The sequence below is a fragment of the Colossoma macropomum genome, unplaced genomic scaffold (assembly GCF_904425465.1).
Source record: "Colossoma macropomum unplaced genomic scaffold, Colossoma_macropomum, whole genome shotgun sequence".
Classification (NCBI taxonomy): Eukaryota; Metazoa; Chordata; class Actinopteri; order Characiformes; family Serrasalmidae; genus Colossoma; species Colossoma macropomum.
Window position 1 is genome coordinate 17,967,413 of NW_023494804.1, and position 72,089 is coordinate 18,039,501.

The following is a 72,089-nucleotide window of genomic DNA, read 5'->3' on the forward strand; positions in this document are numbered from 1 at the left end:
CGATAACGATACGTATTGTAATATTGCACAGCTCTGGTGGGACAAGACAAGCAAAAATACTGTTTATCAGCCTAAGTGCTGTAGATACCCTGCAGAAACATAGAGACCAGTGTTTCTGTTGGTTCCTGGTGGCTTTGTAACGTGTTTTGGCCTTTTAATGAAAGTGATAACACAGTGTAAAGGACTCTGATGATTTAACAACTGCCTGTAACTGACTCCAAATGCATTTGTTGGTTTTCTAATGGGATCTAAAAGTATCATACAGCAAACAAATTTCCATTAGGAAGCAAAACCACCAGGTTCTCATGTATTTTTTTGGTTCAGCAGAGTAGATTTTATTAATATTTGATAACGTTTATCTGAAATGTGCATGCCGGTTATTGTGAAGAACAAATCTGTGTTTAAATTTCTTTTAGGTTCAATTTACGTTCGTATCTGTGCATATAACATGAGTGGGACAGAAAAGGCGCCATAATCGCGTAAATCAGCCGTTTACAGGTGCTTTAAATCGTGTCCTTGCTGTTGACTTTCGTGTTTCCGAGGCCCTTTTCTTCCTCTGCTGCCTTTAGTGTACAAATCAGGAAATCAACGGAGAAGGCGGCCATGTTCTCTGCTTGAGCGGCAACTGCCCCCTCTGGCGGCCGGAAGCGCCTCTGCGCGTTTATCATATTTATAGCATTAAGTTTTAAACGGAAGATTTTATTCACTTTATTTTTATTTTTATTTTTTTGCAACTTTCAAAGACTGTTCTATTTGATTTTTGTGAAACACGTTGAGCTGCATTTTTATATCAGAAAATATGCAATACGTAAAGTGTTTATTATTATCATTGTTGTTGTTGTTATTATTATTGCTATTATTACTGTTGTTATTATTATTATTGGAGCGGAATCATGAACAGAGTGCAGAGCAGGTAGAACAGGATTGTAATTGAGATATAACTGATTTCAAATTACACCAGCTTGTAGAAAACTGTAGTAAAACCAGGAAGGCTAATGTTTTAAGCTTAGCTGTTATATTTTCATTTCTTATAATTTTTACGGTCATCTGTTGGTAAATTATGCAACAGGCACAAAACCAAATGAATTGGAATTGACCTGGACAACTCTGCCACCCTGTGGCTTTATCTTGAATTACAGTTACTATTCCTTCCATAGAGTTACACTAAATACTGTTACTACTATTACTATCAACAGGCACTTTAACACTACAGCCAGAACAACAGAAACACAGTGCTGTTTAAAACCACAAACAGTGCTCTCTCTCTACACATATATATTAAGTAAATTATCACTACAATAACAGTACTTTTACTTAAGTGGGGATTTTCAGCCCTCTCTCCACCCCTATTAACCCTACAACAAATTTCACATTTCCATTGCATTAGCTCTTATTATACAAGTTAGTTCTAACAAAACCATCTATCTGGTTCAGAAGTGTCCTACCTGTGTTATTTGTCATAACACATTTTTCCCACGACACTATATAGTGACCATTTTACTGACTTAGTTCAAACTACAGTGCCATAAATAAATAAATAAATGAACGAATGAATGAATGAATGAATGCACTCACACCTTACATCGGATTATGTTATGATCTATTTAAACCCTAAGCATTAATAGAGATAGCATTCTGCTGAATATATGCAAAATCATCATTTATGATCTGATTTCTATCGGGAGGTGTCCGTCCCAAACCCTAACACCTACATTTACACTTGTGAAATTAATACCTTCAATTTTTTCAGCACTTCAACCACCTGCCTCCTCAGGAATCTGGTGGGAGCTGGTGACAGCTTCCTCTCCCTCCTCAGGTAGTGTAGCCCGTGTTCCTTTAATTCTGAACCTACAAACTGTTTCCAACTGTATCTCTAGGAACATTCAGGGCCTTTGCTCTCTTTCTGTATCCTTTTCCTTGTTTGTGCAAGACAATGATGCCTTAACTATTTGGACAACTCTCTTGATTTCACCATATTTCTAACATGCATTCAAACGTCACAGTCAACAAAGCCCAGGACAGTCCAGGTACTTGATGTATTTTATCTCAAACACATGATGCAACTAATGAAGCCTTTGATTGGTTGTATCAGGTATGCTTGAGAAAACACCTGATTTGAAAATGTATGCTTACATGAGATTCTATTCTGGGGGTTGAATAATTCTGAGACTGCAGTATTAAAAGTGTTGACTGATTTTTTTTTTGCTAATTTGTCACATAAATGATTCAAATAATACACACACACACCATCTAAACCGCTTATCCTTCTGGGTCGCAGTGGGGTGCTGGAGCCTATCCCAGCTGTCACTGGGTGGACGGCAGGACACACCCTGGACAGGTTGCCAGTCCATTGCAGATTCACATCATTCAACTAATTTTAATGTAAGTACTAGTAAACACAATATGCAGCTTTTAAATGATCATTCCATTTATCGAAGATAAAGATTTTATTCAAAACCTATATCACCCATGTGAAAAAGTAATGGACCCCCAAACCTAATAACTGGTTCCTCCACTCTTGGCAGGAACAGGAGCAATCAAACAGGTTCTTAAGAGCTGTTGATGCACTCTTGGTGAAATTTTGGAAGGCCAGCCACTCCTGTGAAGGTTCACCACTGTTTCAAGATTTCTTTATTTGTGGATAAAGGCTCCCTTTGTGGTTCACTGGAGTCCCAGAGCCTCAGCAATGGCTTAATAACCCTTTCCAGACGGGCAGATTTCAATTACTTTGTTTCACATCTGTATCTGAATCTCTTTACAAGGTGGCATCATGTGCTGCTTTTGAGACCTTCTAGCTGCTTCACATTGCCAGATTCTGTTTAGTAGCTAAGGGGCAATTATATTTTCCCATAGGGTTGAACAGCTTTTTACCTTTAATAAATAAAATTTAAAAATAAAAATAAGCATTTTATGTTTAGTCATCTTTGTCTAATATTAAAAGGAGATTGATCTGAAACATTCTTGTGTGACAAATATGCAAAAACAGAAGAAATTGGGAAGGATATACGCGCGTGCGTGCGTCTCTGTCTCTGTGTGTGTGTGTGTGTGTGTGTGTGTGGTTAGTAACCAGTCAGTTTACAGTTAGAGTCACGTTTATTTACAGCAGAATCCTGACTGAATGGAGGGGAGGGGAGGTTAAAGGAGATGAAATGTTGAAGGTACAGCTTGTCAGGATCCATGTTTTCACTACACAGTTCTTAATTTAGTTTTACTCGACGTTTATACAGAATCCTTTTGGCTGTCATTTGTGAACACACCAACAGAGCGCGGAGCTTCGCCCCCTCTGCTGGCAGGGAGGTCACAGGGAGAGAAAAAAGGAGAAGGGGAGAGAAAAAAAAACCAAACACAAAAAAGTATAAAATAAATCTACAGCACTAAGAAAAGTGAAAAAAAAATACAAAGACGGGGATAAAACAGAAAAAAAAAGTTAGAATCTGCCATAAAAAAGAATTTTATTTTTAATGCAATCACCGTAATCCTCGACTCATGTTTTATTCTCTTTTCTCGTAATGTCCGTTAGGGTGGCTGGCGAGGGACGATGAGAGGGAATTGTGGGCAAACCGATGTCCGTAATGCTCCGGGCTGTCTAGTGTCCTGCAGCCGGACGAGAACAGCCAGGCCGAACGCTGAGGCAGCGTTTCTCCGGCTGTGTTCAGGTCCTTGCGCCTTTGTGCGAGAGCCGGGGCCGAACAGTCCTGATACTTTCTGACCATCGTGTCCTCTCCTTTTCTTTTCTTTGTCTGTTTATTTATTTTGTGTTTCATTTGTGCGACCGTTCATTCTTTCGACCCTGCGTCTGCGTCACCGGTGTTCCAGAGTTGTCACACTGCTGTGGTTGCTCCGGAAACGCAGTGTGAAGAATAACACACTATACACTTCACATGCAAGGCCAGACAACTCACAGAATAAAAAAAGAATAGTAACAGGGTTAAAAATAAAAGGACTTCAGATAAACAAATCTGCAAAACGCATTCTCTCTCACACTCACCTTTCTATTCCAGTCTCGTAATAGCAATGGATGCAACAGTCTGGGAAGAACGACCGGCAAGAAAATGGTTAACTGAGACAAAATGGACAAAAACAAAGCACATTTACATCTCTGGGGTCCAGAAACCTGCTCTTAAAGGAACACTCCAACATTTTTCTAATCTCTATCTGCCGCAGCTATAGCAAATGATCGATTACCATGGACAAACATTTCAACAGGTTTTCGCGAAGCCCTACTCGGGTTGGATTAGTTCAAAGAGGTCCGTAACGGAATCTGTGTGATTTGACTGTCTATTTTATATGAGACAAAGGATCTGTGTAATTTCGTTGAGTTACCCCAAAGAGTCCAGACTGAAACGCCACTGGGTGGACGTTAACATCACTGTTATGCGACAGGCATCAGCTTTCAAACAATTACATACTGTACATAGCAAATATGGAAGGGAAAAAAAAACCCAAAACGCAACACTGGACGAGAGAGCTTTTCATTTCAATGAGGGGTTAACTCCCACTTCATGAACTTCAGGATTAACTGGGTCAAAATCAGCCCAATTTTAGCAGTTAGCCTGGTCTTCATGTCACTAAAAAGGACAATAGAGGCGCCACCTTTTCTGTTAGCTGGTTTTGCTATTACAATGCTGTGATGCCAGTTCGAACAGGACTATGATTACAGAGGGAGCTCCAGGTTCAAAGAATTATAGAAGGTAATTTGCTCCACAATAATTACGTACCAGAAAAACTGTAACACCTAGAGACACTGCAGCTTCGTACTGGTTTAAAAATCACAGATCTCCTCAGTAATCACTTAAAGTACAGCTGAGACTAACAGATGCTCGAAGGGCGCTTTAGAAAAGAACTGAAAACCTTATGACGAGACGTTCACGAGTTGTTTCATGTGTGTCTGAGTCTTTAGCAGAAATGTAGTTTAGTCCGGTTATTAACTGAAAGCACAGCACTGTGCAAAAGTTCTCCACGGCTTCAAATAACGAGGTAACTCTCCAGTCTGAGGGACAAAGCTGAGACGCTACACACAAGAAACATGGTGTTTAAACGAGAGGCAAAACTACTTGATATGGTTGGTTAGTTTGTATAGAAACTATGCTAGATTTTTTTAAAGGAGTGATCTGTAACTTACTAAAACAGCTACACTCGTAAAAAAAATGGTTCAAGGGTTCTTTATAAAAAAAAATGGCTGTATTGAAAACCATGAACACTCAAAGAACTCCTTGCAGGTGGATGGAAAAATGTGCATGAATGTGCTACAGATGGTTCTATACAGAACCTTTTTGAAAAGGGTTCTACACAGCACCCAAAAGGGTTTTTTTTTGTTACAAGCTTGAAGTAATGGATTACTTTATATTTGATTTATGACACTTTGTATTTAGTAATCCTAACTGTGTACAACCCCAACAAAGCACCAAAAGAGTTCTGCCATTGTAACAAGCCTGACATAACAATGGAAGAACCCTTTCTGGATGCTATATAGAACCCTTTTCAATAGGTTCTATCTACCATCTACAGCACATTCTGCATCAATCGGAAGAACACCTTCATGATGCAAAGAACCCTTTAATCATGCAAGGAGTTCTTTGAGTGTTCAAAGTTCTGTACAGAACCATTTCCTTTGCTAAAGAACCCTTGAACCAGCATCTTTAAGAGTGACTATTCGGTTGGAAGTAATTTCAACAATCAGATTCTGTCAGAATTTGTTAACTCTAACTGCAATAGCTAACGTGATGTGGTGACCGTGCTGATCAATTGGTGGAAGTTTGCTAATATTACTCTGTAAAATAAGGTTTTAAATAAGCTGGCACTGCACTGAGAGACTCTTACTGCAGTAGCTGAACAGCACCTAAAGACATAATAGAGTGGACGATGTCACTGCAAGCTGACTTGACAGGAAGGAACAGCAATATTCTCATTAGTGTAAAATTTCTAATAATTATTTTCTTTTTCAAAGCACAATTTGACTGGCTTTCAGCACTGAGCAAGACTGTTAATTGTACATGCAATGTGTATATGATGAATATGAATTATTCTGATCACAATTTCTTAATTAAATTAGGCTTTTAAAAAGAAAATTTTGTCTAGTTCTGGTTGGTGGTCCAAATTTAATCAGTTTTGTTCCCCCGCCCTCCCATCAGGCTAAAGTAGGGCTGGGCAATATGACAATATTTATCGTTATTGTGATAAATTACATGACATCGTCACAACATGCTTTTCTGAGAGTATCATAGATATCTTAAACATAAAAAGTGCATGTTTCATTGCAAAAAGAGCATATTAAGACCTGTTTTAGTGCAGCGCAATATGTAAAATGCTGAACATAAACGACTTTATTCATAGTTTTTGATTGTATTTATATTTTTTGAGGCACTACTTTGTCTTTCCCAGTTCCTCAGATGACAGTCAAAATACACATTGTGACGTTGTGAGTCGTGAAAACTTCTTGGAGTATCAAAACATCTTTTGTCATATCACCACATTTAGATGAATGAATCTTAAGTCTCGAGTCGCAAGTCGTTTAAGGGCGAGCCTGAGTTGCGAGTTAAAATCCGAATCGAGACACGAACTGACTCGCGACTTCCGACCTGAAACTCACCCTTTTCTGACTCGCCCTTACCTGACTCATGAGTCAGCACTCTTACAATACAAGAACTCAGAAACAAATGGGCAGCTGCAGCAGAAAGAGCTCACTGGATCCTATTTTTAGAGTCAACAGATAGAGATTAGGTTGGAGTTTTTCTTTAAACATCTATAAAAACCATCTTCTGAATGGTCCAAAACCACTTAACAGATGTAATGCCATACAATAAAGCACACACACACATTCACGACTCACGCACACTTACTTTTTCTTCAGGACTGAAGCCCCTGTCTGTATGCTGGCTCTGAAAGTGTGCCACTATTCATTTCTTTCCTGTAAGTAAGCTGTGCCTTGTAGAAGGGAAAGTGCACTAAAGGCCAGAATAAAAGTGCGACTGACTGACTTTCAGAGCGACTGAACAAAGCTTTGAGCTCGTACAAACCCGAGTAGGAGGGAAAAAAAGAAAACTGCATTCCTATCAACCCCTGCAGGCCACATGAAAACATTCCACCCGACTACAATCGCATCTAAAAACAACAAAGGGCGAGGGGAGAAAAAAAACCCCAACACAATTCCTCCACAAAAAAGAAACCACTCATTCACGCACATTTCAAAACTGTTCACGCACACACACACGCTTGCACCCAACATGATAACCCTAATACATGTGTACACATATATACATAGAGCTATGTGCCCATCCAAAAGGCAAGAGCACACTCAAATTTTATAACGTATCATTTCTGTATATGCCAAGAATAAAATCTTTCTAAATAAAATACATGTATCTGCAAAGAGGAGGGACCCTGGGAAGGGACGGGGTGTTCTTTCTTTCTTTTAAATGGGAGAAAGCCCAGGGGGGGCAGTGGATGGAGGGACATTATAGGAAAAAGAGGAAGGGAAGAAAAAGTGAAGGAGCGTCTGTGGCCTTGTGTGCTGGTCCCTATTGGGGTCATCACTGTTCTGAGCTGAGAAAATTCTCAGCATTCTTGTCCATGGTTCAAGAAAAAAAAAATGAACACACCAACATAATTCTTGCAGTCCGTAGATCCATAATGATGCCAAATAGGGGAGGAGGGAAGAAAAAGAAAAAAATAAATCACCCAGGGCTCAAAGAGCACCAGTTGTGTCCCATAAACACGTCCAGTAAGGAGTGGCCTTTAAGTCCAACAGGGACGAATGGGGGAAAATATGAGAGAGAAAGAGAGAGCATGAGAGAGGGAGAGAGAGGGAGAGGAAAGACAGAATAAAATGGAATGAGTAAAGAAATAGGAGGTAGAGAAGAGTGATGTAACAGAGGAGAAGAGTACAGTAAACGGAAAATCTGACAGAGAAAATGAATGGAAAATAAAGTGAAAAAGTAGAATCCATCTGGCAGTGAAGTCCATGAACTCTTCATAAGAACGTCAGAAAAGATGGTGAGAAGAAGGCGAGTGTGGCTACTCTCTTCCATGCTCTCTCTCTCTCTTTCTTTCTCTGGGGTGGGGTGAGCTGAAGGCTGCCTGTTTGCTGACCTGTAGAGAGGCGGGATGGGGGGCATCATACTTCTAGGAATCGGGAACTGCTGGACTTGGCGTGGAAGGGCTCGGACCACATGCGCCGCAGGTCCCCCTGAGAAAACAGACAAAAAAAAGTAAAAAAAAAAGAATTATTAATAATAACAATAAGATTCCAAATCCTGTTTCAGTTTTCATTCTCAAAGGCTATGTTCACACAGTGGGTAAAAGTGGCCTAAATCTGATTTTCCTCACCAAATCCAATTTTTCTGTTTGGCTGTTCACAATATTTTTTTAACCCTCATTTTAAACAATACGGCGGTGGGTCCACCAGACCACTGAGTAAGAAAAGCATGAACACCACACAAGGGTTAAATGTGACCTGTATGCAATATCAGCCTGAACAGGTCACACTCCTAAACTGATCCGCACGTGTAAAAGAACAATGCTTCACCAGAGGTAAACAATCATGACTGCCAACAAATGCCAGTCGCTCCCGGAGGTTTAGTCTCATCTTCACCAGCATCACAGGAGCGATCACGAAGCTTCATTGACTGACTGCTGGGCTCATCACCCAGAATGTGTTTGACCTTGGCATAAAAGGTCACGGTCACTTCTTTGGTTCATGTCCTTGGATTCTTTAAACTTTACTTTCAGACTTTTAACTGTTCTTTGAAGCTGCAGCCTCATACTCCGATGGCTGCGTTTGGCCATTTCTTTCGAAATCTCTTTGAACACGGAGTTTTGGAAAAGTCACTACATTTTTTGTACAGAAATATATACCTCAAATGTTTATGAGGTCTCAAGAGTGCAAAATTATGATGAATGTCGAGTGTAATTGACGTAAAAGTCACATGAACTCTGATGTGGCTGTTCAGACTGAGTCGCACTGCCGCACATCGGATACGGATTGGATTTCAGTAGCATATATGAAAGTGCCACAAATCAGAATTTAAAATGTGTTTGTTCACATTGCAACACAAACGTAATATGAGGAAAAAGACTGGATTTGGGCCACTTTTACCTGCTGTGTGAATGTAGCCAAAGAAAACTAGACAACATTCAAGGTAGAAAGAGAATGTCTCACTGATAATTCTGGTGTGTCAGTCTCTGACCTCACATCAATTCAATTCCATGACAATTCTTCAGGAAATGTTTCAATGTCTCACAAAGGCTCAAATTTAATGATGATTCGACTGCATTTGACCCTGAATATACAGGGTCACTACAGGGGTACTGAAATATAGGTGGTAAAAACACTGTCATGTTTAAAAATAAACCTTTCATTACCTTATTAACCTTTTATTTTGGTGCTTTGTTTTTTAGTATTCTTCAAATCTATTTTAAATTAGTTCCAAACAGAATTCCATATGGAAACTGAGAAGACACATGTAGGTTCACTGGTGGTTTTGGATAGTAAATACAATGTCTATATTTGTGTCGATCTGAATATCTCTGCCTAACGTAATTCGAACGACTGAAAAAAAAAAAGAAAAGAAAAAACAAGAATTTCTCTGCCAATCAATCTTATCTTTGTTAGGTACAACAAATGTGGTTTTAATGTAGGATATCACCACCCAACATGACTAAAAGCTCAGTTCTGTTCCTGTGTGAGCTGGAGGCTCTTAGCATGGTCAGTTAACCTTCACAGGGCAGATGTTAATGACTCTCACCTTCAGATAGGCCATGGTGAGCAGAGGCAACAGGGTAAAGGGCACCAGGTACAGCAGAGCTGGCTGAGCTGCGCGGTGAATCCGAGAGGCCACAGTCGCCGTCAGCAGACCTGAGAGAGAGAGAGAGAGAGAGAGACAGAGACAGAGAGAGAGACAGAGAGAGAGAGAGAGAGAGAGAGAGAGAGACAGAGAGAGAGAGAGAGAAATTTAACACACTGATGCCAACACTTACTTTAAAAAGAGTTCGGCCAAAACTCTAAATTACTCAGTTTGCTCCTCAACCCAAATGTAGTTGATCAAGATGACTTGTCAATCCATTCTTTGCCATCATTTTAGGATGTAAAACCTATAATTAAAAACATTTGACTTTTTAAAGAACTGTGAGAACTCTGCGGACATAATTTGAAACAGAAACCCTGCTATTTGGCTGGCAAACAAACTAACAAGAAGTTGTCTGTCAAAACGTCTCAATAGGAAAACTGATTATTTTAACGAACAGCTCAGCTGACCTGTATGAGCTGCAGGTAAACAGTTATCATACAAGAGTACGTCTTGGTAAGGCAGCACTCAATTTATCTTGTTTTTTAGATGAATTTAACTTTAATGTAACTGAAAGTCAGTCAGTGCACTCTCAGATATACTCTAAATGGGTGTCATTTCAGCATCAGGTAGCTTTGGTGATTCCCACCCTTAGTTATCGGTTCGTGTTCATGCTGCATTGTTCCTGGTTTAAAATCGGCTTCTTAGGAGCTGCTGGAGAAGGTTACTGAGAAAACTGCTTGTAAGAATAAAGAATATAATTTACCCTAATCCAACTCACAACAGACCTGTACATGTTTTTTGTGTTTAATGGCTGCGTTTGGAGGGTTGAAGAAAAAGTGGTCCAGCTGGGGGTCCCTAAGGACTGGTTTTAGACCTAAGATTTTACATGCTACTGACTGTGAGCGGTGGTTCAAAACAGTGTTGTAAGTACTGTAACAATGGCTCCTCAGAGGTGCATACAAAATTGATAACCTCCCTTCAGTCAGCTCATTACAGGTGGCAAGCCTGTACATGATCATCATTTTTACATAGCATACGTAAAATCTTACGGCGTCTCAGATGCTTCATAGCCACAAAATGGCTTAATCCGGCCCTGACGATGCAGTGTCTACAGTATCAAATCCGATGGCAACTAGCTGCCCTGTTCACTTACCCACAAAATATCCAATGAGGGTGCAGTGGAAGTATGAAACTCGTTGCATGCGGCCAGACATGTTAGCCGGTCCGGGTGCCTCCCCACTGGCCTGCTTCTTATAGTTATCGTAGCGGAGCACAAAGCAGAGCAGCAGGCCGGGCATGACGATGTCCCCAATGCCCAACATGGAGAAGTGACTGCCCGTGGAACTGGGGAAAACCAGTTTACCAGGCAGGGAGAGGCGGGGCACGTCTCGGCCCATCCCGGCACCTAGATGCAGCTTACGGGAGAGAACATCCAGCGGGTTATCGGCTGGCTGTGTGGCCACCTTGACCATGACGTTACTGTTGAAGATGTAAGCTGAGAAGAAGACCTGGAGATAAAAGGAGGAGATTTTAGTCTTGCTCAGTTGAAACTGTTATCTATACAAATGGACAGGTTCCACAGTCATACGGTGTCAATAACCACATAATATATTAAGGATGGTAATCTTTTTGCTCAGCCTATTAACCATATGCATATGCTGGTCAAATCTGTATGCTGAACACTGAGGATGAGACCTAGATCTGTAGAATTTGTTTGGTAATCAGTTTCACAGTATTGGCCTTACGCATTACAGATTACACATTTTATTGTATACAGTGAGCATCCTGACCAAGGGACTCTTGGATTCCAACAAACAAATACTTTTAATCAAAATAATACAGACCAGTCTCTAGCTAGCCCACATCAAGCATTTGCTGATGTGTTTTTAGTATACTGCACGTCATATATATCATCATATATAGTAACAGCTGGCAAGCAATCACTTTATTTTTTCAGTGGAGAACCTTTAGGGCCTTCAGAGAAGGTCCAATGATTTCTGTGTAATTTGTAGTTCATTTTCACCATGTCTGCTGTATTTCAACTCTGCAAGCATTGTAGTAATACTAATATCCAATCGGGATGTTTTCTCTGTGGATACAGCCAAGCAAGCTCTCCCATTGGTTAGGCCTTTCACACTACATTAACAACCAGCATAATTAGGGAGCTACAAATCAACGAATCAGATTTTGATTTACAATAGGTAGAACCAATTTTGTGAGAAGAACAGTTACTCTGGTCCTTCTGGAAGTTACTGGATACATCACTGAATGCAAGAAGAGCCATAGTCTAACCAGGTTTCAGTCTGTTAGAAAAAACAGCTGCAGCAGCTCTACACCAGGACTCCTCACTGAACTGCTACAAGGTAAAATATATGTTACGTCTGTTACAATCTTTAAATATATTATAAAGAATGTCTTTTACAAGCTTCAAATGTACAGGTTTAATCTATAACAGATCGTAATCTAGAATAGATGTAACGTGTAGGGACACCTACACGTTACATCTACAGGAGCTTTTATGACATCCCATTCTCAATCCATAGGCATTACTAAGGACCAACTCTGTCTAATCCAGAACAGCATCTCATTGGACAAGAGGGCCTGGCTTGCAATCTCCATTGTAATTCACACTAAAGGTGTTTTATGGGGTTGAGGTCAGGGCTCTGTGCGGGCCAGTCAAATTCTTCCACACCAAACTCACCCAGCCATGCCTTTATGGATCTCGCTTTGTGTACTGGGGCTCAGACATGCTGGAACAGAAAAGGACCTTCCCCAAACTGTTTCCACATAATTAAAAGCACACAACTGTCCAAAATGTCTCGGTCTGCTGAAGCATTAAGATTTCCCTTCACTGGAACTAAGGAGGCTAGGCCAACCCCTGGAAAAACAGCCCCATATCATCATTCCTCCTCTACCAAACTTTACACAAACCCAGACTCATCCATCAGACTGTCAGATAGAGGGGCATGATTCGTCAGTCCACAGAATACGTTTCCACTGCTCCAGAGTCCAGTGGTGGTGTGCTTTACACCACTACATCCAACACTTAGCACTGTGCTTGGTGACATAAGGCTTGGCTGCAGCTGCTCGGTGATGGAAACCAATGCCATGAAGCTACTGGGGCACAGTTTTTGTACTGTTAATGCCAGAGGAGGTTTGAACTCTGCAGTTACTGAGTCAGCAGAGTGTTGGCGACTTTTATGCACTATGCGCTTCAGCACTCAGCGACCCGCTCTGTAACTTTATGTGGTCTGATACTTTGTGGATGAGTTGCTGTGATTCCTAAACGCTTCCACTTTTCAGTAAACCCACTCACAGTTGATTGTGGAATATCTAGGAGGGAAGAAACTTTGCGAGATGACTTGTTGCAATGGTGGCATCCTATTACAGTACCACGCTCGAATTCAGTGAGCTCTTTAGAGCAACCCATTCTTTCACAAATGTTTGTAAAGGCTAGGTGCTTGACTTATACACCTGTGGCAATGGGACAGAATGAAACACCTGAATTCAATAATTAAGAGGTATGTTCCAATACTTTTGTCCATATAGTGTAGCTCTAATAGTCATGGACTGCCACTGCATTTTATCTACTCCACGCAGCCCTAGAGCAGACAGATCAGCTGGCCTTGCTGTTTCAAGCAGTGGCAAGTTTTCTGAGAGGTGAGTGCTGAGCTCAGCTCGTTTATACTGACGTTTGCGCTCCGAGCTGACAGCACTGAAAGAGAAAGAGAAGGATTTCTCTCAGGCCATTGAAACCCTGACATTTCCCCAAATGTCGACATCGAAATCTAGAAATATTTCCACAAATATTATGATGAATGTGGTGGGATTGTCATGACACATGGCTGCTTGAAATGATGATACTCTTGCCTGGCTTGACTGGAATGTTGCATAAGCATTAGCAGTTTTTCTCAACCACACTGAAAACTTCAAAACCACACATTCTTCACAAAACAAAATCCCTCATTTCTCACAAGCCTGACTGGCTCTTAGGTGGCTGCGCATTAGTCTGTTCTTACCCAGAACACATCGTAGATGAGCAGGCCAGAGAGCAGCAGGCAGGAAACCTTCAGACTGGGCAGACGCACAAAGGCAATCATAGCCACACACAGACCCATGGCCAGAGCTGCAGAAAAGACAACAGCATTAAAACTTATAACATAGTTCAGACCTTAAAACATGGTTCAACAAGAGTCAATGAACACTAATTCACTGATAAACACACTAGAACTGAAAGGTTGGACTTTCTGCATAATTCAGTAGTTGAGATGTAAACAGGAGTCATTCAGAGTGGTTTGATGTGAAATGGTTCACTGTAGAGGGGTCAGTTTTTTTTTTCCCTTCATGCTTCCTTCTCAGATGCTCCAACATGGAAGATGTGCTCCCGTGTCAGCTAAGGTCAGCTTTACAAATAGCACAACTGACAGCCTTTTTAAGAGGATGCCTTCGCACTTTTGTTAACTGTCCAGTAAGCGGTAATGTCAAAACATTCCTAGTTAGTGCGAGAAAGATGCGTGATGACTTCAACTAGTTGACTATTAAATTAATTGCCAACTAATTTGGTCGTTGATTTTAGTCGACCAAGTCGAATAATCGTTACACCTCCAGTCGTGACATTGAATCGATTATCCAAAACAACCAGTGAACCTACATGATCCTATGCGGTTGTATAGGTAATATTGGTTTTATAGGTAAAACAGCATTTAATCTGAAATAAAAAAAATAAAAAAGATAGCAACTGCAACATTCTGCTTTACAAAACCTTGCATGTACCTTTCTGCCTTGACTATGGTAAAAAATAAGTTAAAATGGGCCAAAACATTATCAAAAATATAATAAAACAACATCCTGGGCCTATTTCATACAACCTGTGACATGTGACATGAACAACGCAGCAGTGTGACAGCTACAGCTAGCAAGCACTGACCATTCATACATATAACATGCTGTGGAGTGGTGCAGTAAGTTCTACAGACACAGTTTTTTCCAATTTGATAAAAGTCAAATCTGTCACTTTGCTCAATAAAAAAAAATAAAATTGTACAAGATCACCCTATACTTGTCTGCCTTTCACTGCATTATGATTCTTGAGGGCAAGGGTATCAAGCCTAGTAAACCTACCAGGAGATCTGTAAGCAGCACAGAATATTTATATTTCTTAACAGTCACAAATTAATTAATTTGAATTTTTTCAAGATTTTCTTTGGTCTTCTGTTTTATTTTCATTGATATTCATAGTTATTTTCCCCCTCACAGCTTCTCGCCTGTTCTCAAAATACAGTCTGAGATGCTCTGCCACTCTGCTCCTGCAGCCTGCATGAAAGCGCTGACCTCTTAACGTGAGCATCAAAACGAAAAGCAAGAGGTTACGCATTGCTCACGTCACAAAGGTAGTATGTGTGAAACAGGACTCAGACATCAGGCTGTGTGTTCATAACCATTTCATGTAAAAACTTTCTGTGAGGGAGCTTTTAGAGGTGGACGTCTAGTTCCTATTACCACCACTGTGAACAATTCTCTAGAAGGAAGCATTTCACACCAAACCACTCTGAACGACTTTACATTTTAGAAATTTTATTCTGAAGAATTTTTTAAAAAAATCCACAACAGATTCATCTATCAGTTAATAATTAAGCCCTCAATGAATTGGTTTTATGAAAGGAAAAAAAAAACAAAACAAAAAAAAACAAAAAACACAGAACTGTCTCCAAGCCTCCAGCAGAAATGCACACTCTTCTCAAACACATGAACACACACAATCCCACTGTGATGACCTACCGTCCATGAGCAGCCAGTGTCCTGTGAGCACCCAGATGAGGACGAGCATCACCGAGAGTGAGAAAGAGAGAAGCTCCGCCAGAGTGAAGCGCCCACAGCATCCAAATGAAATTCTGCACAAACACAAACATACACATTCAGACTGTTCCTCTAGAACAGAGCATTTCACACCAAACCACTCTGAATGACCGTTTACATCTTAAAGGTTTAATTAGGCAAAAAACGTAACAACATTGCCAGCAGCAACTAGTATAGCACAAAAAAAACAAACATTCAAGGTTTTTTCAGTAGTGTACTTCATTCGAAACAACACAATACTGCAACTTCAGCTCAAACAGCTCAACTCTACGATGTTGTATTTTGCCTACAGGCGAATCAAAATGTGCATGCTAATTTGGAACAGAGGGGCAAAGTATAGATCAAAATATAATTTTGTTACTTATTTGATTTATTTAACGTTCCTAGACTTTTGCACTGACAGAGAATGAATGAAAAAAGTTGTTAAATAATGTTAATAAAACCACCAATGCCCATATCTGGAATTTTAAATTTAATTTGGTTTAATTCTCTGAGCCTGAGCATAAACCTGAAGAAATGTTTCAAACTGATCAAATCCATCAGTTATCATTTAATATATCAGATTACTTAGTCTTCTGGTTACATGGGCCACTGATCTTTAACAAAATTCTAACAATTCTAACAGAAAATTCTAATTGGATTGTGAATAAAACAACAAAATTTTTATTTAATAAAACAAAAGGAAAACATTAGATGTTCATCCAAGCTTTGTTACATTATCTTAATAAATAAACGAGTAAACTAGTTCTACTTAATCAGTTACAAATACTCAAGTAAAGTGTTAATAGTTTTCCTGAGAATTTTCAAATAATACTCTCTCATATCCAGCAACTATATTTACTTTAATAAGGAAAAATGCCAAGCAACTCAATTTAAGAATTAAACTATTTTTTGTGATCAAAGCAACAAACACTGGGTGTTTAGATGCTGTGTTGCCTAAAGTGTTTCTAATATAGTTAAGTCTGTCGTATCATTTTAATATACAACATTGATACTACACTTTCTACTGAGGGTAAACAGCTGATAAATGTACATTCAAGCCTTACTTGTTCTGTGGAGAGCAGGGCCTGGTAAGATACTGGCACATTGGCAAGAGTAGGAATGCAAATGCAATGGTCGCCAGAACTGCAGATAAGGAAAGAGAGAGATACATAAATGATGTCACAGTGTTATTTCAAAATGACACATTAATGCCTGTGAATTAGGTCTGTGTGGGAGTTAGTGTGAGAGGTCAAGCATGTGTGGTGTGCATACCCGCAGTGCAGATGGTGAAGACCACCTGGACTGAGTCAAAAAAGAAGAACATGACGAGGAGAGAGACGGAGGCTCCAATGGGGAGGAAGAGAGCCTGCGTGGAGTCTATGGTCTGAATACCTGGAGGGGGAAAAGGACACAATTACAAGTCCTGCCCTGCTAGATCTGCCTCAGTCAACCTGCCCCTGTGCTATGCCTGAGGAGCATAGTGCATAAAAACCGTCTGTTCTCTGTTGCATCTCTCACAACAGAGTCCCAAACTGCCTCTGGAAGTAACTTCAGCAAAAGAACTGCAATAAGAGTTTTAATGAAATGGGTTTCCATGGCTGAGCAGCTGCACATAAGCCTAAGATCACTATGCACAATACCAAGCGTTGGCTGGAGTGGTGTAAAGCATGTTGCCACTGGAGCAGTGGAAATGTGTTTTCTGGAGTGATTAATCCTATTGGAGGATGCCAGGAGAACACTACCTACAAGAATCCACAGTAAAGTTTGGTGGAGGCTGGGGCTGTTTTTCAGGGGTTGGGCCCCTTGATTCTGGTGAAAGGTAATGTTAATGCTACAGCATACAAAGACAACTTTGTGGCAGCCATTTGGAGAAGGCCTTTTCCTGTTCCAGCATGCCAGTGCTCCTGTATACAAAGTTAAGTCCATAAAGAAATGGCTTGACAAGTTTGGTGTATGAAAACTCTACTAGCCTGCATACATAAAACATGAAATGTGCCAGGTTTTTTGCACAGCCCTGATTTTATGCGCTCAGTTGATTTTTTGGACGGTACTTTTACTTGTCATTAGTTCACTGAAATAATAATACTTTTGATTTAGTATGGGTTAAATATATTCTACATACCTGTCATGTTTTTTACCAGCCTAGTTTCGAATAGCCACAATAATATAGTCCAGCTCAGCGGAGTAAAGTTTTAATGTGGAAACGCTTAACTATGTAGTCATTCTAAACTTAACCCTAAATTCATTCGGTTGATTGAGATTTGACATTCTGTAAATCTTTTCTGATCTAGGTACAGTTGCTATACTGAACGCATCTTTTAGTTCTAAACCTTAACTAGGGCTGCAAGTATCGAACACTGTATTAAATATTACTTCGGATATTCAAATATTCTACACAAAGAAGAAAAGCTCAACAAGTTTCACTTTGGACACTACATTAAGTTGACATTTTGTGGCTTTTATTATTATTATTACTATTACTAGCATTATTATTATTATTATTACTACTACTACTTTTTTTGCTACTTATTTTATTGTAATACATAATCATTATTACTTCGTACTATTGCGTTAATTCAAGTACTCTATTGCATGAATACTACAAAGCAATTATGAAAAACAGAACTGATCTTTTTTTTGTAGCAAGTTGCATTAAAATGCTAAACTGGGGATTCTGCCCCATCTGGCAACCCTGATCAGGTTAAAGGGAAAGCAGAGATCAAATTGTCTTCTAAACAAGGGAGTGATGAAGGTTTATAAGCTGCGTAAAACTGCTCCAGAGCTCATGTGTAACTTAGCCAAGTCAGCTTTTATGTACAGCACAGTCTGAACAGTTTCCCCTTCAGCTCTCGACAGCTAGTTGATATATTCTCATTTATACTTTGTAATTAGTAATAAATGTAACAGAGCATGATTGCAAAATCTGTTGATTTTTTGTTGGTGATTTTTTTATCACGTTATTGAATATTCATTGCAGCTCAAACCTTAACACAACAATACTGTGAGAACAACTTATGTGCCTCAGTAGTTTTGTTGTAAATTGGGGAAAATTGATCAGACATCCTCACAACAATTTACAAAGACAGAAAAAAGACAAACTCATGGTGTAGTCTGATTTCTGCAGTGTGTTTATGTGTATGTGTTGAACTCACTGTTGTTGGAGTTGCTGTTGTTGAAGGAGCTGGTGGTGGTGGGATTTCCATCCTTGTCTTTGTCCTGGTTCTCACAGTCCATGTTTAACGATCTGGAGAGACACAGACACAGTTCAGCCCTTTCAGCTTACAGACCTGGTATCTTCTAGGACTGCCATGATTACTCGATTAAAACCAATTACTCAGTTCAAAAATCAAAATAAAAAAATATCAATTAAAATGTACATCCTTGATGAATTAGCTTAGTAAGTAGTTTGGGTTCTGAATAATAAACAGAGTATCTGCAGGTCAGAAATAAGCTTTGGCAGAATGTTTGGCAGACTCTCCACAAGGTGGTGCTATTATCATACACATCACTTTTATAAGCATCACCGAAAAAGAAGAAACCCACACCAGCTGGAGTTCACAAATGTACGTATGTGTTATCTAACTAAGCCTCTTACAAGTCTCGGTTTAACAGTTCACTGTGGTCACTTTCCACACGATTAGCTGAATAAGAGGCACAGGCCTAATTGGTTAATTACATATGATTAATTCTACATTTATACAATTTAAACCAGGGTTTTCCAGTCTTATCTGTAAAGGGCTAGTGTGTCTCTAGGTTTTCATTCCCAATAAAACAGAAGCACACCTGATCAGTTGTAGAAGACTGAGACCGTCTGACTAAACAAGTGCATGCAGGTGTCCGCCAACTTGTTTGGAATGAAAACCGGCAGCCACACCAGCTCTTTATGGATAACATTAGACACCCCTGGCCTAGTAAAAGTCTATTGTCTAAAAAAAATTCTAATATTAAAGTTTCACGAATTTATTGCATGTAAAAAATGACTGAGGATAAAGCTCCAAAATCATTTTGAAGTTTCAGATTACAGTGAAAACACCTCTGATGCAAGTAAAACTGATCATCTCTGATTTTAATGTTTTTTTTTTCTTATAGCACTTTTAACAGAGATTGTCACCTGAGACAGTCATCAGTTGCTCAACTGTATTACAGTAATACAGTAATTTTAAACTTGAACACAAAAAACAAACAAACAAACAAACAAACAAACAAACAAAAAAAAAACCTAGGGTTCCACTGATACCTAATTTTCCTGGCATTTAAACACAGCACTGATATTGGCGACAGGGATACCAATACCTATAACATAACACAAAGCGATTTCTATTGCACATGCGTGCTAGTAGACCAAACTTAACTGTTGCTGGAATGCGCTGACAAGTAGAAGTAAAAACACTCATGGCAAAATCTGTAACGCTAGCATTTTGTCTAAAGGCAGTAGACAATAGATAATTATGGCAATTTGGAATTCTTACCAAGCCACTGGTTTTACAGACATGTCTAAAATCTCCCGCAGTGTAGTCACATACGGTCAGAGTTAATGTTAGTCCAGGTTGCTATTGAGGGAGTAAATGTTAGAGAGATAGATGGCAGAAACCACCAGTCTCTTTAGTTAATGATTACCTTTACTCTTAGTTTAGCCTTTAGCATATCAGCCTTTTAGCTGGGCCCGTGTGTCCACTTACACCGCCTGCAATCAGTTGCATCATGCAGCAGCAGGGTCCGGCAGCCTTTTGCTTCAACTAAGCTGAGAAATCTGTGGCTCAACCACTGCTACAGACAGCATTTAGCACCCTGTTTGCGAGCCAGAGAAGCTGCAGTGTGCTTACATGTACAGACCAGAAGTTTTTATATAGTCCACCTCTATCTTTAGCTATTTTGCAAAATAAAATATTTTAAACTTAATTAATTTGTTATATATGGTACTTGGTATCGGACAACACTCAAGGATCAGGTATCGGTGTGTTAAAAAAACAACAATTCAGAGTTGACATTTGACAGTCTTATTAGTCGGTAAAGCACTGTTTAAAACTACTGGAGTCTTTTATTTTTTGAGTATGTAAAACTAATCTGCTGATATTGCTGGTTTAAAATTTTGGTTTCTTAAAATCAGTGACAGTTTTCCTTGGTCAGGCTCCATTTTCAATTTGTTGTTTTGGTGAGTCATGTTTAATGGGTGCAAGTATATGGTTTTCACATTTGTTAGAAAAAGGGAAATTTGGGAATTAAGCTAGAATCACACAGTAAAAATTGCTCCTTAAATGTTTGGGTACATACTAAGCTCAGATTGACCTCAGCATGACTAGCTTTTCCAGTCTCAGAATGATCTGGAAGCAGGTCGGTTTAATTATGACTCACCGTCACTCACTTCTCTTCACCATTTGGGAAAATCTGAGATGTACTGAGGTCGGCCTGGGCAATACATCAACATCTAATTTTATACTGCAAATGGTTCAAAATACATACATACATACATACATACATACATATGTATGTATGTATGTATGTATGTATGTATGTATGTATGTATGTATGTATGTATGTATGTATGTGTGTGTATATAAAAAAAATACACGATACTGGCAAAATATTGCATTGCGATACTGCGATAATTTTGTTACATATTGCTACAGCATGTATGACTTTGTTTTGTTATATTCAAAATCCTTACTCCTTAATCCAAACTCCTTAATGTGACACGGTCAAGGATTAGCCTGTATTAATTTCGAATTATTCACGTTTGTTGGATCATGTGAATGCCTTGTTGGAGTGGAAATTAAAATACCATGATACTTGACACACAATAATGCTCTATTGTATTTTTTAATGATTCATGTTGTGCGATGACACTGCAATATGCTTCAATTTTTACTTTTAGCTACAAATAATACCTCAAAAGAACACTTTCTCTGTTTAATCAGAGATGTGTTTTATCCAACAATTCAAGTGTAACCAACATACTAGTGCCTTAATTTACAAAAATAAGCATTAAAATGCAGTTTCCACCTGTTTTAGAGGATGTTTTTCTGCAATAAAGCCGATGGAATATATTTTGATGGAAATATGTACGATGTACAAAACTGGAAGCAAATCGGTTTTGCATCTTTGTAGGTGAGCAAGCAAGTCGACATTTGTGAAAGCATTTTTAGTGAGTAACTGCTATTTTTTATTGTCTCAGTTGAACAAGACTGTTTTGATATGAAGAAAGCTGCAGTTGTCCGTTTGGTCTTGGCACAGCTGTCTTTGTGGAGTGGTACGAACTGTTTTCACAGCAGGGGGTCTCACTCCTCCCCTTCTCCCTCATTGCTCACTAGCGGCTCAACACAGTCACAACATTTCACACTCAGAGAGAAAACAATGTTCTAACTCATTTGATAACAGAGGTATGAAGAACAAATATTATATTTGACTATAGGATTAAAAAGTGAGTCGTTTTCCATTATACACTGTAAGAAGTAGTACAGTGAAGGTACATTTTTCGTTCATCAAGATACAAACAATGTAAATGTTCCCTCAAAAGGTACAACAGTTGTTTAAAGGTCCAATTGTGAACCTTAAGGATTTTTTTTCAAGGTGAGAAGTACATATCTGTACCTTTTCATAACCTAATGTTTTAAAACAGAACAATAAAGCAAAAAAGCCTGGAGACGAGACGGGGTGTGTGTAGTCAATACAGCTGAAAAAAATATAATATCAATGGATTATGGTACAATTATATTCCCTGGTTAAAGGTACGGAGATGTTCCCTTGAGGTTAGCACCCCAGTGATGAGGGGTACTGCCTTAATGACAGTTTTGTACCTTTTTTTTTTGGAGAGTGTACCAGTGGACTGGTGGCCACTAGGGAGCCTACAAAAAGAGGTTAAGTTCTCAGCATTTGCATACGACAAACAGAAGTGTTCACAAAGTGTCCAATGTAATGTAGCAGACAGACACTCTTGCTGTAAATAAGGTAGAAAACTTGCATTCAACTAGAGATGAAACGATATTAAAATTTCATATCATGATTATCATGACCAGAATTATCACGATTATTGATATTATCGCGATATTGTTCAAAAGCGTTGAAAAGTAAAATAAATAAATAAATAAATACTGATACACAAACTGAAATGTGTTTCACCATTACTATTATTATTACTGTAAATTATTATTATTATTACTGCTGTAATTATTATTATTATTATTATTATTATTACTAATAATTACAATAATTAGGGATTTCCCTGCATAGAGAATTAAATCTCCACCAACTCTGAGGTGGGTCTTAATGAAAGTGGTGGTCGCGAAGATGACTCGTAAGGTTTGATGTGTTGCCCCCTTTCGCCGCTATTTTCTTTTGGCCAGTTCTGCAGACAGGGTGGTCATCTTCAATTAACTTTCCTTCTGCATCCTTATAAAACCCAAAACATGATCAAACGTCTGACTTGGTCTTCATAGAAGGCTGAAATATCTCCGCGGTTTTAACGATACTTTAAAGTTCAAACGGTACTACTAACCGTCATTAATTTTACCGCGGTTTACCGTGAAACCGGTTACCGTTTCATCTCTACATTCAACTACACACATTTTTATGTCAAATTCATGTTTTGGAAATTACTACTCAAACAAGATTTTTTACATGCAGCAACTTATCAAATTTTGCATTTGAATGTTTTACAAATTAGTACTCAGGACTTTACGATGTAAATAAAACACTAGATTAGGTTATACTTCTTAAGACTGCGACTGTGGTTTGTCTTTCAACATACTAAAACATACAGGAGAATTGTTAGTGTAGCACAGGTAAAGACTATAACATTAATTTGACCATAATTATTTATGTTTATTGAATTATGTGAATGCCTTGTAGAGGTGCCAATCACTTATGATCATGTCAATATACGATGTGATTAGATGATTTTTAAAGATTTGTGATATGCTAAGTACTACAATGTGACATGCTCCAATTATTACTTAACTGGAAATTAGACCTCCAAAACAGAAAATTCTGTACTTTTATAAAGATAAATAGAATTGTGAAACCAACAAAGCAATATTCCTGAAAACCTTTTTCCTTAGCTTTGAGTATCAATGCAAAATATTGCTATACTACACTGCACATCTTTTCTTCCACTACAACAGCATAAATTCAAACTCACATAGAACTATCTGTGATAGGTCAGGAGGCTCACAGTAAACAAAATATTTACAAATTGGTTGGCCCATTTGCATATTGTAGCCAGTATCGCATAGGGATATATTTCGATAGTTATTACATTCGATGTATCATGCAGCCCTACAACATACCAAGTAAGCAAGTACCTTGAAAGTAAATGTGAACTAAAAAGCAATGAGCAGGTAATTACTTCTTAAAAAAACAGATTCTCAGTCTTGCAACAAGGGTTTTCCCAAAGTGGAAGTGGCAAGAGGAAGTGTACAGGGTTTGCGTCGGAGATGTTTTCTGTCTGCTGTGTTTAACCTCGTGTGTGTAGCCACAACTGCCCAGTTGTTTATGAGCTCAAACCAAGTAAGAAACACATTAAGCCAAAATCTCACAGCATAACATTCATAATATGGAAGAGGAAGACACAGATATTCACACTTCTGTGTCAATAACTGCTGCAGGTGTTAACAGTTGCTTCAAATAACAACTTTACACTGTGAAGAAGAAATAAAAATTCTGATGAGTGACCAATAGTTAGGAGTGAATGTTTTAATCAACATACAACCGTTTTTGTTTCAGATACATGCATTTCAACAACTCATCTGAAGAGAGCACAGGCTCTAAAAACTCACCTGAAGCTGCCATAGACGATAAGTAGGATGGAGATGAGGAAGGTGGACACCTGGCTGGAGTCAACAAGGGAGTACGCCCTGGAAATGAGGAAAAAAGAAGAAAAACTTCAGAGAGAAGAAAATGGGGACATTTACGCAGTTTGGAGAACGCTTCAATGGGTATGTCTCACACTGACAGGATTTTTCACTCTGGGGAAACCCCCAGATGTGACAGTGGAAAATGTACTGTACTGTATTAATGCCTGTAACAGTCTATTATTTTAACATTAAAAGTGAATAAAGCATTGTGTACATACTTCATACTATTTAGAAATCTGTTCAAAATTAAACTGGTCCTCTCTAATTCTCTCTCCCGATCATTGATGAATAGGTAAAAAAAATGGGAGGAGGAGATAAATGATTCAGAGAAACAGATGGAGTCTGATCCATAATTGTAAAACTAAGTGCACCTACATGGTAGGTGGATCTGTTATGGACAACAAGTGATACATGATACAAGAGAGGTGTCCCAGAAAAGCCAGTGAACGTATTTTTAACTACTCATCCAGGAAATACACCAGAGAAAACAAATAAACCAAACAATGAAAAATAATAAACAAACGATGAAAAAACAAAAATGTTAAAACATTTCTAGGAAAGCAAAGCCATATCACTTACATTAATGTACATATCACAAGCTTTCTTCCTTTTTAGGGATGCACGAATACGGTAACTGTTGACCAATGCCAAAGTCTGATATTTTTCACGTTCATGTCTGCAGATACTGGGACATTTAGAAAATGTAGTAATTGGGACTGCATCTATCTGGATTTGCATCCTTTAATCACTTATGCACACTAAATAGGTTTTGGGGATTTGGAAACCCCGTTGGTGGAAAAGGTTAACTGCATACACCGCCCAAAAGAATGATTTGTAACCTTTCCTGAGTGGATAAATTGAAGATTGTAAGCATGTTGTAAGTGATTTATTTATTGTCATCATATCATCAGTATAATGTTGATTTTTAGATCATTTGAGACCTAAACATTGAGCCGGACCTTCTTTTTGAGCCTGTGTGTGTGACGTTAATACGTAAAGACAAACAACGTGGTCCGAAAAACTTCTGCCAAATCAGACTTCTGACTTTTAAATGATTATTTCAGACTTTACAGGGTGACTTGCAGCAGCACAAGCTCACAATATTTTAGTGTTTTTACTCTCCTGACTCAGTAATGCTACTTTCACTTTTAAGAAAAAAACCTCACAAAATGATCACAAAATTGTTCTTTTCCCCTCCGATAGTTAACAAAACAACTGCATATTCCAATTTGTGAAAAGAATAAAAGAAAAAGACATGAAGTCAAGCAAAGTCATGCAAAGTCAAAGGTACTGCAAAATGTTCAGCCAAGATATAAACCATACAACACCATCACTTTAGACCAGGGGTATCAAACTCAACCACTAAGAGGGATATCTTTAAAAAATCACAACAAATCCGTGGGCCGGCTGTGTTTTTCTTTATATTTTACCTAATATTTTGCCATGACCCCACCTGGTCATTGTTTATTCAAAATATACCAGAACTGCAACAGCAAAACAGGCACTGAATACCTGCACTATACAAAAATAATTTTAAATAAGAATAAATTGTTTTATATAAAACAGTACACTACATTAGCTTACACAGACATCTTTTCTCTTTGTGTCACCGCTGACCATTAGATTGTTGTTGGAGAAAGCGGGGCAGAGCGCACATTATGTGGCAGTGCATGCTGGGGACTGTAGTGCAGCTCAGGGTGATAACAATAGAAAATGCAAGGCTTGTGGTTGTGCCCTGGGCCTGCAGGTCTTAAGTTTGACACATGGGCTTTAAACCAATACAAACAAGATGTGCTGCATTTTTCCGCTCATTACACTAAACTTGGCTATAGAATGTAAAAGAGCTTTAACCCAGATTTCTGCAAAGCTGCCTTGGGACACCTGCTGTAAAAAGTGCTACACAAATAAATCTAAACTGAATACAAACACCACCCCATAAAAAGTTCAACTTCAGCCTGCACCCCTCATTTTCACACGTTGCTGGATATACAGCGTTCACTATTACAACAACCGCTTCTTTGCCCTTCTCAGTGTGGCAAACCACAAAATATTTTTAGCCAGACAAGGCACACTTCATATCACACTGATGTTTCAGAACACCTGCATTAGCAGGCAGGCACTAAACACTTCACAAAAAATAAATAAAATCAAAAAAATAAAAAAGCCTGCAGGAAGTATCAAGGCCCACTGTCCACTCTAACAAAACAGTGCAACAAGCCACAGCCAGCGACTAACAAACATCAAGAGGCAGATTTACTAACCTTTCACATCATCGCAAACCCTGTTCTGATGTTAAAAAGTGTCACGATTCACTAAAAGGTGCAGCAGCTCTTTAGCGCCTGTAATAAGGTAAAAGGGGTAGAGCTGCTCTTTTGTACTTGTCTCCCTCAAGTAAAAAACATTATTACCTTGTAACGGAAGTCAATGTAAAAAGATTTTTAGAAGAACTTTGAACTACTTTTGTTGGTCCCCTCATCTGAGAAAAGCTCATCTTATTTTTGGTGCTAAATGTGGATGCCATTAGCCAGGTTTCCATTCAAATGCTTCGCGAATGTTATGCACATTTATGAAATCCAAGCAGAAAAGAGAGAGAATTAAGTCAGTTTTCATCCACTATAGTTATGCGAGGAAACTTTAGAAGATGTAGGCTACCATGATTAGGGACTGCATTGAAATGAGCAAGATGGAATCGTTTTGTTTATTAGGTAGTATTATCTTTATAGCCATTTGGCATCTCTTTATGGCCGAGTTGTCTGCAGCCGAGTGATGCTATCAGGACAAGCAATAGCCCTACTAATGAGGGCTGAAATCTCTGTGCCATCTGGGAATTCAAATGCACCAAAGAATTCGGGAAGCACATCATGTAGAGTCAGTTTTCAGCCAAACTTTGTATTAGCTATTTCAGAATATCGAAAGTAACCTTCAAAAAGTTATACGTCATGATTGGACTGTCCTTGATACGGCTTGATACGTCATTGTTTTTTGGAAAAACCTTTTTTTTGGCTTTAGCAATTACTTTTCCACCTCATACTAGTGTAAAGACTGGTTGTTGATTTTTAAAATTATTTTAGTCATTTCGAATTCACTTTGTTTTTGCGCATTTTTAAAAATTAAAAAAAACCTCTGGAGGGAAAACCAACTATTGTTTCTGAGAGAGAAAAAAAAAAGATTTTGAAGTACATAGCCATTTTCATATCTCTTTAGCCCTTAAAATTAAAATAAATGCAAATGTGTTGGCTTCTCTGACATCACAAATACACAACTCAAATTGGGCTGTATTTCCATCTTAGTTTCCATATATAGATTTTATGAACGAGTGAACAGTACACTCAAACTAACAACATTTACATAATACACAAAGGTCTTCTCCTTAAAATAAATAAATAAATAAATAAAAACAAAAAATCCAGTCACTCATCAGGAAAGAGTACAATTTTGAGTACTCAATAGATAAATATATAAATAAATAAATTTCAGAAAGGTCCAGTTATTCAAGGCACTATGCAGTGAAAATAATCCGTCATATTTAAACTGACAAGTCATAAATTAAATAACTAGCAGATTTCTATTTTAGGAGTAATGTAAATGTATGACTAATAGAAGATCAACACGCTGGTACTGTCGTCTACATTTCAGGTATGTTGGTTAATCTGTTAATGCAAGTGGATTTTATCACCACATTCATTACAGGCGAATGAGCAAACAGTCTGCATGGAAAGAAAGAACAAAATCAGGTTTGCAGTGTCCACTCATACACACAGTGTCTATCACTTCAAGAAACATGGCGTCTTCATGCTATTGTCTGCCACACCAGGCAGGAGAACAGCAGCTTTAATTAAACCTATAGCTCAGTCTCTCTGTGAATGTATGGTATTATGGGATTAAAAAGAAAAAATATATACACAACCATGCAATTACAGATCTTAAAGGAACCTTACACTACACACATACATACGGTATATATATATATATATATATATATATATATATATATATATATATATATATATAATGTGTGTGTGTATATATATATATATATATATATATATATATATATATATAATGTGTGTGTGTATATATATATATATATATATATATATATATATATATATATATATATATATATATATATATATATACACACACACACACACACGTATGTACTGTGTGTACACACACACACACACACACACACACACACACACACACACACACACACAACACGATTCATACAATTATAAAGCATTATTACTACCACTTTAACACCATTCTGAACTAGTGCATGGCCACCTTCAGACAGACTTTCAGCAAGTCCTGGCCTGCACGCTCACAGTAAAGACCTGACAAACAGAAGACGGTGAAACGACGTTTGCAGAAAGCAAACAGTGTTTATAGATGCTTTAACCTTCAGCTTAGATGAGAGGGGCTGACCTGAATACCTGACCTCCAGCCTGCGTTCAAACACACCGTCTACAGCCCAGGGTGTGGAATGTGTGCAGCGACTGTGAGGGTCATACCCTCCCAACCTCTCCAAAAAACACCCTATCCTCCAGAGAAATGCTACTGCCAAACAACTGCTGCAGACTATTTTCTTCTAAAAATCCTCTGTAGCTTTCTTTTGAAAATAAAAGAAATGTAAACTGTGGCATAAGGTGAGGGTATACTGTAATTACTGTCTTTGTAGGAGCTGGAGCAAAAGAACAGAATTCGACAGTAGGGGTGAATAATTGCACTTTGGTTCTGTGTCTAATAAATACATCATAATATGACTTTTTTCATACCAGTTAGAAGAGAGAAAAGAAGCACTAGTGCCACGTTTAAAAAAAATATTAATCAAAAAACGGTGAATACAAAGACTTTTGTTCAATATTTGGAATACTGTGTTGCACTAAATCCAGTTAAAAGGGACTAACGTTGCTCTCTTTATAATGGAATATGCAGTTGGTCACTGTCCTACAAGTACTGAAGATTTACACTATATGTTAAGTGCATCGGGACACTTGGTGGTCCATGTAAGCAGCATTACAGTCAAAGACTACACACACACACTGCTAGATTTTTCTCTGTCCCACTGTTATCTGTTAAAACGACTACTTAAGTGTTTGAGTACTATTAACTGCACATAAACAATCAAGTTTTTTTTTGTCTCCATATTTCAGATTTAACAATGACTCACACAGCATAATTATGACTGACACCGCATCCAAAACTGTGTCAGTCATAATTATACTGTACTTAAGTGAAATTTTGGGTACTCACAGTAAAAAGTTCTCTCTCAATTAACTGGAAATGAGGATTTGCCAATTTTCTAGATTATAATGCATACTTTACGTATTTCTTTAGTCACAAACTGCCAGAGTTTTACTTCACATTCATACATGTACACTTTTCAATTAAGTCTTTTTAAAGTGAGAAAGCAGTGGCAGTAAATTTATCAGAATCATTAGAGACATGGAAAGGTGTTGCTGGGGATCAAACTCACAGCTCAAAGTCAAAACTATTAACAGGCAGCTAAGCTAGACTTTATCTAGGTTACTGCACTGGCAAACACATATTTTAAGACGTCATCTAACAAGTAATGTTACAGAACAATGTTAAAATCATGAGTTAGCTGGCCAAGTTAGCTTTTCTTAACTTGGCTACCAACAGTTGGCTCGATAAATTAGCCAGAATAAACAAGATTGTGCAGTGTACAGTATTCAAATCTGCGTTTTAAAATATTCTGCTTAGAGATAAATACTAGTGCACTCACACACATGAAATCATTTGCATTGCTGTTGTTGAGTTTAACGAAAAGAGGTACAAGAGAACGAATCCTCCTCAGCACATAACACTGCATGTACGAGCTCTCGCATTAGCTCACGTGATAGACAGCCTCGTCTAATAAGCCTCCTTTAATTCGTTTCTAACTTTTCCTCTGTACTATTAAGCTTTTTAGACTGTGGATGTTACGAGGTGGCCTGAGCTGAAGGTTTGACAGATATAGTGACAGTAACTAAGGGAGGTGGGACTTTTGAGTGTTTGCAAATGGTCAATTGATGGGAGAGTCTGCAGTGCTCTACCCCATTTGCACTTGTGTGTTTGGTTTGAATTTTTCTGTACGACAGGACTTTCGCAAACATTAGAATTATGGATGCATGATGATATGGGAATCATCAGTACTGGTAGATAATCGCTTAAATCAAAAATCAAATGTTCCACATCCTATAGTTACGTTTTAGAAGTTGGTTGCATTCTCTGCTTCTCACCATCCAAGACATTTTAAACACATTCAGTGATGTTGAGGTCTGGACTCTGGGGTGGTCAGTCTATTGTTCAGATTCTTTGACGTGTCTGTCTCCTTTTCTCAGTGAGGCTTCTTAACAGCTACACATCCTTTCAGACCCGTAGTGCTGAGTTGGAAGGATGGACAGAAACACCTGTGGATGTTTTCAGATCTGAAACAGCTTGATTTTCTCCTCTCTCTCAAATATGAAAGTGCTGTTTATTTGATGGGGACAGTTTTGGTGTCCACCAGGTCTTGCAGGTGGTTGTTAGGAGTCCCAGTTTCTCTGTAGCTTTTAATTATTTTTATAACTCTAGTTCTGGAAACTTATTTTTTTCCCCACCACTATTTTCTTTGACTAACTCCGTTTTATGCAGAAGAACTCTCTTATCTGATCCTCTCAGAATTATCACCTGAAAAATCTGGACTGGAAATTACATAAATTAAAGATGGTCTGGCTTTTGCACAGTTTAGAACGTACAAGAAAAATATCGGATAGCGGCATAGGCTCACAACTACCATATTAGCGCATCCCTAATCAGAGTTTTGGTGTTTGTGGCAGAATGTGTGGCAGTTTGTAGTTGGTGCTCTGGCCTTTCGGCTACACCCGCTCATTAATAAATGACTGCTGCCGTCCACTGGGAGTTTCATTCTGAAACTGGACACTGACGTACGTTTCTCGGAAACCAGCATCTGATCTTGCTGCTACGTCTGGTTTAGCCATTGTATTGTTAGCCCGTGTGCTTACAGCTCCCTTTCTAGCTCCCTGAGTTTGGTCACATACGTGAAAACACCAAGGCCTTGTGCAGACTCCGCTGGAACTTCTGTAAACAAGAACGACAAAAGTCAAGTGTGTATGGGCCCATTGTACACACTTTCAATGATGCACTTTAAGAACTGGAGCCTTAGTAGCCATTCCAATGGTAATTTGAGTTTGTGGGCAATTCCAGGACACTGGACTTACAGTTCTGCTTTTAAGCTAATAACCCAAAACTACAATAGGCGGTTATTGTCAAGAGGCTGGACTGGGGTTGGCTAGGCGGACATTTGGCTTCTCAATCATAAAATTTTGGACACAAGCTAAAAGAGGCTTAGTAATGCACTTGAAACTTGAGATATGAACTTCAGGCTCTCCTATTTCAATGTACAAAAAGGAACGAAGGACAAAGACCACCGGGAAAGACTATTGCTTAAAATGTCAAAAACTCTTCTCATTTTAAGGGTGCAGTCCCAAGCTGGGGATTTGAATGTCCAATTCCAATATGTAGAGTCATTTATGAAAAGGTCAACCGCAGCCTAAACTGCATTCAAATAGATTGTTGCCAACCTAGTCAATCTGAACGCTATGCACAAACTTCTGTATAAATAATGAGCTTGCAGAAATCTGCAAGAACAAACTAAAGAAAACTGAAAACAGAGAGCTCTGTAGACACCTGACTGTTGTAAGTTAAAAACTTATTGTCAGAAAATATATTCCAATGTGTACAATGCAATGATAATACAATATGTATGCAGATACAAGTTGATTAGCTGATCCTCTCCGTCATCTGGACCGTGTAAACAAAAAACAGGTTAACGTCTGCTGCACAGATATCATCGACAAGCGAAAAGAAATCAAGAGAGAACAAGATTGCACATGTTTAGCCTGCTGTAAGTGTTTCGGCACAAATTTGGACAATCTTAAAAGCCAAAAGATAAAACAATGTCTTTCAAGTCACAAGACACCACTGCAGCTTCAGCATCGTTCCATCATTCCGTGTCTAAATCGCTCCCGAATGCAGCGAGCACATGTAGCTCAGCTGATGCTTTTTCCTAGCCCATAAGCAGCCTAAAGCATGCTGGATAGAATTAAATCTGGAGTGTGGGAAGGAACAGAAAAGAAAATAATCCAATGCTTTGCCAAAAATGCAGGTATAAGACTTACAAAAATGTTGAGGCACATCTACCTGACTCTTATCAACAATGTGGACTTCACCGAAATAAAATGTTTAAAGCCAGTGGTACACTACAAGACTTTTATCCCAATTTCAGCCCTGATTCTCAGGCAGGCAGAGTCTGTGCTGGTTGGCTCTAGTCAGGCAGTTTGATTTTTTTTTCGACTCTGCTCAGGATGTAATCCAGTAGTGTATACTGACAAATGACCGGATCTGTATGGATCCCTCCAACTGCAAATGAAAAGTGAGAGCACAAAAGTAAACACAGCAAGTAAATAAAGAAAAATGCTGAACAGACACTCACATGCTTAGCAAAGCTATTTAATAAACTGTGTCCACACAGACCTGAAAACATCAGATCTGAGTCACATTAGGGCAAAAAATCTGATTTGTTCCACTATAGCCTGTTAATGTGAATGTAGCCTTAGTGATTTGTAACCCTACAGGGATAAATGTTATATTTTCCTGCAATGCTTATTCAGGTAGACATAAGGAATTTAGCGACACTGATGCCGATTTCAACACTGCTTACTGATGCAAATACTTATCAGTATTATTGATACTACGCTTCAAATTCTGGTGCAAAAAAAACAAAAAAAAAACAAAAAAACAAACAAAAAAAAAATGTACGACATGAAAAGATGGGAAAAGATTAAAAAAAGATTCAAAATGAAAAGATGTGAATATGCTGTGGTCATCTCCCTACAGTTGAAAATATTAACAACCATAAGCAACACAAAATCAGTTATGCCTGCTCATCAGGACAGCTCACACTGAGGTGCCTAGCAGTTAGAGATTTATACTATGCTAGCTACCAAATTTTAATTCAGTACAGAGTCAGCTTAATATTATTAAGCTTTGATAAGCTGATTTAGGCTATCAAAACTTCCTAATTACTCTTTTAATGCTGGTAACATTTTTTGATAACGACATTTATGATATCAAACATACCAAACTACCTTACCTGTAGTTTTAAAACGAGGCTGAAATCAACTTCCTATTCTCCAGCCTCTTTACCACCTTAAATGGTGCTGCAGTTATTATCATAAAGCTTGAGGCGCCAGAATAAAACTGCTGCGCCATTTAAGATGGAACAAGAAAATTCGAACAAGAAGCTGGCAATTAAGAAACTTTTACTTCTGTTTGTAGCTTTAATTCGTAACATTTCTTTATATTTCAAAATATTGTACCTGGAGTTTTATGCAGAGAACTACCTATAAATATGTGCTTCGGTAGGACATTTTGACAAGGCAGCACAATTAGTCAGAACACCATAAGGCTGCACTGAAGACGTAGGTGCAGCAGCCGCTTTGCTAAAGCAAACACGAACTGCGTCAGGTTTACAGAATGCTGTATTTGTAAGCATTTCAAGTGGTTACTGGTGTTTCCTCCTTTACACGCAGCTACCGCTTTACACATATTGCATTTAGCTGCATTATTATTAAAGGTAGTAAAGTGTGCCCACACTTGAGTGTCTTACTCCAACACTTTCACCACACGAAGCAGAGTGCCCCTCCTGCTGATCCAAAGGAGGATCAACCATTTGAAAATACAAGCTATGTAAAATGAAGTAACATTACATAAATACCAACAGCAGCACCATTTGTCTAGAAGCTTTTGGTATCAACCAGTCAGGAACTGGTAACAATTTAGTACTGGTTTTTGATCCCTATCCGCAGTAGATACAGTCCCTATTTATATATTTTCTAACTGTATCTGAAGATGTGTAAATAAAAAAAAAATCTCAGGAATAAGCACTGGCCCACAATACCCATATCAGTGCATATCTACAAATGACCCCATTCATAAGTCACCAAAGAGACTACTGGTAGCAAAAATATATTACCACGATAGCTGAAGACATTCAAGATACACGGTAAGAATCTGTTAGTTTGAAGTAGCACTATTCTATCAAAAAATGAAATTCTATCAAAAATGCACTGCTCTCAATCCAATTCAACTAATTACGCTGTCTTTGCAGGGTTGGAAATTAACTAAATTTACTCAACCTACTAGCCATTGGTGGTGGGGAAATTAAAACAGCACATACAAATAATGTAACTGTCACATAAAGATTTGTGAGGCCACAATGCAGACTGAATCGTGAGTCTACTTGTTTCACTTGGACACTTTAAAGAGGAAACACACGGGGTTACCAAGGCAACTTTGAGCACAGAATGCTAACTAGCGACCAATGGTTAAAAAGAATCACCTCAGGTCAAGTAGCCTTGGCCAATGGTTCGCAAAGCCCCCGGGGTACGTCGAAAGACACTGGCGGTGCGTTCATTTCATTTAATCAGCTGGCCATAAAGTTACTCAGGCATTTCCCTGAGAGTCACAAACAGCTTCCAGCACAGGGCAAACTCGAGCTTGAACAGTTTAGTATTTTACTCTTTTACTATAACAGGGTATATTAGAGAAGAACGTATTTCACTCGGGACCCTTATGAGCACTGTGCGTTTAGAAGAAACTAATAGTAGAGTTAATTCAGTTTATAGTGCGCTGCTATGTGCGTGAATAAAGAGGGCATCCTTTAATAACTGTTGCCAAGGGATGTATGATGTTTGTTAGTCATGTATCTGAGTTAGTTTCACTTTCACAGACGCTGCTGTGATCAGACCTAGCTGTTAGCATTTTCATTACATGCTTATAACTGCTTCATGTGTGCGGCTGTTAAATGCTGAGTGGATGATGTTACTGTTATATATGCTATCTGTGGCTCATTTAAGAGAACTAATAGTGTCATTGCTGGGGCTAAAAACCTAGAATTTGGAAGCCATAAAGGACCTCCAATCATCCAAATGCTTTTACAGGTAAGGACGATGGTACAGGGAAAATCGGAATTTGGAGAGGAAGAGGAAAGCTCAGAAAAATCTGATTCTGATGAGCGGGAGAGACAATAAACTGGGATTGGGGATGAGGAATGATTTTGGTTTTGTTTAATCTCCTCAACTCATCAAATCTCTGCTGTTGGAACAAAACCATTTTGGTCCTTTTTTTAGTTTTTAAACATCATTTGAGAATGCCTGTTGCTTTTTACGTTGCACGTCAATTTCACGATGAATGAAAGTGTGCTTCCTTTAAATTACATTAAAAGTATGTTTTTCCTTCTTCTGTAAATGAATCATTTTGGAGATACGAGGTTTTGTTCCAACAGCAGCAAAATGCAATTTGCATGTGTATGGTTCGTGTGCGTGTATAAGAGACTGCGAGAGCGAGAGTGAGTCAGTATTTTCCTTAAGAGTATAAATATATACCTTATGAAATAAAATAGCCTATTTACCTAAACAACCATGCTTGAATCTGGTTGATCTTGCATTTTTATTATTATTTTTCACATGCAGTTACACACTGCTGGTTAAAACAATAAAGTGGCTGGTTTAAAAAAAAAAAAACAAAACAGAGTGGCTGATAGATTTTGCGAACCATGTCTCTTGGTAATAAAACGTGCAGCTGGTCAGTATTGAAGATGCCTATGATACATTCAGAAAAGCACATTATGACATCTTAACATCCTGTCTTTTTGCCTCCGATTTCAATAACAGGGTATGTTATACAGCCTGAGTTGAACAGTCTTGAATTAAGACACTGTCCTTTGTTGAATTCTATCATAAATTAAAGAACACTAGTGTTTTCAGAGGAGCCAGCATTTTAACAGTCGCTTACAGTTCTATTAAAAGGTAAAGTACAGATATAGGCACACATGTGTAGGTCTACATAACGGATGCTATTTATTCCACTGCTTAGCTCTGGATGCTGTGGCAGCTTCAACATGTCACAATGCTGTAAGCAGCTGTCGTGGCAAGAGAATCTCAGTCATGTTTGTGTCCTTGACGTGCCCAATGAAGTTCCTCATCCACAAAGCTGCAGCACTCCCACTTCTATAGATTAGAAAGACATACCCTGAATATGTTTTACAGCCACTTTATTTGAACAGTTTAAAAAGGAATGGCAAAATGAAATTAACAGTATTCAGCTGGTGTAAACAATTTGGGGAATATATCCAATTATGACTTTTCTTACCAATATTGCAATTTTAATCCAATTATTTTCTACAAATTGAGCTCCAGGCCTTTGCTTTCGATAAGAAGACCAGCACATTTACTTTTTCCAAACTTTTTTCCAAAATTAAGCAGCATGCCTGACTGACGTTTCACAAGCTCTGCATTGTTAGATTAAATTGTCCCAACTGAAACTTAAGACAACGTTGAATAAACTAAATAAAACTGAATTTGCTGCAAATTGAACTCTTTCAAATTGCAATTTTGACAAAAAACAAACTGATAAATGAAAACAAATCCTTCATCTTAGTTTCTGGAGACTGACTGTACAAAGACAAATGACCTCATTTAAGGCACAATGCAATTTGTTACACGATTCTGGTATTGGTGTGACGCAATGATACTGATTTTTATTTTTAGCGGTATTAACAGACAACAAAAAGAACAGCTCAACACACATACTAGTTAAATAAGTTTCCTTTCTGGACATTTGCTTTTTCTCAGGTTAATATTTAAAAATACTGAGCCCATTTTGGCGTTCTTTAAAACTGCACAGAACAACCGATAGCAGTTATAAGACAAATAAGACAATGGCTGTGTTTACATGCAAAGATTTCTGCCAATCTGACTGAATACATTCAGATTATAGATCAAGACTGAGGTGTTTATATCTTACTCTACTCAACAGTCTGATGGAAAATCTCAGTTTTAATGCACACTACAAGTAATCTGATCCAAAATTATGTGCATGCATAGAGAACCACACAGTGCAGACTTTACCATGACAATGAGCATCACGTGAGTCCAGTCAGAGTGAGACAAGCAGCTGTGAGTGGTGTTTGTGTATTTAATTACTTTAAAATTATGTCAGACTCAGGAAAACGTACTTCACATGTACTTATTAAAGAAGGGCGAGAGGAAGACGTCATGTTCTGAAACATCAGCTGGACGCCCGTCCCACCGCCATCTTTTAAAGCTCATAGCATAAACTTCGTCTCCTCTGCAGACCAGTTTCTGCTTCCACCATAGTGAAAGTTCATAACGTTCAACATGACGCAAACGCACATGCACAGAATGTACCTAAACTTTCCGATTGGGAATTAGATCAGATACAGGCGTTTACATGGCTATCATTCTTCCATTTAACAGATTATTTACAGGATTATGCACTTCGTTCAATCGGATACAAATTGTATTCCAAATGGCCTCAATTGGACTAGCCTATTCCGATTGAGGTGTGTACACGGATGTATTCTATTCCGATTGAGCTATTAGTCGGATTCTTAACAGATGTTTTAGTACAGAGCAGTGGGTCTCAGGAAGCATGAGTTCATTAACCTTATTAATGCAAAATTATATACTATTTGCTACCACAATACTGTGATTGTAAGTTGGAAAATACTGTGATGTTGAATTTTATCAACAGATGAATGTTACTGCAGTGCACATCATAGTATCTTTTCCAGAAATTAGGTCTGGTCAGTTTACAGTACTGTGTAATGTTGTCTTTGGTGTAAAACAGAACAAAATAACCCCAAAGTCCAATGAAACATGAGCTTGTGGTACTGTGATATGTTTGTGAAATTTTGTGATGTTGAATTTTAATACTGGTCAGCACTGCTTTGCACAATGCCAAACTGACCTTACACTGCTCTTTCCAAGTGACTCAGCTGAAAAATGTGTCAGTGAAAATAACTGCTGGGTCACATGACTACGCTACAAGTTGTTGACAAAACCAAGAGTGCATCAAAGTCATCTCTGGGTTGTGTTCATACTCATAAGCTGCTATGGCTATTTTCTCTGGTTACTAAAATCAAAGCACCAGTTTTGCCATGAGTGAACCCAAATCAGTGACAACTTGCTTTTACTCTGCTTGAAACACTATTATGAATGTGCTAAAATATTTTACATCATACAAAACAGGGCCCGACTGTCGATAATTTTAAGTGCCCCAAAAAAACTATTTACATTATTAGGTGATTTTATTTTTTAGTTACATTTTAGATTTTATCAAGGGCAGAGAGACATAAAACATGCACTGGCCAAATGGGACTTAGAAATATGCTTACTGTAAATTTACTATTACAAGAATATTTACATTTTTTTGGATAATTATACTAGTCAACCAAAGGAATAACATGAAGGGATTCTTGTTTTCACATTGTAGTCAGCTAAAATAAAGATTTTTTTTATCATTCGATCCTGCCGACCCACCTTTATTTTCATCAGGCTTTAAATAATTTGTCCTCCAGGTTTGTTACTGAGATCAATGAAGCTACAACAGTGATCACGTTGAAAGCTGCGGCTGTGCTTTTGCATGCTGTTCATTCATTTGCACTGTACATTCATTAGCAGTGGCCCTCCCGCAAAATATGGCAGTAAATCCATATTTTTGTTCGTATGTTTTTCATATGTTCATATGTTTTTATTTGTGGATAATTGTAAATTAGGGAAAATTCACCTAGTATGGTTGTGTTTAATGCCTCTAAAAGGAGCTCCCTCACAGAATGAAATTGCTATGAACACACTGGTACACCGGTTCTATGAGACACAGTGATGTGACACAGATGTGTTATCTGTGTGTCAGTGTGAACAGCAAAAAACACACTGAATCTGACATTTTCAATTCTGATCTGAGAAGCTTTCATATGTGGTACTGAAATCTGTTATGAATCTGATCTGCGGCAACCTGACTCAGTCTGAACAGCCAGATCGGAATTCATACGACTTTTACGTCAATCCAACTTGACATTCGTCATCATTTCGTATTGCTGAGACTTCATAAACATTTAAGCTGACGTTTCTGTACTAAAAACGAGAAGGCACTCATCTCAACCGCTCCGTGTTCGAAGAGATTTTGAAAGAAAAGGCCGAACGCAGCCGTAGGAGAGCGAGGCTGCAGTGTCAAAGAACAGTTAAAAGTCTAAAAGTTTAAAGAATTTGAGGACACGTACCAAAGAAGTAACTGTGGCCAAATAATGTGCACTTTTTACGGCGAGCTTGAACACATTCTGGGTGATTAGCCCAGCTGTCAGTGAGTAAAGCTTCACCATGGCTCCTGTGACGCTGGCAAGAATGAAACTGAAAGCTCAAGGAGTGACTGGCGTTTGTTCATAGTCATGATTGTTTACCTCTGGCTGAGCAACGTGAAGCATTGTTATTTTGTGTATGTGGGTCGGTTTAGGAGCTGATCTGTTCAGACTTATGTCGTACATAAGTCTCATTTATAAGATATTGTGAACAGCCAAACAAAAACATCTGGATTTGGGCCACTTTTACCTGCTATGTAAATGCAGCTGTTGTTTTACAATAGTTTTAAGAAGTTTTTTGACCTAAAAATATTTCAGAGCAAAATGTTAAGTATCAAAGTCTTCAAAATATTTTGCAAAGTTTAAATAAGAGTTAAATTACACTTAACTTACAACTGTACAATTTTTGCTAATTTTCATATAAATTTATTACTCATTTATTCATCTTTGCTTTCATTTTTTCTATTTGCTGATATATTTTCTGCTTCTGGAATGGTTCTCTTGCTTCTGACATTCAGCAGATTTTCATGGAAGGCGGATCTTAGGAAAGGCATTCACCTGCACTCCATTGGTCAACTGATTTGGAGTGAGAGGTCTTCTGAACACAGCCACTCAGCATGAACCGCCCCAAGATAGCAGAACACGTCGTACTGAGTGCTGCCTTCGGTGCAGCGTCATACTGGCAAATCTAACATTATGAGCGACGTTTGTCAAATTTAATTTATTAACGTAACACGTTTATGTTCCTGTCAAACGATATAACTTATTTCAAATATTAAAAAACAAGTTAAGTTGAGGACATAAAGCTGTATCAACTTTCGGGTTTGCAGATGCTAGCGCTAACAATCCTAGCATCGTCCCCCAGGGCTAATTGGGCTAGCCACACTGTTAATAGAAGTAATCTGCTTAATGCGAAGCCAGAGATATAGAGCTCTAGCATTCTGTAAACTGATGTGTTAAATTACAAAGCCAGTTTTAGGGACTGACAGAGTATTCTGTGGGTAGAAACAAAAAAAACGGACATACAGCCTCCATAAACCCTAGTACATAAAGGCCAACCATGAAATCTCGACTCAGGACCCTGAGCATGTGCTGCATTAATAAATATGACAAACACTCCTCATAATGTTGAACATGCCAGTGCAATCCTCTCTGGAATTACTACACTGACTACTAAGTGCTCCGCCACGTTTAAGGCAGATCACAGCTCTCAAAGTGGGCGTGGCTACATGGTCAGAAGACCTGTCACTTCAAATCAGTTGCCCAATAGGAGTGCAGATGAACCCCCTTTTTCTAAGACCCGCACCTGGTTAAAAAGTGCCAAAAATCAGCAGCAAAAGAGTGATTCCAGAAGCAAAAAATATCAGCAAAACCAGCTAACAAAAAAAAACTGAAGCGAAACTGGCAACACATTAAGTAACACATTTATACTAGAACGAGTAAAAATGAGTAGCAATCTTTTTTTTTTAATTAAGTTTTATTTAACTTGTTTGTATTTGCTGGAGACTTTGACATTTAACAACTTGCTTGTGGATTTTATTTTATTCAAAACTTTCTGCACAACTTAACTCCGTAAATCCCTTTCATTTTTTTAAATTTTTATCTCCGAAAATGTGTAGGTTCACTGGTTGTTTTGGATAATAAATAAAATGGCTGTGTTTGTGTTGTAGACACGGCGACCCCTGGTTCCTATCACCATCACTGTAAAGACCGTTGCTAAGCTTAACCATTTTATATCAAAACACTATGAATGACTGTTTACATCATTAAATAATAAAAAAAAATGTAATTCTCCTTTAAGATAAACAATGAAAGCACCTTCTAAACACTCTTTGCATATGGATTATGCTGCTTTCATATATTGGACTGTTTCAAAATTATTTCTTACCCAACTTCTCTGCAATTCTGAACTCCGACCACTTTAGGCCGACCGCTTGGAAAAATTGGGAAAAGCACTGTGCATACTCTTTGGCTCTTTACGCCTATTAAAGTAGTTTCATGAAGGATTTGATCACGGTTCTTGGGTTTCAACCATTTGCACAATGACCCTGAAACACCTCTAATGCAGAAAAGATTTATAGTCTGGAGCTATCCTGGTTGTCTGTCAGGTCACTCATTCATAGATCTGAGTGCCATCTATGCACAACATTCTGAACTGGCTTCTATTGAAAACGATAAAGGCCTCACAGGAAAATGCTTTTGTAGGCAGGAAGCAGCTCGCAATATCAGGGTCAACCAGTAAACGGATACACAAAGAATATAAACACACAAGCTGTATAATGCCATGGTTTCATCACAGGTTACTTGCAACGGAATCCACCAACTTGGTTCTAAAGTGCAGAGATGGCATATTTACACATTCGAAGCATCATCTGCTTAGCCTAGCATTTGGCCTAATTTCCTGCGGTATCTACATTAAGGATAACACCATTCTTGGAGACCAAGGGAATACAGATCGGTAGCCGAAGAGCAACACCAGACAACTTAATAATAAAGGTCTCTTCAGCCATTCGCTCCACCACTGGATAATCACAAAAGCAAATGTTTGGCACTTTATTTTTTTACATAAGCAGCCAAACTAGAACGTGAAAAGGATCAGGGCATTTAAAGTCTAGGGGTGCCATCTGTGGAAAATACAGATTTAACCTAAAGCCTCTTTTAACACTTATCACTGAGGACATTCTGATAACTTCTAAACCATCATAAGAGAAACAGAAGAACGTAGGCGTGTCTGTAAGATTTGGCATAACGAAATCATTAAGATGTAAACGGTCATTCAAAGTGATTTTGTGTGAAATGCTCTGTTCTAGAGAAACTTACAGAGCCAGAATTGTTCACAGTGGTAGTGATAGGAACCAGACGTCCACCTCTAAAAGCTCCCTCACAGAAAATTATTACATGAAATGGTTAAGCATACACTGCCTGATGTCAAACACTGTTTTACAATAGTTTTGAGAAGGTTTTGCCTGCATTTTAAATCCATTCACAATAGAGGAACATGGAGGCTGTTGTAGGGAAAAACAGTACTTTTTTCAGGTTTACCACTATTTTACCATCATCGACATCACACATAAAAACTCAGGAGACTCGTGTAGGTTCACTGATGGTTTTGGATAGTAAATAAAATGTCTATATTTGTGTTGTAGACATTGTGACCCCTGGTTCCTATCACCACCACTGTAAAGAAATCTGAGCCTTTAAGTTTACAATCAACAATTTCACACCAAACCACTCTGAATGACTTATGTTTATATCTAAACCACTGAATCAAGCAGAAGTTTTGGAAGAAAAAAATCACCGAAAATCACTGTAAACAGCAGGGATCCTTAGATGCATTGAGATTTTCTTAAAAGATTTTCAGCTTTGGTAAATATAAGCTATGTGCCCTTGGTACCTGCATTTTCTCTGTAAAGATGTCTAAGGTAACTGCTTGATTTAATACAAATGTATATGGAGAAACCAGCATACCATGCCATCTATTCAAATCACTTCTTGAAGAATACTTCATAGGTCAAAATGTCCAAAATTCAATAGAGTATCATAATATTTTTAAAAATGAAAGCACACTAAAATTTAAAACAACCTATTTTGCCATATTTCAAAGAAAGCACTGTCAGTGATAAACACTAGGCATCAGAGTGAACTCTATTCACTGTTATATTGTTTACAGCTCAGTGACAGAATTTTATAAGAAACTACTGCCTGATTTTGAGAACATGGAATAAGTTAGGACTGGAATAGTCTAGGACTAATCTGTAAAATCAAGAAACGCTGGCCCAGTTCCCACTGCAAACAGTGATGTTATTTACTCTGTGGCCAAAAACTCACTGGGTTTGTTTTCCTGACACACATTAAGGTCGGCTTTATGTTACACCTGTTAATGGCGTTTCAACCCCCATCGAAAGCTCACGCACAGACAAGGATGAGCCCACGTTCAAACTGAGCCTGGCAAACCGGACGGTTAACACCAACACAAAGACAAAGGCATCTCTGAGTAAATGGGGGAAGACACTGGAGTCTATATGCTGTAATTGATAAGAGGGGGAGATAAAAAAAAGACACACCATTCCTGGTTTCTAACAATGAGGCATGATGGCACACCTTGAAGTGGTGTTTAAAACTCGAGGTCGAGAACTTGCATATGGAATGGTGAGCACAGAACTGATTCTGATTATAGACATATCTAGTATATATACATTAGTTATTGGGATAAATTGTCAAATTACAATACAATATGCTTTTCTCAACATATTGTGGAAATCACCACTACTTAGAACACTGACCAACTGCATGATTACAAATAGAGAAAATTAGTCCTTGTTAACTGGATTTAGTGCAATACAGTATGCCTAATAGCGAATAAAAATCACTGTATTCAGCTTTATGTAGTTTTTTTTTTTAAATATAACACTACTGGCTCTTTTATCTCTCTCTTCCAACTGATAGGATGCCTGAAAAAATAAATATTGTGATATATTGCGTGAAACTTTCCTGAAGTATCGCAATATCAGATTTTTACCATATCAGCCACCTCTATATAAATCCCATTCTCTCATAATGATATAACCTGACAAAGGCCAACTGAAAAGACACAGGCTGTGAAACTCAACTTTTTACAGCCGTGTTTGTCAGAGCAGCAAAAGAATGTAAAAATCAAGTCTTCCAGAGACATCCTCAATAAAGCCATCAATTATACTGGTTGCAATGCAAATAAAAACTGATCAATGAACCATTTATCTGTCTGGCACGCTGACACTTCAGTCAACAATCAATAATCTTGGCACAAACCACTAACGCACTAGCAATGCTAAATTACGTCAGAGTGACAATTTGCCAAATGTGTGGCTAATGAAGTTACAGAAATGGCCGAGTTAACATGTTCTCAGGCTCCCTGGGAAGTTCAAATCCTTCTTAGGGGAAAGAAGAAACACATTCTTGGGTTAAATGGTTATCATTACTGAAGAGACCCAGAGGGCTTCAACATTTAGTTTTTAGAGGACTGCCAGCTGTCTTAAATGGGAATTCAGATGTCAATGGAAAAACAAGCTGTACTAGTACTGGACTAATACAGTAATCACTGTATTAGGCCGCATGGCTGGGCAATACGACAATATTTATCGTTATTATGATTATCGGCATCATCAGTATTTACAAACACTTCCCAACTGCATGCTTGATCACAGAGTCTAATAAGTCCTGTTTGGTTGGATTTAGTGCAGTGCAGTATACGAAATGCTAAATGCAAATTTAGTTTTTTAATACAAATACAAACTGTATTTAGTTTTGAGAGTATTTTAAATGTGGCAGTACTTTTGTTCCAACTTAGATGTCAGAAAAAATGCATAATGTGACATACGCTGTATCGTGGAGTATCGTGATTACATTTTTTGCCATATCACCCACCTCTATCATGCCTTTAAATGATATCTGAAGCTTGCTTTAAGAAATGCAAACAAACCCATCCTTCGAGAGTGCTGCTGCTCTATACTAAAAGATTTCTAATGTGACATTGCTTGTTTTGTTCAGTTTTCCCTCTTAAACTTACACCAAAGGGAAAGCATCATTAGGACAGAAAACATATTTGCAATAAGTTATTTCAGTTTTGATGTATTTTGACCCGTTTTCTCAAAAGCACCCACCAAATGACATATTGCCAAGTTTTGCTATCGATTACGACCGCCAAAACTAACAATCAACATAACTGACACAAATGGAGACGACAGAGAACGTATTTTAGTTTTTGAACATTTTAAAATTGTTTCAAAAGCACCCAGCAAATGACTTAAGTTTTCACCCTCCATTACTTCCGCTAAAACTAATAATCAATATCGTTGTGACACAAATGCCGGTATATGTACGATTTATCGACCCAGCACTAGACTGCCTTTCACCAAAACTCGTGATGAAACCTCCTCGAAATGCACCTTCTAACGTTAAAAATATAAACAACCGAGAAATGAATGTCCTGCAGTGGCCCGTAAAGAAGTGAGGATTAGCCTGCGCTGGTCCATCTGGTTTATAATGAGCTAAACCCTCAATTATTGCCCTCAACAGTGGGTTAAAAGCAACTGGCGCTAGCTGGTTACGCAGCTCCAAATACCAACTACGGTTTTAACAAGGCAACAACCCACACGTTGCCCATCAAAACAGATGGCAAACATAAGAAGTAAATGCTGTTAGAAGCAGCCTAAGCGGTAGACGGGGTCGCTCGGGCTGCAAACGAAAGGCGTCCGTTAAGTTAGCTCAAGTGCTAATGTTGCTAAGACAGGCTCCATTAAAAAGAATGGGTCTCGATAGCTTGCTAAGCTAACGTTAAAGCTGAAAGTAATGGAATTCTCCTTTATTGGTTACCTACAAACGAAGCTTCCTACTCGATTTGTCCGTTCCACCTTAAATGGTGAGGCAGTTTCATTCTGGCGCTTCATTCCTCATGCGCCAGAATGTAACTGAGGCACCATTTAAGGTGGAACGGAAAAATGCAAACAAGAAGCCCCGATTTGAGTCTCCTTACCTACAAGCTAGCTAGCTAGTTAAGCTTAGCTAATCGAGAATCCACAAACACGGCGTCGAGTGTGGCAACAGCAACGACACAATGACACTTTACAACACTATTTCCCTTTCAAACATTTCCTACAAATCTCCGCTCACTGCGCTAAAAAGCCGTTTTAATGTTTTGGCCGAGCTGGATGTTAGCTTAGCCTAGCTTAGCCAGCATCCGAGTGCCAAAACAACGCCTCGATCCTTTAACGGGGACCTCGGTCGTTGTTTAGCGTAACTTAGATGTGTGAAAACAGTCGCGGATGTCCTATTTATGATCATGACAGCACTCGGGAGTGTAAGCGGAGAGAAAACAGGGGCATTTTCTTTCAGTGTAAACGATAACAACAGCGCAACAACGAAGCTAAACGGTGCTAATGCCGCACTCACCAGGAGTAGCTCTGCTCCGCCATGTCGCCGAGGACAAACAGTCAATGGGTTTCCCTGAAGCGAAAAACGGCGAAAAATAGTATTTCCTCCACAGTTTCAGCCTTCTCCCTCTTCAATAAACCCCGTCTGATAGCGACATGGCGAAGGTTTTTCGCTGTTTGCTTTCCCTCCGTGGCTGATCAGCTAGCAGACACTAGCTGGATAGCTTTGCAATAGAAAATGACAATGATGGCTTTCGCTAAGCTGGCCAAGACAAAGCACTCCGAAGGGAGAAAAAATATGTATATTTTGGTCAGTTCCGCGACTGCCTGCCGTCTTCACTCCCTTCTAAAACAGGCCTCCGTGTCGTCGGCCCTTACACCAGCTGTAAATCCATTTTTTGGGGGCTGTTGTTTTCGGTCTACATGCAGTCGGAGCCGCGGTCTGTTCACTTGGCTGGAGCCTAATGGGAGCCGCGCAGATAGCTTTGTTTTCTATGGCGAGAGCCTCATGAACGCGCAGCGCCTCCTCGGGAACGCGCCTCGCCGCCTCGGGAACGCGCACCTCGTACTGCTACCAATTAAACACAAATGCTAATTTCCCTATAACGATCATATTAAAGGTCTCATTATGTAATAAAAAGGAGAGTTGTTTGTGATTTATACAGCATTTGTATTAAATATCATGTAAACTACTTGGTAAGAACTATGGTTCGTAAAGATAATGGTTTTACATAAGACTGCAAACACTCAAAGAACCATTTGCATGCTTAAATGGTCCTTTGCATGGTGAAATGGAGAATGTGTTGTATATGACTCTATAAAGCACTAAAAAGGGTTCTTGATTGTTGATTGTTACAAGTGTGACATCATAACAGTAGCAGACCCCTTTTTGGTGCTATATTGAACCCTTTTCAAAAGCTTCTATATAGGATCATATACACATATGCACATAAACACATTCTCCATCAGACTAAAGAACTCCTTCACAATGCAAAGAACCGTTTAAGCCATTTAAACTTTGTGTGTTCATGGTTCTGTATAGAATCATTGTCTTTACTAAAAACCCTTGAAGAGTGTATAATCTGCTGCTGTAGAGCATTCACTTCGTCTCGTGTGGCTGTAGGTGTACAAGAAGTAGAGGAAGAGGGTGGAATCAGGTTTGGTGTCATGGGGTCTTTTAGTGGGGCGATGCCACCAACCAATCATCCTGACCCACTTAACACTACTGCTTTTATAGTGGCAAGTGTCAAAAACACTGCACTACTTGCCACACTCAGTCATAAACCTGCACTGATTACCCTAATAGGGTTCGCATCAATGCCAGAGTGGGTAATCACGAGATTATCAGTATCATATTGGGCCGGTTACTGTGGGTTGATGGATAAACTCATGCATATAAGCACAAGAATGCCTAAAACTGTCAACTGTATATCTGTAGGAATTTAGGGGTTAAACCAGTGGCCCCCACCTCAACTGGTAGAGCCAAGAGATTTAGAAGATTTGGTCTGCTGATTGTAACTGAGTCTCATACAGTAGACAGAGACTAGATGAAGCCTACATTAGCTTCTTATTCTCACCTTAAATTAGGTAGCACTGACATTCAGGTGCCTGTAGGGGCAATAGTGTGTAACTGCTGCACTATTTAGAGAGGAACAGAACTTTGAAGAAGCTAACAGCAGCCTTGAGAGATTTGCGTGTCTAATTCAGCCCTGTGTAAATCTGGTGTTGACACAACAGGCAGTTCATTACTTTTTTTGCATTACCAATGTGGCAGTTTTCAAAAGTGAAGTGAAGAACTGCAAAAAAAAACAAACAAACAAAAAAAACAAGGTAGCATGAGAAGATAATATTGAAAAAGCTACTAAAGGAGGATGAGGGCATATCTGAGCAGGTGTGCAGTGAGAAATGCTAAACTCAACTTACTTAAGCTGCATTTCCACTGCATGATACGGCTCAACTCTACTTGACTCTAATCACTTTTGGCACCAGCTACTTTGTTTTCCAATGCAGATATAGCAACCCTCAATGTAGCAGGTCATCATAGCGACAGTGCATGAAAATGCTGTGACGTGAAGGAGACAAATTGTGTTCAGAAGTGGCTGATGGCAGCAAGACAAAAGACTGCTTAAAACAGGAGAGTTTGAGAAAAACTACATCAGAGTTCAGACAATGAGACAATTGTAGCTGCTCAAATGCGATGCAAGAGGGTACGCTAACTTGGTAGCTAATGTTGACATATGTGTTTAACGATTCTCTCCAACCAATCAGTAGTCTGCAGTGTTTTTACATCATCTAGTATCATACCAAAAGGTGATACCAAAAATAGTGCCTGTTACCAGGTACCAAATAATGGAAAACCAGAAAAGACAAGTATAGTTGAGTTGAGTCAAGCTGCTACCATTCAGCGGAAAAGTAGTTTTAGCTAGCATTAGCTTGTAGCATGTTGACTGTCTTAATTGTCATTTAAGATAAACGGTTTTGCCAATTTTCATTTTATCACTAGCTAGCCACCTAAAATAAGAGGAAGAAGTAAAGATTTCTGTTGTGATTTGTAATGAGCTTCATTACTCCCATCTCTTGAATGAACCTCTAATCTGTTTCTGAAATTCTCCGATTGAATTCTCATATCTACCTATACATGTTAGTGTACCGCACTATCAGTCAGGGGCACCTTAACCTGCTTAGGGGCCTTGGGGCTAGAGGTGGTCATAGTTTCTATGGGTCTAGTTACACACAGCATCCAAAAACTCAAACCTTGGTTTTTAATGAAGGACACACACTGCCGCCACCTGTGCATGACTTCCAATTATCTCTACTATTACTGCACAAACCTAAACGAAGTTAGCTTCTTATCCATCAGGTTCTTATTTTACTTATCCATTCCATCTTAAGTGGTGCAGCAGTTACAATCTGGCACTCGCAACTGCTGCACCATTTAAGGAAATTAAACCCAGGATCAAAGTTGGTCAAGGTGAACTCACCTTGAGATTAACTTGAGTTCATATGTGCTGTTGCTGCGCTCTGTCCAATCTGTTACGCAGTGCTTCTCCACCGGTGTGCAGTAGAGTTTAATCGGTAAAGCCATCAACTTCACCAAAACAACCATGGTCTACAACAAACTGTCATTTGATCCAGTGGCATAGGCAGAAAAAACGTTGGAAAATTGGGTTGGCCAAGTTGGTAGACAGTTTCCAAAGAAGATGACATGACTGAGATAAAATCAGACACATGAGATGTGCAAAGATGAGGAAAAGCAACACAGCAAACATAAACCCTAAATCTAATTATCACAGCTAAAGCATACTGCCATGGCAGGCATGGAATATGTTTATGGCCCATTCTTGTCCTACCTTTGTTGCATTGACGTAACATTAGATGTTTGCGTTGACATGTTCACAAAGCTGGTTTCAGCCTTTTAATAAAAGTGCAAATGATGATGACGACATAGAAATTGACACTGTCTACGGGACAGAATCTCACTTTTACACACAGTCAATTACATTTTTTAAACACAATTTGTGCTTTCAATTCAAACACTCGTACACTGATAATGAACTAAATTTGAGGCGATGGCAGATAACAACAGTTGCCCTGCAGTGATTAGAGGGAGTTTGACAGAGAGCGTAATAATTTGATTGGCCATGATACAGTGAGCGCACTCACAGAAAACAAATTTAGATCCTGTAGATCCTCTAGACTTCTCTGTCGGTCACTGATTCATCTGAATCTTTTCTCTGTGTGATCCCAGTGCCATTGTTTAATCTTCATCGGAAGTCCTGTTTGTCCTAATGTTCTTAGGGAGTTTTTACTTTTGAGTTTTGGTTCCTGATTCTTTTCTATGTTCTTAGGGAACATAGAAAAGATTCTATTCTCTTTATTTTGAGTCTTGGATTCTCTTTGAGGTTCTTCCTCAGGCTTCGAAGGAGTTTCTCCATTTCAGTCTTGGTACCTCTAAGTGAGGGGTGTCCAATCTTAGCTGCAAGTTCCAGGTTTAGTGACATGTTTCATCAAAACAGTGTGCAACAGGCTTTGATTGAAATTCGATTTGTTTTCTGTACGTGTTGTCACTGTATTATAGCCAATCAAATTACACACTCTCCGCCAAAATCGACTTTCTTTTCTCAGCCGCACTGCACAGCGACTGTTGCTATCCCTCAAGCTTCCAGTTTGTTATCAGCATGCCAGAGTTTGAAATTGAAGATCCAGTTGTGTTACAAGATGAAACTGTGGCCGTTTTAAAGTGAGATTTCATCCTACAAAGTATGTAGTTTCCTACTCATTTACTGCCAAAAATCGTTTCCTGAGGATTTACAGTTTTCTTTAATTACAAAGGCTGAAATGGGCTCTGCAAAAATGTGAAAGCAAACATGTTAAGTTAATTCAGTGCATCACAGGTGAGACATGAATGGACAAGAGCATTTTTCATGTCCGTCGTGGCAGAATGTTTTTGCCTATGATGCTTAGGTTTAGGCTTTTAAGTTTGCAGTGTTGTTTTCCCATCTTTGTACACCTCAGCTGTCAGTTTTTAACTTAACTAGTTATGTTGTCTGGACAAATGCGTTTGTGTTAGGTGGACGCATGCTTCATAGTGAAGGTTGATGCAGTGCTGGTTTTTCCTACATCAGTTTTGATCAATTTAGTGGATTTACCAGCAAACCAACTCTTCCAAAACTCACTGTTTACAGACTAAGTGAGTGATGTTGAAACTGGCTTCCCATTCGCCAGTTTCTTACATGAATTTTCCATTCCACAATAAGTGGTGTAGCAGTTGTGTGGGGGGTAGTGGAAGGGCCGGGCCAGGGGTTGGTGGGGTGGTGATACAGATGCCAGAATATAACTGTGGCACAATTTAAGGTGGAACAGAAAGTTTGAAAAAGAATGTGGCGAAGCAAACTTCCTCTTCATTTGAGAATGTACTGCCTTCTCAGCACAAATTCCCAACCATGGCTTTTACTGGGCTCTGGCTTTTAGTGCTCTGATTCTGAACTTAAGTTTGTGCAGTAATGGCTGGCCATGCTGGAATCAATGACTGGTGGTGGCGGTTTGTTCACCTTTATTAAAAACAAAGGTTTTGAGTTTTTGGACACTGTCTGTAACTAGACCCATAGGGCCTGTGACTACCTGTAACCCCAGGGCCTACGATTAGGTTAAGGCACCGCTAGTTATGCCTAGTGCTGTTGGACCCTGGTTAATTAGCCTTTACTCACCACAGTACGCTGTCAGTTGTTAGAGAAACTAACAAAGCATGCCCCCCTCAACCTGTACCCAAAGCCCCAAAAATTTAATTCTGGCTTCTTGCCCAAACTGAACTCCTGCTGGGTTAAAATTTAAAGATCATTACTGTCATCATTCAACTTTGTCCTGGAATGTAAAAGGAAAAACGTTTTCTTTGTAATAAACTCAGAATGGCTTTATTGAGCTGTATCACTTTATTGGCCAAGCACAAGTGGACAATACAGAACACAACTAGGACACAAAATACAAATAATATGGGTATGGTGTACATTGGATCAATAGAATCTCAACGCAGCCTTTGAAATCAATTATTATTTAGAATGAATTTATCATTACACCCCTATACACCAGTCAGGGGTAACAAAAGACATCAGGTAATGACCAAAGGCCTCTGCGGTCAGATGTGGTTAAGTTTTGTGAAGGGCAGCTGTAGGTGTCTGATTATGTACATTATGTACATTACTCCTCTGGCTGACTGCTCTGATCCAAAGCCGCTTATTCAAACAATTTAACGTGTGCAGCGGCTGGCTCACGGTGGCCTTTGTTTCTCAAATGTATAAATGTATTTTAAATCACCACCTTAGAAATTAAGAACACATTATTCAGAGGCTAAAACAAACCAGAGCATATTGTTCTTTGTCACTGACGAATTATGCCATGTCTCTGAACTCCAGAGGGCCGACAGTGTAATTTTCTCAGTGTGAGTAAATGACTAGGCTGCCAAAACCCACAGAGTTCGACTCCACACATCATTTTACCAAATATATTTCCCACAGTAACAGCTCAAAAACATGTGCACAGAAATGGAGGTCACAGTGACTCAAACGCTTGCCGTTTGGGAAAAATATGACATTTCAGTTCAGTTGCAGTACAAAGTGTGGTCAAATGATCCTTTGGTTCACCTGAAGCACGTTTCTATGTGAATTAATCAATGAAAATCTCATCAAGCCCATGCTTTCTGTAAGTAGGATGGTGCTCGGTCAGATAATGTTCTTTAAAGGGGTCCTTGACCTGAAATCATTCAATAATTTAGTACACAGCAGAATGGAGAACCCTTGACCCAAGTCAGGTTGTCCTTTAATGAGCCAATGGAAAAACAATTTGTTCTTATTTTTTTAAAGGGCCCATATCTTACATTTTTCATCTATTGTACTTTTTTCCTAGAGGTACAGTTATGGCATTTGTATGTTTTTATGTATCAAAATAATTCTATTTTTCTCCTACCTCTCTTTATGCCTTACAACTGAACAGGCTGTTTTTGTTACTGTGCCCTTAAGACTGATATATGTCAATGAGTTTGGTTCTGATTGGCTGCCCTGTATTGTGTCTCATTCAACAAGGCTGAAACACTCCTTATAACTTTAGCATGAGTGGGTGGGGCTAAACTGCTGTATGCTGAATAAGCAGACATATGCAAATGTATTGGTTTTTGTGACATCACAAAAACAATAAATTCAAAACGGGCTCTTTCTGCAGTTTAGTTTACATATATGGACTGTATGGACTGCATTTTGAAACTTTAACAGTGTTTGCATTGTACATTAGACTGTTTTATTTAAAAAAGAGGAAAATTAGGTTTTCCATTATATGTTTAAATGTTTAAATAATAGTAGTACATAAACACTTTTAAAATTTCAAAATGAACTGTTGTCTCTCCGCTCCATACAGTCCATATTTGGAAAACTAAGCTGCAAAAGGACACATTGTTCCAATTTTGCATTAAGGAATGACAATAAAAAACACTTGACTTGCCTTCACACTCCATTTCAAATTCATTGTTTTTGTGATCACACAAAAAACAGCATGTTTACTTCTATCCATCCATTCAGCCTACAGCAGTTTAGCCCCGCCCACTCACACTGAAGTTATAAGGAGTGTTTCAACCGAGACTGCTTTTTGAATGAGACACAATACAGGGCTGCCAATTAGAACAGACCTCATTTACATATCTCAGTCTTAAAGGCACAGTAGCAAAAATGGTGGTTGAAAATGGCTATAAATAGATAATACTGTAGGTTATTTGTAGGACGAATTGAGAAATGATTCAGCAGAAAAGCCTGTTGGGTCATAATGACTTCTGTATCTGAGCCTGTAGAAAAACGTGAGTGCTGTTTGCCTGATTGTAGCGCAGCACCTGCAGTGCTGTATTTCAGCATCTTATCAATATATATGGTTCTGTTTACTATAGATAGTAAACTGAGCAAACAGCGCCCTTCCCTGCCATACCATACAACAAAGGTGGAAAACACTTGAGTATTATATTAAAGTATTGTTTTGGAAAAAAATGAAATCCATATACTTTCACTCAGTTACAAACTTCAATCTCAAGCTGCATTTATATATAAAAACAAGATGTTTAATGCTTTATTGTTTCAACTTCTTTGTTTATACACACACACACACACAAACACACACACACATATATATATATATATATATATATATATATATACGTATATATATATATATATATATATATATATATATATATATACATTCTGAAATACATGCCTACAACACGTCCAAAAAAAGTATGGACAGGAGTGATTTAAGAGTAGGAAACTGTAAAGATAAATTTTTAAACAGGAGATGCAATCATTAGCGATGGAAGGCTTGATCGGCTATGTATCCGTATTGTCTGTTTTTCTTGACCTGGCCGATCAGTGAAGTAAAATATAAGCCATATTTCGCCTGAGGCACCAAAATGTAACTGCTGCAACATTTAAGGTGGAATGGGACATTTTGAACAAGAAGCTGGCGAATAGTAAGCCAATTTCAGCTTATTCATATCTATTTCACTTACAAAAAACATTTTTCCTGAAGTATATTATGTATATGGATCCCATTACACTGTAAACTCGCTGTGTGAACGTGTAGAGCTGTAATTAACGCAGTTTGTCCTCAAAGCTTTAAGGATATGTTTCTGTTAGCATATTAGCATCCCATTGCTAATCTTATCTTAGCTTACACTGTAAATGACCTACTGCTTTGGCAGGGACTGAAAATAAAAATTAACCACAGAGCTACAAAAGCGATCATGTGTCAGACTCTTTTGGCCTGTCAGCTGTGCAGGTTGCGTAGGCTCTGGTTGTTTCCATTGTTATGCTAGCGTGAGGCACCAGTGTGCAACTACTGCACCATTTAAGGAGAAAAATGGGAAAATTTGAGCAAGGAGCTGGTGAAAAAGAAGCGACGTCAGCTATGGACAGAGTTAAAGGCATAAAACACTAGGATTAAAAAGGAACAGTTGCTCTGTTTCTGCTTGACAGGTGGGTAACATTAACTTATTTTTGCTGTCACAAAAAATCAATAGGTCAGTGTTGATTTGTCCTGTTTGCTAATGTTTGTGGTTAGCTTCGCAGTAGCAATTGTTGTGACAGTTGCAAACACACAACCTAGCTTACGTTAGTTATATCCTTTCCTGTGTTGTTGGTCACTCGTTAAATAAAGGCATTTCTCCATAGAACGTTTACAAAGGAATTTTTGGCAAACGAGATCTAAAACAATGCACTTCCATGAATGTGTATGTGTGTATGTGTTGGGGGGGGGCTTCTGAAGGAGCACTGAAGGGAAGGGTGTATTTGTTTTGCTGTTGAGAATCTCTTTTGTAGCTTTAAGTGTGGCATTCAGCCCTGCCCTTGATCGGTATTTGCTGTCAGCCCATTGTGATGAAAGGCGATTGGCAACCAGGATTGGCCCCAAAAACACTGAGTGGTTCATCTCTAGCAATCATGCTTGGGTATGAAAAGGAACATTTATAAAAGACCTAGTCCTTTAGAAGCAAGGATCGAGGCTATCCACTTTGCCAAAAAACATGCCAGCGAATAATCTAACACTTTAAAAACAACATTTCTCAACTAGTGATTGTAAGGATGTTAACTATTTCACCCTCTGCTCTAAATAATATCATCGAATGATTTAGGGAATCTGGAGAAATCTCTGTGCATAAAGAGCAAAAACCACAATAGGCCTTCAATCTCTCAAACTGCACTACATTAAAAACTGCTTCTGTGATGGATGTCACCACTTGAGCTTGGAAATACTTGCTGCGTTAAGACTGTACTGTGCACAGTGGTCATGGGTCTGATAAGTCAATCTTTGACATTGTTTATGGAAATCCTGGACGGCCAAAAACAAAACAACCACCCGCAATGTTACCAGCGTAAAGTTCAAAAGCCAGCATCTGTCATGGTATGATGGGATGTAAGTGGGTAACCCTTACATCTGTGAAGACTCCGTTAATGCTGAAAGATGTACACATTTTGGAGAAACATAGACAACATCTTTTTCAGGGATGTACATGCTTCTTTCAACAAGACAATGGCAAGCTACATTACAACAGCCTGGCTGCGTATTCAGAGAGTGCGGCCCTTAGGGTGCATATACCTGTTTTTGCTGCCTTGCCCTCTTCTCTTTTTCTTTTTCGTTTTCCACCTGTCCTTCTACTAGGACCTGCACTTGGTGACTTTCGATTGGCTGCAGCAGGGGGCGCTCCAGCTATAAAACGGCCTGGGAAAGCACGATGGTTGTTGGCTGTTCTCCGATTGACCAGATCAAACCCAGCACATTGGTTTAGCTTGTCTCAATCAGCCTTGATGTTTCTTGTAATTAATCATGTAACTCTTGTTCTCTAAAGTAGGGGGGGAGTGCCCTGTTTTGGTTTGCTATTATTTTCTCCAGGTTTGGTTCAGGAAGGGTAGTTGTTTTTTTCATCCTAGGTCAGTTGGTTGTTTTTTGTTCCTAGCCGGTTATCTCCTTTTATTATATCTTACTGTATTGAATCTAGTAGATGGCTAATATAAACAAATTTATCTTTTCTCTGCTGTCTTGTTATGTTGCCTTTAAGGAATGGCAATTCAGATCTGATTAATGAGAGGATTAAATGTTGACAATTTGTTATCTTATCCATCCAGGGTTATGGTGTTTAGCCTATTTTTTTTTTTTTATGTACGACCTCTTTTAGAATCTCCTAGACCCATGAGGTCATATCAGGGTGCTAGACTGGCCTGAATCTAGACTGCATATTCCCAGGTCATTAATGTCATGACTAATGTGTGTGGTAAATTTTTTGTCATCTGATTATGAACTCGCGTCAGCCACACACTTCATTGCAGGGTTTAGAAAAGAAGTATTCATTTTATAAGATGTTTTTCCACTGCGTTAAAAAGAATCAAAAATGATTTAATGGTGCTTTTGGTCAATTTATTTCACTATAAAATGTCTCATTTGGTTGATTAGCTAGTTGCTTGCCAGTTAGCTTACATTATTGGCTGATAAGAAATGATATACTGCACTGTTCTGCTCTCTCACTCACACAAATGTCTGCATTTGCCCAAAATCAGGTGTGGAATCAAACAAAGCTTCCATTTTTCTCAGTCAGGTGTGAAAATATGAACAAAAACACTCGTACTGTGGCTGCTAGCATGAGAGCCAATAATGTTACCTTCTGATAGCCTACAATGCCTTATATTGAACTCTCTACAAAGTAGTAAGTCTAAAATGGCAATCAACACATCAACTTACCATCCTAGTTTACATTCTGGTGCTCTTATTGGTCATGTAATATTGCTGGACAACTTAATCTTTATCTGAAAGAATAAAGAATTCGCTAAATCGTCATTAGCTTCAGCTGCAAATGTAAAGACAGAGGATGCCTCAGTGAGAGCAGCTCTAACTGACTTTGAAAGCCTGAAAACAGGAAAAATATAATATCACAGACTTGGGTACATTTGACATTACGGCCTCAAACACAAGATTTTGCCATTATTCTTTCAATCCTTTGTCTGTTACCATAGAGAGTTTTGGTGGTAGGGAAATAAACATATAATATTAAAGGTGCTCTATGGCCAGGGGTTTAGAAACTTGAGAAAAAATGAAAATCCATGGAAAATCAGGGACAGCCAAGCAGAGTTTTGTCTGTTCTGTTTGAATCTATTGTATATTGTGCCATAAATTGAGCTGCATCAATTTATTACCCCTCCGTCTGATAAAATCGCAGTAACCTATGCCCTTAATTATAAAATGGATAGTTCCGGTCCTAAAATCTGATTGGCTGAGCCGTGTTTAAAGCCGTTGTAAAATGCTCAATATACGCACACCTATTACCGCCACACAGCTAAAGAATTCTGTATCACATCAGGAAAAATCCCTGTGCTGTTAATGGATTCATCTTTGACTGTAATGATGTTTGCATGGGCTGCCGAGTGTACTGAGGAAGTAAGAACTCAGATCTGTTTAAACTGAGGGGCTGATAACTTATTTTCTTAACTAGAACTAGGCTGTTCAGCTAGCTAACAGGACAAAAGATAGCAAACAACTCCTGGATACTCCTTTATTAATATCACAGACTTGAATTAAATCACTCACTGTGTGATTCACTGTAAAACAGCAATATAAAAATGTTAAGAATGTCACTGGAATGGCTTATACGCTGCAAATGTCTGTATGTTCATGAAATGACTGTAGTATATAGTGATGGGTGAATGACTGTTCTTCTCTACATTCAGCAGTCCATGGTTGCTTGGCAACAATACCATATTCTGAAGGAACTACATTTCTGTGCAGAATACTTGGTTTGCTTCAATTAGTATTAATGATAAAAAATTATTAACTGACAAATCGTGTATTTTAACATATTTTATGTTGTCCACCATTTTATAAAAGCAATAAGCCACTTGAGGGCAGGCATTTCAGTGATTTTTATCATGGACAAGGGGTTTTTAGCAGAAAATGTGTAGTGAGGAGAACTGTTACATCTTCAGGTGTTGTCAGACACCAGCGGGCGCTCCAAAGCAAGTCCTAAATGAATGGGTTAATATGGAACATTTGAGCAAAATCATAGTTTCGCTTAAAGGCTTATTTCTGAAATAGAAGAATGCATTCACTTCCTGAACACAGAATAACATTTTAACACCTCTGTTATATTTTTGAGCGCTGTTGAACTCCTGTTATAAGCCTTTGTAACAGTGCCTCATATACATCCATAATGTCAGCTAGCGCACACTGATTCACCCAGTAGCATTAATGCCAACCAATCAGCACTCAATGGCAGTAATGCCAACCAATCAGCACTCAGTAGCAGTACTACCAACCAATCAGCACTCAGTAGTGGTAATGCTAACCAATCAGTACAAAGTAGCCGTAATGCCAACCAGTCAGCACTCAGTAGCAGTAATGCCAAACAATCAGCACTCAGTAGCAGTAATGCCAACCAATCAGCACTCAGTAGCAGTAATACTAACCAGTCAGCACTCAGTAGAATTAATGCCAACAAATCAGCACTCAGCAGCATTAATGCTAACCAATCAGCACAAAGTAGCTGTAATGCCAACTAATCAGCACTCAGTAGAAGTGCTGTAGAAAAAAGAAAAAACAAATACATTTTCTTTACTTTTTTAGTGAGATGCATCCTTCTACTTTCCAAAAGTAAAGGAAGGTCCTGGACTTACTAGAAAGTATTTTACCTTTTTGTTTTTAGCTTTTTAGCTCTATTCACTCTCATTCATTTAGGACCTGCTTGTGGGTGCCATAACATACATGAACACTGCACTAAGTAGTTTACAGAATTTTTAGGCTAGCCTAGCATTTGGCTACACTTCTTTACTTACTTGTATAAATTTGACAATAAATGCAGTAATTTTTTGATTCATTAAATACTTTGAGTATAATTGTGTAGTGATATTTAAGTTGATGGGGTCCAGCCACTATTAGAGATCTGCTGCAGTCTTTGTGAAAGACATAAGAGGGGTCAGAAAATGCCCTCTTCTCTGCAGGACACTTCAGCTCAGGATTACCAAAATCTTTACGGACCTGCTGCTGCTGAAGATTAGGACCAATCTGTTACTGTAGCTGCAGGTTTAGAGGAAAAAAAAAATGCAAACTCTTCACTATTCGCTCTCTCTCTCTCTCTCTCTCTCTCTCTCTCTCTCTCTCTCTCTCCCTCTTGAAGATCCACTAATGCATTTAGCTCACTTTGAGTTCACTGACCGCTTTTAACCCTCACCACTTTTTCTGTCCACTGTTGAACTAGTAAACTGTAAATTGTGAGAGGGTACAAATCCTACTTGACTATATATGCTGTTGTGTCAATGAAGAAGATGTGAGCAATAATGCACTTTAAAGGTAAACAGGCAGCAAAGGAGAAGCACCACTCAGCGCTAACACACACACACACACACACACACACACACACACACACACAAATACATATATATATATATATATATATATATATATATATATATATATATATATATTTATATATATTTTATATATTTATATATACGTATGTATTTACACACACACACATACACCGATCAGGCATAACATTATGACCATCTCCTTGTTTCTATGCTCATTGTCCATTTTATCAGCTCCACTTACTATATAGGTGCACTTAGTAGTTCTACAATTACAGACTGTCATTCATCTGTTTCTCTGCATACTTTGTTAGCCCCCTTTTACTCTGTTCTTCAGTGGTCAGGACCCCCATGGACCCTCACAGAGCAGGTACTATTTGGGTGGTGTATCATTCTCAGCACTGCAGTAACACTGACGTGGTGGTGGTGTGTTAGTGTGTGTTGTGCTGGTACGAGTGGATCAGAAACAGCAGTGCTGCTGGAGTTTTTAAACACAGTGTCCACTCACTGTCCACTCTATTAGACACTCCTACCTTGTCAGTCCACCTTGTAGATGTAAAATCAGAGACGATAGCTCATCTGCTGCTGCATAGTTTGTGTTGGTCATCCTCTAGTCCTTCATCGGTGGTCACAGGATGCTGGTCACAAGACACTGTTGGCTGGATATGTTTGGTTGGTGGACTATTCTCAGTCCAGCAGTGACATTGAGGTGTAAGGTATGCAGAGAAACAGATGGACTACAGTCTGTAATTGTAGAACTACGAAGTGCACCTATATAGTAAGTGGAGCTGATAAAATGGACAATGAGCGTAGAAACAAGGAGGTGGTCATAATGTTATGCCTGATTGGTGTATATATGTATAGATAGATAGATAGATAGATAGATAGGTAGACAGATAGAAAGTTATGTTTTAAAATCTGTTTATCTGGGAAATAAGTGTTTATTTGCTAAGAAAAACATCAAAATTACAATACATACACATATATTAAAACAATAAGTAATGATTTTGTGCATGTTAATGTGACCATTTAACCATTTCCAAATGTCTTTTTGTGAAAGCCCAGTATTAATTGTGGTTTTCATCCAGCAAATGGTCTGGTTATTAGCAGGGGTTGAAGTGGCATTCCAGCACCTTCCATTTATAAGTAAATAAATCTGATTGTCAGTTTCGTACATAATAATGTCAAGCGAGGTCATTTTTCACATGCAGCAGCCTGGCGCTCCTTCCAGCTGATGCCATCGAGATACTCACTTACTTGTCACTCTACGGTCACGGCCCCACACTCAACACACATCCTTTCTCGGTTCTTATCCCTTCCCTTCAGTGGGTTCATGTGTGCAGATAAACTCATGGTTTTGTTATGTTCATCATCTAACAGGCTCCAACTTTCAAAGATGGAGAAAGATGGAAGAATGGGAGGACAGAAGATAAAGATGACACATTATCTTCAATGTAAGGACTGCTTAGCAAATGACATTTGATAAACAGGAAAAAATTTAAAGCTGGCATAAGTAATGTAATTCATTTTAGACTGTTTTTATGTACATGATGTGTTGTTGAAGTTATCTGGTTAATTCATATTGTGAAATGTCTTTGATAGTAAATTAAATGATGATCATTTTTGTGTCCAGAGGCTGAGTGAGAATACTGGACAGTTTAAACAAGTGCAGGCTGTGGAAATGGGTAGTTTGCAGCATTGTGGTAAAGTTTAACGTAATGTACTAATTTGGCCTCGTGCAGGGAAAGCTGTGGTATCTATGGTCACCATTAGGTTAGGTCAAGGATACTGATCAATTTGAATTTAAGCTGATGATGCTCATTAATATCACTTGCCAAATTCCACTTCTATGGCTAGACAATGGAAAACAGCCATAATAGTATAGTAATACTTGATGTTTGGCTTGGTGTGTAGGTGGCATTGACATGGATGAACTAAACTCAAGCATACAAACAAGTTCTTTGTTAATACTTTTATATTGTCTGGATGCAGTAACAACAACAGCCCTCACTCCTCTCTTTTTTCTTTTTTTCCTTTTTCTTTTTTTTTCTTCCAAGTATCAGCTAATCAATGCAGAGAGTCACTGCCTAACAGGTCAGATTAATCAAACATCATCCTCTCTAACACATATGAATATGAAGTTTTGTACTGAATTAAGTTTCAACCTATAAAACACCAAATTACTATCAATTTCATTCTTACAGTATGATAGCCCATGTAACATCTGCTAATATACTGTGAAATGCAGCTGACTAAATCCACAAAGAGCCGTAAACCTCAGAGCTGAAGCAGCACAGCGCAGCAGCACAGCCGAAAGCCATGGCAGCAGCACAGCCCAGAGCCACAGAAGCACAGCAGCACAGCCCCAAGCCTAGCAGCAGCACAGCCCAAAACCAGAGGAGCACAGTCCAGAGCCTGAGTAGTGGCACATCCCAAAGTCAAAGGAGCAGAAACAGCCCAAAGCCAGAGCAACAGCACAGCCCAGAGCAAGAGTAGTAGCATAGACCAAAACCACAGCAGCACAGCCCAAAGCCAGAGTAGCAGCACAATCCAAAGCCAGAGCAGCAGCACTGCCCAGAACCACAAAAGAACAGCCCAGAACTACAACAGCAGCACAGCCCAGAACCACAGAAGCCCAAACCCAGAGCAGCCGCACAGCTCAGAACCACAACAGCAGCACAGCCCAAAGCCACAGTAGCAGCACAGCCAAAAGCATAGCTCAGAGCCAGAACAGCAACACAGCCTAAAGCCAGAGTAGCAGCACAGTCCAAACCCACGGCAACAGCATAGCCCAAACCCAGAGCAGCAGCACAGGCCAGAACCACAGAAGCACAGCCCAAAAAGCACCAGTACAGCCCAAAATAAAAGCCACAACACAGTCCAAAGCCAGAGTAGCAGCACATAGAATAGAATTTGCCAGAAAAGGATCACAGAGGCACTCTTTTTCTAATGAATGGCAAAACTGCAAAATTTCTCCACATGGAAGAGCAAAAGTCAAACAAATAACATCATTGTGAAAAAAATACATGAACACAAGTCTTCAATCAGAAAAAGAATTAGGTTCAATTTACTTAAGGCACGAAAAGAATTAACCTCCTCAACAAAACCTGAACTCAGTACAGCTTATTATACTGCAAAACATACCAGGCCCCTCGCAGACCATCCAGAACTTCTTGACTTGCAAAAGTCAAACGCACTGCCCTCCAGTCACACCTTTAGATATCACACAGTTTATTTCAAAAGAAAAGAGATGCATTAATGGCAAACATTAAGTCTACAAGTCCAAAATTGATGATGAGAGCACTGCTTTGAGTAAGAAATCCTGCTTGGTTGTGGACCTGAGGAGCTCAGTGAATAATTCTGTGGCAACTACTTTTTAGACTTGGATTTTGGATCTATCAATGCAGAAGGCATTACTGAGGGTCTTTTGAACCCTTTAAGAAGTCGTGGCCTTGATGATGCTTTTCTAAATAAGTGTTTGGTTGGGTTTTGCTCTGATGGAGCTTCGGTGATGTTAAGGAGAAAGGCTGGAGTCTTTACCAGGCTTAAAAGCAGGTTCCCACACAGACTGGAGCTGTCTGTTGGAGATGCTGTTAAGCACTGCACTGAAATGAATCATCAAGTTTTTGGACAAATTATTCTGTCTATCCCACCAGTCCCCCCAAAAATCTGAGAGAACTGAGCTCTGCAGCCTCAGAAATGGGCATTCTGATTAAAATGATTGGTTGAATCCAACATCTGAGATGTAAGGTGGCCTCATCATATAGAGCAGCGAATGCTCGAGACAGTTCATGGTGCTCTTTATTCTCATTTGTGCAGAGCTGGTGAAGATACAGAACACAATTCAGAATTCAGAATCAGAATTTCATAATTTTTCAGAATTCAAATGACAGATGTGTGTTTGAGGGACTTTCTTCAAAGCTGTCTTCAGGTGGCTTCAGAAAGAACCTGGGTCTTATGCGTGATGCTCTGGAGGAGCTCAGAAAGTTTGCAGTCAAGGGACGTAACATTATCTAATGCTGTGAACATGATTAAGAGGCCAACTGATGTTTTATCTGGCCAGACAACACAATCCTGGACCACCCCACAGACAGCCTGCTGAAGCTGTTGGACACGGAAGCTTCAATGGGGTAACAGTGCAAAATGAAAGGCATGAATCAATCAACCCCAGAAATCTGAGGCAGCGTCACTGAATGTTGATGAAGAATTAAACTTTTTGACCAAATCAGCATTTTTATGCCAGAAGCATGGCCATCACCTTTACCAACAGTGTATAAGAAGGACAGAAGACAGCTCTGTGACCTTTTTGACATCAGCTTTTCTGGTATCAGACAAACACAGATTTCAAAGAGCGATTGCTGTTACTGCTGGGCTGCCGAAACTGCAACATGCAGTAAAGTCACTTGCTGTTAGCAGAGCTGACTGTCAGGATTCCCTTTGAACAATATAATAACACCACTAACACACGACTACAGATCAACAAGGTCTCAGCGCTGATGTTCATCTCTTTGATTGGGCCTCCTTTTGACCGGTGGGATCCAGAAAAATTTGTCAAGAAATTGGTGCTTAAAAGAAGGTCAGCTGATCAGATCTGTTCACAAAGAAAACACGTCCACCTGAGCTCACAGTACAAATCAGTTTGTGAAATATTTTGAGGTGAGTCATTTTTCCCCTCTGCACCACTACACCAGATCTTAGGGTTCCCCACCTGCCAAATCCCACTTCAACCCTCTGGTAATTACACAGCTGTTTTCTTTATAGACTTATCTGGGATCAATATGTAACAAATCTCCACATGAAACTCCTGTAGGACACAGCACACCTGCACTCTTAAAGATGAAACTTCTTAAATAGTTCTTTATTTATTTGCATTTATTTGATGTTTAACAGGGACAGATATACCTAGACATTACAAAGAATTTTTTGATGCCTTATAAGATTTGTAGTGTTACACTAATTTGGTGTCTAGATGGACCACCATTCTCTCAAGGGGGAAGGAAAGAAAATAAAAAAGATTGAATGCTTAAAAGATAAATTTGCACGTCATTACAAAACCGCCTGCTTTTTGAGTACTTTTTCTGGCTGTAGTACCATTTTTCACCACTGGGTGTCAGGCTTGTCAAGAAAAAGAGAAACCAGGCCACATGTAGAAAGGAAGCGTTACAACAAAGCGTTTTCTGTTGAGTGAAGCTGTCAAACGTGCTGATATTAAATGTTTTCAATAGGCGCATAGTTTTTTCATGTCATATTTAAATACTGGCCAGTGTGTGTCTTCTGAATGTGTATATTTTTGTGTGGAAAAACTCAATGGCAGCTTCATGTGCTCCCTTGACATTCAGACACTGAACACGACCATGTCTTGTGTATGAGTTCGACAATGCAAGAGGGGTTGAGAAAAAAGAGTGAAAGAGAAAAGCAGAGGGAGGGAGGGAGGGAGCAGGAGAGAGAGGGAAGGAGGGCAACGTGTTCACTGTTGAATGCTATCTAGGTCAAAAACAGGGGGAGTGGTTGCTGTCTTTTCCAGGCCTAATTCATTCCAAATCAGGGATGAGTAAGTGGACTAGGAGCTACAGCCCTGTATCACTAAATGAGTAAGTGTGCACTGCTCTGACTCACAGGGATGCTTTACTACCTCCAGTTAAAAGAAGATGTATGGATTTGTACATCTATAGACCTCCCAACTGCTCATATGAGGCTCCTTCTGCCTTTCTGGACTTATTGTCGTCATTTTGCTATGCTATTTTAATGTAGTTACAAATTTTTGCAGCATAATTTTGTGATGAAATATATTAACATTGGATTTGCAAATGGGTGTAAATTAGAAAGGGGGACTTCAGTGTTTAGATGGGAATTGACCCCACCCCCCCAACACATAATTGAGGACCACCTATCTCCGCAGTAAGTGTGTTTTTTGCTTGTAAAAACACCATGCACTCTCAAAAGAAAAGCTAGTAAACTGTCACTGGGCCAGTACCCCTCTTGTTACTGGGGTGGGACCCTCAAGGGTACATCTCAGTACCTTTAGTCAGGGAACATAATTGTACCATAATTCATTGCAATTATATTTTCTAAGTTGTGCTGACTCTGCACACCCCGTCTCGTCTCTCGTCTCGGCTTTTTATTTTATTGTTCTGTTTTAAAACATTAGGTTATGAAAAGATACAAATACATACTTTTCATCTGGGAAAAATTTAATTAAGGTGCACAGTTGGACATTAAAAACCACTGTTGTACCTTTGAGGGAACATTTACACTGTTTGTACGCTGATGAATGAAAAACGTACCTGCACAGTCCCTTTATTTCTAACAGTGTATGTCATTAGAGTAAATGCAAATAAACACAAATACAGCAAAAGTAACAAAAATGTCTTATTTTGAAAAATCTGTTTTGTGATCTTGTGTGAGGAAGAAAGTTGGGCTCTGATTTCTCCTGAAGCCGTCACATGGATTTTACATACCATCACCAGCACACCTGATTTCATTTAATGAAGCATTGCTTAGCCAAACCAGGAGGGCATTCCACGAAGCGAGCTAACTCAATAAGCCATGCTTATTTCAATAAACCTGACTAATTGTCATCAATTTCAGTTCCACGAAACAAGCTGATCTTTAATCCCCTCAGTCACCATGACAACATGCATTTGGGCAAAACCACTCTGTAACAGGCTAAAGTTGAGGCTTAGTGTAGCTTGATCAATTTTATTGATCTTGACATTGATTCAGTCACTGAAATCAATGTGCACAGATTTTAACCCTCTTGTAATCTTCAAATTTACTAACATCTGTTATCCTTGGGGTCAGTTTCACCCCAGCAGTTTTAACCTCTGTGAAATATTCTGGTGGTAATATTCTCCCTCCCCCATGTGGGGTGTTTCTATCAGAGGCTCTCGCACTACTATAAGTGTGGTTCTGTTTGGTTAGAGGCCTAAAGCAGAGGGACATTTTTGAGGATTATAAAATTTCGTGTTATAGTGACTAAATCATCATCCATAACAACCAAAACATATGTGTGTAAAATGTTGACATTTCTTATGTTTTATACAGCTAAAACAGCTAAAACAGCCTGAGGTCAAACTGAACCCAAAAAACACCAAAGCATACAAAATGGGTTCAGGACATTGAGAACATATCATCATGTTCATTTTATATTTACCCAGTTGTCCCCATGAATTTAGGAAAAGACATTTAATATGAAGCAAAAAAACCCTGATGTCAGTCATTTTTGTAGAGACATTAAACATTGAATGAGGCCAGATTGACCCCAAAGATAACAGCAGGGTTTAAATGTGCATTTTTATAAATACAAGGATTTTTTTTTACTTTTTATTAGTGATTTTGTTGAGCCTGTGGTTACACTCTGCTTATGTCTTTTTCAGAGTTTTTTTTCTTATTTTTGAGCTCTCTAAGTTTCTAGTTTTCAGTTAGACTTTAATGTCTTTGTAGTCACATGAACGTCTGCTTCCTCTTGGCGGTCCTGATTGCACCTGCATAATCAGAGGACAATTAGTACAGCTGAACATTACAGGGTCTCTGGGGAACATTGGCACAATCATACAGTTTTTGACAATTACAGCATTAACACACACACGCACACACTTTGTTAGCCCTGTTTTACCCGGTTCTTCAGTGGTCAAGACCCCCATGGACCCTCACAGAGCAGGTACTATTTGGGTGGTGGATCATTCTCAGCACTGCAGTAACACTGATGTGGTGTGTTAGCGTGTTTCGCTGGTCTGAGTGGATCAGACACAGCAGTGCTGCTGGAGTTTTTAAATACCTCAGTGTCACTGCTGGACTGAGAATAGTCCCCCAACCAGAAATATCTAGCCAACAGCGTCCTGTGACCACAGATGAAGGACTAGAGGATGACCAACAGAAACTGTGCAGCAGCAGATGAGCTACTGTCTCTGATTTTACATCTACAAGGTGGACTGACAAGGTAGGAGTGTCTAATAGAGTAGACAGTGAGTGGACACAGTGTTTAAAAACTCCATCAGCGCTGCTGTGTCTGATCCACTCAGACCAGCGAAACACATATTAACATACCGCCACCACATCAGTGTTACTGCAGTGCTGAGAATGATCTACCACCCAAATAGTACCTGCTCTGTGAGGGTCCATGGGGGTCCTGACCACTGAAGAACAGGGTAAAAGGGGGCTAACGAAGTATGCAGGGAAACAGATGGACTACAGTCTGTAATTGTAGAACTACAAAGTGCACCTATATAGTAAGTGGAGCTGATAAAATGGACAATGAGCATAGAAACAAGGAGGTGGTCATAATGTTATGCCTGATTGGTGTATGTATATACATACATATGTTTTGCTGTCCAGGCTGCTTAGATATCAGGTGCATGTGCATGAGTCTTGAGAGACCTTTTAGACAACAAACGGAAGTATGCAAACACAAAACAAATTTTGCTATTGCTTCACGGGCGATTATTAACCTCAGAAATACTGGTGTTCATATCACTTCAGCTCACCACAGAAACGTGTGTTACTTCATCTTTGTCATAGTCGCCAAGATTGAAATCATACAATGTTGTTGGAGAACACCAAACACAAAAAATGACTGCTAATGTCTACAGTGTGATAAAATGATGGAAAGATGACAATAACTATAACCAAAAAAATAGTTAGGAGATAAACATTCAGATATACTGGCAGGACTGCCGCATTGCCTGTATTGCCGCTGTAGACGTTTTCCACAACCGCTCAATTCTACTCCTCACTGAGCACTTGCTCTCTCAAATGCTGATAGTTTTTGAGGGGAAGCATGAAAACTGTTCCACTGAATGCAGCTGCAGCATCAACTTTAAACCATGAACTGCCTTCAGTGTAACAGTAGTCAGCAGTGGTGAAACGCTAACACAAAGGTTCTTTCTCTACACTGCAAAAAATAATCTCTTGTCAAGTGAAATGATCTTCAATCTAGTCAATATATCCAACATTCCCATTTTAAGATGGTTGTGCACTTCAAGATTATGAAGCTTATTTCTAGATTTTTATTTCTTGTTTTAAGTAATTTTATTAAGTAAAATGATCTCACTATACTGATCTCACTATTGCTGGTTTCAAGCACATTTTTTAAAACAAGCAAAATTATCTGCCAGTGTAGTGAGATATTTTGTTTAATAAAATTACTTGAATGAAGTGAAAATATCTAGAAATAAGTTAAATAATCTTAAATTAAGCTTACAACAATCTCAACAGGAGAAATATTAGATTTTTTGCCTAGATTTAAGATCATTTTACTTGACAAGATACCATTTTTTGTGTATAAGTCACTGCCATCTTGTTATCTATCACAGGCTGTAGCTGTTATCTGGATTAAAACACTAATGCTGTAGCGTAGTTTGTTAGCAATAGCTAGCTAGCTTGCTAGTTTAGTAGGTCTAGCAGATTTATTTAGTTAAACCTTGAAAAAAGCTTCTACATCTAAAGGTGTACTTTTGGACACCTATATGTGCGTAACTAGGGTTGCCAGGTGTTCGGTTTTGGACTGTAGAGTCTGTGTTTGAGCTTCACCGTCTGATGCCTGATTGGTTTGGACATTAAAATGTCAGGTTGAGTCTCGCTCTAAAGGCATTAGATTTCCCTAAGTAGATAAAGTGCCACTCTAGCTGTGTTATTGCGCTTCTCTCTCTCAGCCCTCAGTCTAACGGCTACACTGATCTGTCAGGGAGATCAGAGATCTGTGTGTGCAAACAGTAAAAGGAAGCTGATAGTAGAAAAGGAAGTTTGAAAAAGGTTTCTATAATGTGTAAGGAGTAAAGAGGTGTTTAACTAGCAGATTAGACATGCAACATATGAATACTGCACTCTTAAAAATGATGATTCTTCAAGGATTCTTTAGTAAAAGAAATGGTTCTATATAGAACCATGAACGCTCAAAGAACCCTTTGCATGATTCAAATGGTTCTTTGCATTGTGAAATGCTTCTTTAGACTGATAGAGAATTTTTTGTATATGTTTCTATGTAGAACGTTTTGAAAGGGTTCTATATAACACCAAATAGGGTTCTTCTATTGTTACAATGTCAAGCTTGTAGCAACAGAAGAACCCTTTTTGGTGCTATATAGAACCCTTTTCAAAAAGGTTCTAACTGTTTTAAAACTTTCTAAGCTGCTTATCCTTCTCTGTCCCGGGGAGGGGGTGGGGGGTGGGGGGGGAGCTGGAGCCTACCCCAGCGGTCAATGGGCGGAAGGCAGGAAACACAGGTCTCTATATAGAACCATTTATATATATGTTTATACAGGTATACAGGTTTAAGTAGAAGTGTATTGTTTTGAAACCCAAGTCTCTGTTGGTGAGGTTGACGAACAGTTTTATATAAAAACTAATGTTAATTAAGTTAAAAAAAAGCCAGTTTCAACACAGCTATGCTGCTGCATTATAACTAAATATTTCTGGTAATTAGGAGGTTGATAGGTTAATAGTTCAACATGCAAATATTTAAGTCATGTTTTATTGATTTTGTTTAATGCACAATTACTGCTGAATTAACTATAATGGCAGATTCCTAATGTAACATATCTTTACCGCTAATAATTACTATGAAATGTTTATTATGGGTCAGGTGGTGTGAGCAGTGCATGCCCCCCAAAAATTGAAATGAAACCTACGCCAGTGGATTTACATACTGTACTGACAGGTTTGTCAAATGTCAAACCACAACTTCTAAGGATTAAACCATCAATAAAACTGCAGGATTCTCTTCAGAGGAGAGATTGGATTCAGTTCTGGAACAGTTCCAAGTTCAGTCCAGTTTCAAATGTATAACACTTTCTACAACAGTCACAGTCCCCATAGCAGCTTGCCCAGAATGTGGGCATGGCCTCCTAATGAGCGACAGGTAGAGTGGCAGGAAAGCCTTCATCAGAACATGAAGAAGAACCACTGAAAGGAGCCCAGACTCACTAACAGCCTGAGAACCACTTAAAAAAGAGAAGCTCCATAAGAACATAATAATAATAATAATAATAATAATAATAAAATTAACTACAAGTGGCAATTCAAGGGTCCAAGCATAATTAAGCACAATGAGGCCTCCTGCAGTGTGGGCCAGTGAGGCCTGACAAGGCCTAATGCCTTATTTACAGAAAGAGGATCAAAAAGTGGAAGGAAGTAAAAGTTTATCAAAAGGCCTTCATTTGCCATAAGTGATAAGCAGTGGCCTTTAAACATATGTTAAAGTTCATATTTACTGATCTTTTGAGCTTAAACATATTTTTATAAATTTGTTTTAAAGGTGATATATATGACATTTTATACATTAATATAGCAGGAAACAACTATTTTCTATGTAAAGACATAGTGATGTAATGGCGTCCTGAGCAGATAATGAAGTCACACCCCCTCTGTATGTGTGTGTGTGTAATCTGAGCTTCCCACCCTGTGAAAATTGTCGGCTCTCCCTACATTTTGTTTTCCCCTTCCGAAAGAGTGACGTGCATGATTTAAGGTGGAATGGCAAAATTCAAACAAGAAGCTGAGGCGCTGGATTGTAGTCTTAACTGCTGCTCCTTTTAAGGAGGAACTGGAAAATTTGAACAGGAAGCTGGCAAAGACGAAGCTAATTTTTGCTTTATTTGCAAATTTGTAAAAGCAACTGGTGAGTTTCACAATAGCAACTGTAGCAACAGTTTGCGAACCTACAACCTAGCAAACATTAGTTACATTACTTGGTTTTTAATTGTTTACTGTAATGTTATGTCAAGTATGTCTCAAGTATTTGTGTGTACAATGTTTGCCAAAGGTTTTATGGCCACAAAGATCTAAAAAAGCATGTTGGCCTTGACAATGTGTGTCCATGAAATTGGGGGTGGAGCTTCTAAGGAAGCACTGAAGGGAGGTGTGTGTTTGTTGTGCTTTTGAGTTCAAATCATTCTACAGAATCATAAACTGCTCCTTTAAAAGATTTTTAACAAAGAAGTCAAAAAGCATAATAAATGGTACAATTACTAACAAAGTTATTTAGATCTCAGTTTACCCCTTTAATATTCATGCCTTAATGAGGCCCAGTGCACCCATAAGAGACCTTTTTAGCATAGAAGAGATAAAGGAAAGGGAGTCAGAATTTGGTCTCCATTAAGTTGAGTATTGAT

General features: G+C 38.8%; 1 protein-coding gene across 1 annotated transcript; it reads right to left on the reverse strand.

Moving 5' to 3' along the window:
- Window positions 1-7,405: 7,405 nt before the first annotated feature.
- sppl3 (signal peptide peptidase 3) lies at window positions 7,406-47,106 on the reverse strand. Its single transcript, XM_036594625.1, has 10 exons — window positions 46,629-47,106; window positions 24,395-24,472; window positions 18,776-18,867; window positions 16,896-17,015; window positions 16,688-16,766; window positions 15,564-15,676; window positions 13,805-13,911; window positions 10,939-11,293; window positions 9,744-9,853; window positions 7,406-8,185 (listed from the first exon to the last, which is right to left on the reverse strand). Exons 1-10 carry the CDS (start codon window positions 46,649-46,651, stop codon window positions 8,114-8,116), a joined length of 1,149 nt encoding a protein of 382 aa, XP_036450518.1. The 5' UTR covers window positions 46,652-47,106; the 3' UTR covers window positions 7,406-8,113.
- Between the last annotated feature and the right edge of the window lie 24,983 nt (window positions 47,107-72,089).

Bases quoted from the DNA above. Each gene is read 5' to 3' on its own strand.
- sppl3 (XM_036594625.1), bottom strand. From the start codon at position 46,651: ATGGCGGAGCAGAGCTACTCCTG. The intron at 24,473-46,628 runs GTGAGTGCGGCA...CCTCATTTCCAG, and splicing joins GCGGAGCAGAGCTACTCCTG to GGCGTACTCCCTTGTTGACT. The intron at 8,186-9,743 runs GTGAGAGTCATT...CTGTTTTCTCAG, and splicing joins TCACCATGGCCTATCTGAAG to GGGGACCTGCGGCGCATGTG.